Source organism: Bos javanicus, chromosome 13 (assembly GCF_032452875.1).
Source record: "Bos javanicus breed banteng chromosome 13, ARS-OSU_banteng_1.0, whole genome shotgun sequence".
NCBI lineage: Eukaryota > Metazoa > Chordata > Mammalia > Artiodactyla > Bovidae > Bos > Bos javanicus.
In genome coordinates, this window is record NC_083880.1 from 61,182,081 (window position 1) to 61,240,093 (window position 58,013).

Here is a 58,013-nt window from a genome sequence, read left to right on the forward strand (position 1 = left end):
AAGCACCTCAATACAGGATTTACTTAATTCTCATACTCTCCTTCTGTAATATTAGCCCCATGTACAAGTGAGAGAACTAAGGCAGCTTACCTACCCCTAGACAGGGATTTGACCTTGAGCAATCTGAATCAAATTCCAGAGTTCCTAAGGACTTTGCAACTCCTCTGCAGACCCCTGGGCCTGAGTCACTGCTGACTTCTCTGGGCTTTCTGGAAAGGAAAGATGGGAAATCTCAAAAGCTTCCCCCAGCCAAGAGGGTTCCTTTCAGGGGCTTCTCGGATCTCTGCCGACTCCAGCCACCTCCAGAGGGGAGGCCGTGTGGTCCTGGAACAAGGCCTCTCTGAGGGCGGCAGATGGGGCAGGCAGCCCAGGCACACAGCACAGTTGGTTCTGCGGTCCATAGCCTACAAAGCCCTCATTGAGTCACCGCCGGCCCCCGGCAGAGGCTGAGGTGGCAGTGGCGCCAGGCGCCTGCCACCTAATGACCGTCCTGGCCCCGCCAGATGCTCCACAGACCTCGGCAGCGGCCGTCCAGGGCCCGCCCGGCCAGCCGGCACCGCAGAGGCCACTCTAATTCCAATTAACCAGCTTCAGCTGAGCAAACAGCGGGCAGTGGTGGCCCAGCCCGGGCGGTAGGCCCGGCCTGCAGAGCCTCCGAGTCTAGACTCCAGATGTGAACCACCACAGCCAGAGTCCCATGGAAAAATGGCACCAGGCCGGGCACGGATCGAGTCTGCACGCCGGAGAGGCGGGGGTGGGTGGCTGGGCAGGGCCCCTGGTGGGCCTACTGCCAGCCTCACCCTGGGGTGGGAGTGGATTCTTGGGAAACAGCTCCAAAAGCTCCAAGTTCGCCCCTGATGTGTTAGGTGTCCCTTTCAGTGGCCTCCCTCTCCCCTGACTATGGTTGAGTGGGAGGGGGCTACTGTAGGGGAAGAGGGAGGCCAGCCCTGTGGAGAGCTCCAGTACACTATGTCATCTGTATTTAACGTGTCCAGCATTATGATAACCCATTTTAGAAATACTCATGTAATGGTTATAACACCCCTGTGAGGGAGGTGGCATCATTTTTACAGATAAAGGAAACTGAAGTAGACATTAAGGGCCCCAGAGAGATTTGAACCTAGGATGCCTGGTTTGGGGGATGTTCACCGCAGGTGCTGCTGACATAAATCAAGATGCTCAATTCTGGGTTCCGTCTTGGAGTGGCGCTGGAGAAGAGGGTCAGCATCGACAGCAGGGCTGGCTGCCCACTCTGTCCTGTTTGCTCAGCTGTAAAATGAGTAAGCTCCAATTTGGAGGAGTGGCTCCAGTTTAAGGGGGAGGGGGTAAAGCCTTGACATGCCCTTTTGGGTTTTCAGCACCAGGTATGAGTTGGGCACAGGTCAAGCCGCTGGGCACGGCAGCGAACACAGGTCAAGCGCGGGCTTCCCGGCTGACGTTGTGATCAGGCAGACAGACTTTAAATGGATGAACGAATGGATAATGTCAAGTCAATGATCATGTCACGATCCTCAGGCAGAAGAGGTGCCTCCCGCTCCCACAATCCTGTCTGGGGTCGGACCCTGAGTGGCAAGGTAGGATCCTGGGTGATCCGGTCAGAGTTCAGCCGTTCTCGCACAAATGGGAAAACGGAGTGCTCTCTACTCCCGTCCCACCCACGCCAAAAAAAGGGCCAGACTTGCCCGAGGTCTCCTAAGGAGTGGAGACCAAAGGCGGGGCCTGCTGCTCCCTGCCCAGCCCGCTCTCCCACCGCTAGCGTTCCCTCCCCGTTCCAGGCCAGGTCGTGGGAGGCGGAGGTTGGGGAGGAGGCAGCATCCTGCCCGGGTGCGTCAGGAAGGGCCGAGCGGGAAGGAAGGCACCACCCCCACCCCCGCCGCGGCCACACCTGGGCTCTCCAGGCGGGCATGGGGGCCCAGGCCGGCGCCTGGCTCCAGCGAGTCTAGGCCGCCTCCCCGTGGGGGCCGCCAGATGGGCCGGCCGCCCGCCCGCCCAGCTACGCGGGCAGGAAACAGCCGCCAAGGCTGCCAGGAAGGCGGGCGCGAGCGGTGGGGCGGGGCCCACAGTGGCCCCGCCCCCCGAGGGGAGGGCCGGGAAGGCCGAGACCTTGTGAGCCTGGGAATCCCGGCTCTGCCGCCTGCCATGTTTCCTTAGGCAAGTCTGTTTCCGTCTCCGTGCCCCAGCTTCCCCAATAGTAAAGTAAGTCTGCTTATCCCAGCTCTTTTCTTACCACTGTATGACCTCAGGTCTGTTTCTTTCGCGTCTGTTCCTTGGTTTTCCTACTCAGAGAAAGGGGGCAACAGCGACAGGCCATCTCCACTGATAAACTGTGGGAAGGTTGAGCCTCTGCCCTCCTCCCCACCAGAGTAACCTAGCCCCCGGCCCAGTGACCTAGAGTGGCACTCAGTGTGTGTTGAATGTCCCAGCTCTGGGACAATCCTAGGGCACATAGAAAGCACTTCATAAATGGACACGTTGTCTCGGATCTACTGCTTACCAACCGTGAGGCTCTGGTCTCTGAGCCACAGTCTGCCCACAGGTGGCTGTGAGGATTTAAGTGAAATAATCCATGGAAAACACACAGCACATCTTCAATAGATAATATTTATGGAAGAGTCTCTAAGATGTGTAAAAAGAGATAGTAATATGAGGAAATTTGAGGGCAAGAAAGATGTGAAGATCTGGGTGGCTTGTAATCTTTTGTATACTTTGTATTTTCCAAATCTTGAGTTTTTCAAAACCAAATAGAACTGAAAGTAAAACTAAATCCATCCCCAGCAAAAAAAAGAAAAAAAAAAAAGAAATATCAGCTATTATCTCCATCAGGCAAAGGAAGCCCCTAAAACTCAGAAAGGATCTGAAAACTTTCTTAGTCACAAGGGAGCTGGGAAATGGCAAGATGAGATTTGAACGCAAATCTCTTAGACTCCACATTAGAAACAAAAAGGAGGAAAGGAAGCTCATTTAGCTTTCATTGCTGTTTCCAGGAGAGATCCCCTTCCGAGGAGAAGGAAGAGGCTGGCAGAGTGGGAAAGACTGAGGTATAAGGAAAGGTGAGCAGATCCCACAAGGCCAGGCCATGGAGCTTAGGCCTTGTCCTGGAGGCAGTGGGAGCCAAGGAAGGTTTCTGAGCAGGGGGGTGACATAGTCCTTTCTAAACATTACATTGGGGAAGGCCTGGAAGCCAGGGGTGGGGCTCCAGGACGGTAATGATAACACTATGAGTGATGAGTGGATGAAACCGTCCACGGGGACAGATGAATAAGAAAGATTTAAGAACTCGAAGCAATCCAGAAGGTGGACGGTCATACAGATATTTCTCAGCACCATGGCAGGACCGTGAATCCACATGTCCCAACACTTCTTACCAACTTCCTCTTCCTTGGAGGTTGTTCAGCCCATACTACATACAACCTTACAAATGTCCTAAGACCCCTAAAAGAGCCCTGAGTCTAGGCCAATGCCAGGAAGAAGCCTAAATTCCCAGCAGTTTTGAGCTGAAAGGAAACAAGGGATGAGTGTGCTGAGGTAGAAAACTGAAAGAGCATTTCCTCCACCCCAGCGATCAGAAGCAAAGGACCTGTGATCTTGTTTGCAAGCACAGTGCTTGTCCCTGATACCCCATGGGTGAACATGTATGGACTCCTCGCACACAATGTATGGACTTCAATGCTCGAGGGACACGTAAGTGCGTGGGCAAACCTATATGCAGGTGAACCTGTACATGACCCAGCCTAGGGAACTTGTGCACACCCATCCTTGCAGGCAGCCAGGTGGCATCCAATCTGTACTGGGAAGCGTTAACAGAAACCTTCCTGGAAGAAGAATAGCAGCTGCCATTACTGAGCACTTCTTGTGTGCCAAGCACCATCCCAAGTGTTCACATCCTCCATGTGCTGAGTCTCCATCGTAGGGATGAGGAAATAAAGGCACAGAGAAGGAAGCTGCCCACACAGCAATCAAGAGCCCTGAACTCGGGACTTCCCTGGTGGACCAGTGGCTAAGACTCCAAGCTTCCAGTGCAGGAGGCTTGGGTTCGATCCCTGGTCAGGGAGCTAGATCCCATATGCTGCAACTAAGAGTTTGCATACTGCAAGTAAAGATTCCACATTCTGCAACTAAGATCCAGCACAGACAAATAAATACACAATTAATAAAAAAAAAAGACCTCTGAACTCATGTGAGGACACCACTCCCTTGTAATTTTTCATGTCATTCAGTATTCATTTTTAAAAACCTTTTATTGGGCTTCCCTGGGGGCTCCATGATAAAGAATCCACCAGCCAATGCAGGAGACATTACCTAATTTAGGAAGATCCACATGCCGTGGAGCAACTAAGCCCGTGTGCCGCAACTACTGAAGCTGTGCTCACAACCACTGAAGCCCACACACTGCGGAGACTATGCTCGGCAACAAGGAAGCCATTGTAATAGAAGCCCGCACACTGCAACTGGAGAAGAGCCTCCACTCGCCTCAACTAGAGAAAAGCCAACGCACAACGAAGATCCAGCACGACCAAAAATAAATGAAACAAATAGATCAGTTCAGTTCAGTCACTCAGTCGAATCTGGCTCTATGCGACCCCATGGACTGCAGCACATCAGGCTTCTCTGTCCATCACCAACTCCCAGAGCTTACTCAAACTCTTGTCCATCAAGTCGGTGATGCCATCCAACCATCTCATCCTCTGTCGTCCCCTCCTCCTCCCGCCTTCAGTCTTTCCTAGCATCAGGGTCTTTTCCAATGAGTCAGTTCTTTGCATCAGGTGGCCAAAGTATTGGAGTTTCAGCTTCAGATCACTCCTTCCAATGAATATTCAGAACTGATTTCCTTTAGGATGGACTGGTTGAATCTCCTTGCTGTCCAAGGGACCCTCAAGAGTCTTCTCCAATGCCACAATTCAAAAACATCAATTTAATTTAAAAAACTTTTATTATCCAGAAGTTACAGCCACGCTTTGTAGAAAATTAGCATATATGTTAAAAAATGAGAAAATAAACCAGCATTTTCCTGCCACCCAGAGATTACTGTTAACAGCTAAACGTAAATTTCAGATTTTTTTTTGTAGTATGTATTTTTTAACACAAATCATATATACAGTGCAAACAATTTTGATATCTATTGTGTTACTATAGTTAACAACCTTCCTCTTCTCATTTTGGTCAGGTGTCATCTCCTGTAATACCCAGACAGCCTCCAACCTCTTTGTCATTTTAAGGCAGACCAGGTGAGACAAACAGGCCATCTGCATGTGAAGGCAGATCCCTGTGAGGCGGATGAGCCCCTCCGGGGTCTGTAATGGGCCCTTCCTCCCCAGGGCACCCTGCCCTCTACAAAGCGGTGGTGGGGCCTGGCCCCTTGCCCTCCTGGGACTAAACCTTGGGGGAGGGTGATGGCAGCGGGGACACAGAGAAGGCTGAGCCCCTGGGCACTGCATTCAAGGCCTCTCCACATGTTTGTGCCCCGAAAGTAGGCACCTCTCTTGCTGCTAAGACCTGAGTTGCCCCCCTAATACCCTGGGGGCCCTGGAGGGGGGAGGGGAGAGGAGGTGGAGACATATGTGTCAAAGGTGGTAGGTGGTCCGGGGGAAGTAGAAGAAACCTGAGCTCAAGGCCATAGAGCTAGCTGCCATGGTGCAGAGTCCAGGGGAGGGTCCGGGCCCCTTCCTGCCTTAGAGGTTCTCTGTGCAATTACACGTGTCAGCAAGAGTAAGAATGTGTTTTCTTGTGGAATCTGTATGACTTTGGGGTTTGTATAAATGTGAGGGCACGGAAACCTTACATGGGGCAGGGCTGCAGATGTATTTCTGCGCATGCATGTATGTGAGTCCGCGTGTGCTCCAGGTTTCCTGCTATGGTCTGTGCACCCCTCTGCCTGGGTCCCTCTGAAGCCTTCGCTTCCTCATCTGTAAAATGGGGACACCAGGTCACTGGGTACCATTGTGATTCTGATTACCTTATTCCCTCTCTACTACTGACCTTCTGTCCAAACACTGGCCAGTCATTTCTTCTCCAATCAATCTGACAACACCCTGGGGAACATATGTATACCTATGGCTGATCCATATTGATGCACGGCAGACACCAACACAATATTGTAATTATCCTTCAATTTAAAATGTTTTTTAAAAAATTGACAATACCTTGATTTTTAAGTCTAAAACCTGCTTCTCCTAATTTGCTCAGCAGCTATTAATATTTGCTAATCACCCTGGATTCCCCCAGGACATATTTTCCATGAATGAAAGAGCTATTCAGGGACTGGCGCGGGGAAATGCCCCCATGAGATGCTGACCCATGCGCATTTTGTGAAAGGCTCCAGCTCTAAGTGTTGAGACCCAAACGTGCAGCACAGTCAGTGGGAAAGTTGCAACTGGTGGGGTGGGGGGCGGTGAGGGGGGGGAAGGTTTTTTTTCTTCCTTAAAAACAACATTTTGTGTTCAATCTGTGTCTCTTTTAAGCCTCACAGGATGGAGATATCCTAAAATAAGAAATTAAGCAAGAAGGGAAATCCCATTATCTGTCTTCTTAATGGGTCCCTCAGGATTCCATAAGGACTCCCTTCCCAGTCACTGTGTGGTCCAGGCCTGAGAACACCCAGCTCCCCCACCCACCCCCTGCGGCCCACGCCCACCCACCACCCAGCCAGGGAAGCAGTTTCCCAGGATTCACATGGTAATGAAGGCATCCATCTTCTCCCAGACACACACTGGGCCCTCCGACCCTCCCAGGCCCCTGCACAATGGTCCCCAGTGCAGAGGCCCCACCACCTGTTGGATTTTCCCAGGGAAGTGTGGGAGAGAGTGGAGAAGAGCCTCTTGCTCCCAGCCCCCAGTCTACTGGCCCCCTGGACCTGGGAGTCAGACAGTGAGAGAACTCACGTCCTCGTCACCCCCTGAGCTAACTGCATCCTCAGTTACCTCATCTGCAAAATGGAGGTGGTGGTACTCAAGTCACAGTGTGGCTGGAAGGATTCTGTTGGGAACAGTGTGATGTGAAATGCAGACAAGTGGGGAGTGGGGTCAGTGATAAACGCTCAGTGATCACTACCACTTTACGTGGGACCAGGCGGGATGAAGCATATTGCAGTACTGTCACAGAGCATCGCAATCCTGCAGGTAGAACAGCTAAGACCATTTATAGAAGAGGACACTGAGGCCCAGGAAGATGGGCTTCATGCCAGGAGCACCACAGTTCCCAAAGCCACAGAGCCATGTGTCGAGTTTGCCTCACCCCAGAGCCTAAAATGCTAACCACTACTTTAGATCATCACCATCATCATTATCATCACAGTTATTGACTTAGGTGGTAATCCTGGCAAAGGCCACCTGAAAGTCCCTAGGGAAGCTAGGAAGAGTGGGAGACCTAAATATTACTCATCTATGTTTCCCCAGGACTTGGCCAGAGCCTGGCACACAGTAGGTGATTAATAACTGAGGCCTGCCTGAGTGACATAACTGAGAAACAAAACGCACAGCTTTATATTCTGGGTCATGGAGTCGGTTTCATTATCTTTTACTTTCTCTTGAGCATCTACTACAAAATGCTCATGAATAAATGATTTCCTCAAATAAATGCATAATTCCACCTTGCGGTAATAGAGGCTAGGGCAAAGAGGAGGAGGGCATTCAGAGCAAGTAACAGAAAATAAAAATCACTGCCTCTGTAAGCAGAATCCTAGAAATCCCTGGACCACAGCACCTCCTTCCCACCCCCCAGTTACTGCTCCCCAATGCAGAAACTGCCTCTCCTGTACCCTGCCCAGATCCCATCCCCACTTCGTAAACATTCAGAAGGAATGTCTGTATGTATTTACAGGTAGAAGGACAGAATTAAGGATGACTTTATCTTGCTTAAGTTGAACTGTATGTCTGTCCAACTTCTCTATAATGAATATGTATTATTTAGGTTGATGCAAACAAAATTGCAGTTTTTGCATTATTGAAATTTTCCACTTGATATTGGAATACATTTTCAATAAACGTGGTTATGTTATACATCATCTTAATACACATTTCTCACTTGGTTTTTTGCTAATAACTTATTACTGTTTGTTTTTATTTATTTTAGACTATGGAAATGATGTTAGACAAAAAGCAAATCCGAGCAATTTTCTTACTTGAGTACAAAATGGGTCGTAAAGCAGCAGAGACAATTGGCAACATCAACAACACATCTGGCCCAGGAATGCACAGTGCAATGGTGATTCAAGAAGTTTTGCAAAGGAGATGAGAGGCTTGAAGATGAGGAGTGCAGTGGCTGGCCATCGGAAGGTGACAACAACCAATTGAGAGCAGTCACTGAGGCTGATCCTCTTACAACTATACCAAAAGTTGCCAAAGAACTCAGTGTCAGCTATTCTACAGTTGTTCGGCATTTAAAGTAAATTGGAAAGGTGAAAAGGCTTGGTAAGTGGGTGCCTCATGAGCTGACTGCAAATCAAAAAAATCATCATGTTGAAGTGTCATTTTTCTTATTCTATGCAACAACAACCAACCATTTCTCAACTGGGATTGTGACCTGCAATGAAAAGTGAACTGCATACAACAACCAGCAATGACCAGCTCAGTGGCTGGAGTGAGAAGAAGCTCCAAAGCACTTACCAAAGCCAAACTTGCACCAAAAAAAGGTCATGGTCACTGTTTGGTGGCCTGCTGCTGGTCTGATCCACTGCAGCTTTCTGAATCCTGGTGAAACCATTATATCTGAGAAGTATGCTCAGCAAATCAGTGAAATCACCAAAAACTGCAGCCGGTATCAGTCAACAGAAAGGGCCTGAGGATAGGTCGCACAACCAAAAGTTGAAGGAATCGGGCTACAATGTTTCGCCTCATCTGCCATATTCACCTGACCTCGGCCAACCGACTACTAGTTCTTCAATCATCTTGACAACTTTTTGCAGGAAAAACACTTCCACAACCAGCAGGATACAGAAAATGCTTTCCAAGAGTTCGTTGATTTCTGAAGCATTGATTTTTATGCTACAGGAGTAAGCAAACTTATTTCTAGTTGGCAAAAATGTGTTGATTGTAAAGGTTCCTGTTTTGATTAATAAAGATGTGTTTGAGCCTAGTTATAATGATTTAAAATTCGTTGTCCATAACTACAATTATTTTTGCACCACGTAAATATCATTTTTGTTGTTCAGTCCCTAAGTTGTGTCCAACTCTTTGCGACCTCACTGACTGCAGTATGCCAGGCTCTCCCATCATCCACTCTCCTACAGTTTGCTCACATTCAAGTCAGTGATGCTATCTAACCATCTCATCCTCTGCCAACCCCTTCTCTTTTTGCCTTTAGTCTTTACCAGCATCTAATGAGTCGACTCTTCACATCCCAACCAAAGTATTGAAGCTTCAGCTTCAGGTTGCCAAAGTACTGAAGCTTCAGCTTCAGCATCAGTCCTTCCAATGAACTATCATTTTAACCAGCCTTAATACATGAAATACATTATTATGAAAAAGCAAATCATGTAGAGGTACATGTCAGAGAAAGAGGAAGGTCCACTTTCAACCTGAGTCAGAGACCTGATCCCACATCCCAACCCCAGAGACAACCCCTATACAGTCTGCTGGAGTAACTGGGCATTTTATTTTATTTATTTATCTTTGGCTGCACTGAGCAACATGAGGGAACCTGGGATTGAACCCATGGTCCCTGCAGTGGAAGCTTGGAGTCTTAACCACTGGACCATCAGGAAAGTCCCTCTCTGGGCATTTAAAAGTATACTCTAGGGAAACCCTGAAAACATTATGCTGCATAAAAGAGACCAGTCACAAAAGACTACATATGTATGATTCCACTGATAGGAAATAACCAGGACAGGTAAATCTATAGAGACAGAAGGTGGATTAGTGGCTGCCAGGGTCTGAGAGGTAGCGGGGGGAATAGGAAGTGACTCGCCAATAGATTTCTTTGGGGATAATGAAGATGTTATAAAATTAATTGTGGTGATCACTGCACAACTCTATGATATATTAAAAACCATGGAGTTACACACTCTGTAATTTGACTTTATTTATTCTAGGCTGCGATGGGTCTTCGTTGCTGCATTCTTCATTGCTTTCCTTTAGGTGTGGAGAGTGGGGTCTACTGTGTAGTTGTGGTGCTCGCTTGGGCTTCTCATTGCCCTGGCTTCTCTTGCTGCAGAGCATGGGCCCTAGGGCACCCAGATTTCAGTAGTTGAGGCACGTGGGCTCAGTAATTGTGGCTCCCAGACTCGAAAGCACGGGGTCAATAGTTGTGGCACACGGGCTTAGTTGCTCCACACCATCTGGGATCTTCCCAGATCCGGGATTGAATCCTTGTCTCTCTTTACCACTGATCCACAAGGGAACCCCCAAGTTATATACTTCAAATGAGTGAATTGTATGATATATGAATTATATCTCAATAAAGCTGTTAAATAAAGCTTTCTTGATGGCTCAAATGGTGAAGAGTCTGCCTGTAATGCAGGAGACCCCAGTTCGATCCCTGGGTTGGGAAGATCCCCTGGAGAAGGGAATTCCAATCCACTCCAATATTCTTGCCTGGAGAATTCCACAGACAGAGGAGCCTGGTGGGCTACCAGTTACAGTCCATGGGATCACAAAGAGTCAGCCATGACTGAGTGATCAACACTTTCCCAGTTGTTTTAAAAAAAAAAAAAGTAAATTCTATACATGCTCCTATCTTGGAGCCCTCAGCCCACTGACAGGGTATTTCCCACCTCCAAGCCCTGGGTCCCACCTCCAGGTGGACGTGACTCTGAGCGAGTCTCAGGTCCTGTCACAGGTCCAGCTGAGTTTCTCAGGTTGTTCACAGATATCTCCTAACCACATAACACACACTCTCAGACGGGGAGGAAGCCCCAGAGGCAAAGCACTCTCCCTTAATCTTTTCTGGGTCCAAACCTTTCCCTTTTACATTTTTTGTGTGTTTTTTTTTTTTTTTTGGACACACTGTTCAGAATGTTGGATCTTAGTTCCCTGACTAGGAATCAAACCCATGCCCCCTACAGTGGAAGCACAGTCTTAACCACTGGACTGCCAGGAAGGTCCCCCCCTTTTACATTTTAATTTTATTTCATTTTTAAATAGGTAATGCATCCTCATGGTACACAATTTAAAAAGTAGAAACATCTCTCTTTTCACCCCAGAGGCAGTTTCCTAGTGAGTTACATGCAAATATGAATATTTTGTTTTTCTTTCTTTTTAAACAAAAGTGGTGGCAGTCTTTGCATACTACCTTACAACTTGTTTTGTTTTTCCACTTAACAAAGTACTAGGAAACCTTAGTATTTCAGGATAAAGGCAGCTTTCTTGTTTTTTCACAGCTGCATGTATGTATTCTATTATATGGAGAGAATGGTCTTTATTCAATCCGCTGCTGCTGCTGCTGCTAAGTCGCTTCAGTCATGTCCGACTCTGTGCGACCCCATAGGCGGCTGCCCACCAGGCTCCCCGTCCCTGAGATTCTCCAGGCAAGAACACTGGAGTGGGTTGCCATTTCCTTCTCCAATGCATGAAAGTGAAAAGTGAAAGTGAAAGTGAAGTCGCTCAGTCGTGTCCGACTCTTAGCGACCCCATGGATTGCAGCCTACCAGGCTCTTCCACCCATGGCATTTTCCAGCAAGAGTACTGGAGTGGGGTGCCATTGCCTTCTCCGATTCAATCCCCTAGTGATGGACAAATGGGTTTTTTTCCAGTTGACTCTTCTTCCTGGACATACCTTGTTTCACACATTGAGTTTTTCCTTAGTATACATTCCTGAAAGTGGAAGTGCTGTCTCATAATTTCCCAGAGCCCCATAGTATTTCACAGTGCATTTAGCTATTCTCCTTTTGATGGATATTTAAACTGTTTCCAATTGGGTGCTCTTATGAGCAAGACATCTATGAACACTTTATATTCCTCACAGACCCCTTTGGCAATGTGTTAAAAGCTGTGGATCTTTTCCCCACAAAAAAATACAGTAAATTTACCCAACAATGAAACCCATCTAGGCGCCTCAAATTAAGACACTCTGATCTAAACCAACTGCTGTCATCCAAGCAGAGAAACACAAGGGTGGAGATGAGCAGGGGCCACCCTGCAGTACAGGGATAGGAACCCTACAGCAGCTGGATCAGAGTCGTTGAGATTCTGCTCAAGGAGTCAGACCACCATCCTCCTCTGCTTAAAACCATCCCAGGATCTTGCCTCACCAAACTCCTCACTGTGGCCTCTGAGATCCAGCTATGTCTCTGCCCCCATATCTTCATGACTTTCACCTTCTAGCAGCCTTCTCCTTGCTCACTCGACCAGAGTCACATTAGCCTCTTGAACATACCAGGCACCTTTCTGCCTCAGGACCTCTGCACTGATTTTGACTTCTGCCTGGAATGTTTTGTCCCCAGTAGCTGAAGGAAGTGCAAAAACAAGTTCTTTACTGAGCTACCCACCTTCCCAGAGAAGACTTTTCCCAGGCCCTGAGATTGCAACCTATCCTAACCCCAGCCCTCCCTAACCCCCCCTTTCCTGACTTATTTCCTCCATAATATTTATCACCAGAAGAGATAATATATACTGCACTTACCCTGCTCTTTGTGTGCCCTTCTCCCCTAAATATAAACTCCATGGAATAGTGACTTCCCTCTGTTCTGTTCACTCTAATATCCCAGTGTGGGCCCAGAGCCAGAGGTGCAGTAGGTGCTTCACAAATATTGTTGATTAAATGAAGAAATTAGGTTGGTAAAGCACTTAGCACACAGGAGGGTAAAGGAGGCATGATACCTGGGAACCCATAGGCTTTGAGAAACCCAGACTTCAACCCTAGCCTTGCTAAATTCTTCTTTGACCTTCACTAAGTCACCAGTCATTCAGGACCTCTGTGTTCATCATCCCTCAACTGGAGTTGATGGTTAGAGCATCTCTACTCGGAGTGGCTGTGAGAATTAATGAGCTCCTGAGAAATCTGTATGCAGGTCAAGAAGCAACAGTTAGAACTGGACATGAAACAACATATTGGTTCCAAATCAGAAAAGGAGTACATCAAGGCTGTATATTGTCACCCTGCTTATTAAACTTATATACAGAGTACTTCATGCAAAATGCCAGGCTGGATGAAGCACAAGCTGGAATCACGATTGCTGGGACAAATATCAACAACCTCAGATACACAGACGACAGCCCCGTTATGGCAGAAAGCAAAGAAGAACTAAAGAGCATCTTGATGAAAATGAAAGATGAGAGTGAAAAAGTTGGCTTAAAACTCAACATTCAGAAAACTAAGATCATGGCATCCAGTCCCATCACTTCAGGGCAAATAGATGGGGAAACAATTAAAACAGTGAGAGACTTTATTTTGGGGGGCTCCAAAATCACTGCAGATGGTGACTGATGCTATGAAATTAAAAGACACTTGCTCCTTGGAAGAAAAGCTATGACTAACCTAGAGCGCATATTAAAAAGCAGAGACATTACTTTACCAACAAAGGTCCGTCTAGTCAAGGCTATGGTTTTTCCAGTAGTCATGAATGGATGTGAGAGTTGGACTATAAAGAAAGCTGAGCACCGAAGAATTGATGCTTTTGAACTGTGATGTTGGAGAAGACTCTTGAGTCCCTTGGACTGCAAGAAGATCCAACCAGTCCATCCTAAAGGAAATCAATCCTGAATATTCACTGGAAGGACTGATGCTGAAACTGAAACTTCAGTACTTTGGCCATGTGATGAGAAAAACTGACTCATTTGAAAAGGCCCTGATGCTAGTAAAGATTGAAGGCGGGAGGAGAAGGGAATGACAGAGGATGAGATGGTTGGATGGCATTACCGACTCAATGGACATGAGTTTGAGCAAGCTCCAGGAGTTGGTGATGGACAGAGAAGCCTGGAGTGTTGCAGTCCATGGGGTCAAAAAGAGTCGGACATTATTGAGCAACTGAACTGAACTGAACTGAATGATTTAAAGCCCTGATAAGTGTTTAATAAATGTCAGCCAGCATTGCTGCCGCTAGGATGATGACAAGGCTTCCCTGATAGCTTAGTTGGTAACAAATCCGCCTGCAATGCAGGAGACCCGGTTGGACCATGGGTCGGGAAGATCCGCTGGAGAAGAGATAGGCTACCCACTCCAGTATTCTTGGGCTTCCCTTGTGGCTCAGCTGGTAAAGAATCCACCTGCAATACTGGAGACCTGGATTCGGTCCCTGGGTTGGGAAGATCCCCTGAAGAAGGGAACCACTACCCACTCCAGTATTCTGGCCTGGAGAATGCCATGGACTGCCATGGGGTGTTTTCATTAGGCTTCCCTGATAGCTCAGTTGGTGAAGAATCCGTCTGCGACTGAGCGACCTTCGCTTCCCTTCTTCATGATGATGATGGTGGAGGTGTGGTGATGCAGACAGGGGTGTGTGCTGACACCTCGCCCCCTAATACCGGAGGCCTGGGGAAGGAGGTCACATAGGGGAGGGAAGTTCAGACCAGATTCCTGAGCTGTCTTACTGGTACTTTGCAGAAAGAAGATGGAACTTTCGGGGTCGGGGTTGGGGGAAGCTAGGGGTAAAATGCTTCCACCAGAGAGCCCCTTAGCCCCTGTCGTGGGCTCCCCGCTTCCCAGCTGCCCCTGCCGTTGGCTACACCAGCTTCACTTAGCCCACCGCCCGCCCGGAGCCACTTTAGGGGGAGGGCGGCGGGAAGGCAAGTCGGTTTTTCCCAGAGTAGCCCCCCTATCCCGCGAACATCTGGCCGCGAACATCTGCCCTTAGCCTTTGTCTCCGGGCCCAGGCCGGGCTCGCACCCATCTGCCGCCGCCCGCGGCCCCCGCCCATCTGTGCGCGGCTCCCGGCGTCCCCGCCCCCGCCCGCCCGGTCGGTTCCCACGGGGCGAGCGCAGGAAGCGGGCGGCCCATCTGCCCGGCGCGGCGGGTCCTGCCGCCAGGCGGCCCCGAGGGGCGGATCGCCCTCTTTCAGGCAGGTGCGCGCCCCAACAAAAGCTGGGGTGCGGCGCCTCTCCCCTCCTGCTCACCCCGAAGTCACTGCCGGGCCTGCGGAGATGAAGGGCGCTCGGGCACCCCGCCTCTTTGCAAAGCGCTCCCTTGCTGACCTCCCGCTAACCCTGGACGCCCGGGGTCCCCCGCGCAACTCTCCACCTCCAGCCCCCAACCTTTAACTGGACTGGCCCTTCTGCTTGGAAATGCCTTTTGCCCTTCTTGCTTGCCTAACGTTTTACTTAGTGTGGTGTAGAAATGACGGAGAAATACAGCGATTTGTATTCCCACCACCAGGAGCTAACAACCCAGCAGTTTGCTATCATTGTTCCCCTCACATCTTTTAGGTTTTTTCCCCCTCTCCATTCCACAGCTTGCAAGATCTGACCTGGGATGGAACCCGCGTCCCCTCCAGTGAACAGGTGGAGTCCTAACCACTGGACGCCAGGGAATTCCCCCTCCCATATTCTTTAAAGAATAAAACTTTACAGATGCTGCTAGCTTTCCCCTGTAGTCAGTGCCTCTGCCCTTTTCACCAAGACTACTTGCCACCCTCTCCACTTCCCAGGTAACATCACAAAGTGGCCATGTTTCTTCCAGGCCATGTATATTTTTTTTAAGATTTATTATTTTTGGCTGCTCTGGGTCTTCTGGCTGTCATGTACCTGGGCTTTCTCTAGTTGCCACAAGTGGGGGCTATGCTTTCCTTGCCCTGCCGGGCTGCCCATTCCAATGGCTTATCTTCTTGTGGGGCACAGGCTTTAGGCATGGGGGCTTCAGTAATTGCAGTGCACAGAGTTCATTTTCTCCAGGGCCTGTGGGATCTTCCTGAACCAGGGATCAAACCCATGTCCCCTGCATTGGCAGGTGGATTCTTAACCACTCGACCACCAGGGGAGACCTCTTATACTTTTAATACAAAGAAATTTATTAACGTTGTTTGTGGCTTTTTAAATTTACACTTAAAAAACAAATCCTTCTGTATTTCCCCCTAAGCAGCATCATATTTTTGCAGGTATCCAGCAGAATACATACAGGTCTAGCTGACGGTAAAGTGTCTGCCTGCAATGCAGGAGACCTGGGTTCGATTCCTGGGTCAGGAAGATCCCCTGGAGAAGGAAATGGCAATGCACTCCAGCACTCTTGCCTAGAAAGTCCCATGGACGGAGGAGCCTGATAGGCTACAGTCCATGGGGTGGAAAAGAGTCAGATACGACTGAGCGACTTCACTTCACTTTCACCACTCCACTCAATGGGAATGAATTTGAGCAAACTCCAGGAGATAGTGGAGGACAGAGGAGCCTGATGTGCTGCAGTCCATAGGGTTGCAAACAGTCTGACACAACTTAGCAATTGAACAACAACCACCACGCCACCATTATTTCATTTCCCTGTTCTCCTGTTGTTGAACGGATGGGTAGTTTTCAATCTGCTCTGCTGTCAGCATAGCTGCCGTGTTCCTGCCCCATGCCTTTGGCATCTTGAGGGCAGGATTTTCAGGGTATGTCCGTGGGAGTGAACTGCTGGGTCAAAGGGAGTTCCCGTGTTCACTTTTACTCAATATTGCCAAACTGAGCTCTCAAGTGATCGTACCAGTTTACATACCAGCGGCGGTTGAGGATTTTTGTTTTCCCACACCCTCACAAATTTACATTATCAGACTTTGAAGTTTTTGCAATTTGATGTGGCAGTTGTCTCCTGTGTACATCCCAGATGTACAGATGTTCAGGCTCAGGAGCCTCTGCCTCACTCTTCCTCGCTTTTTTCCATCTCAGCTGGCATATTACCTCTTCCTACAAGAAGTCCTCTCTGATCTCCCTTAGTTGACTGGGGTATCTCCCAGGCCACGCCTTCTACAGCACTTTGTGCTTCCCCATCATAGCCCTGGGAACTGGGGGGTGTCTGCCTGATCTCCAGGCAGGGATCAGGTTTGCAGGGCCATTGAGCAGACTGCGAGGACCCTGCAAGTGCTACCGAGAGCACTCCTGGAAGGTTCATTCCTCTCCAAAGTGCCCCCTTTGGAAGGGCAGTAGTTAACTTATTGGTGGCATCTGGGTCCCCAGCATGTGGACACAGCAGCCAGGAACCAACCACCTGGCTCCCTGATGGCATCAACTTGCACCTTGTTCTTTCAATGCTGTGCCTAGAGTTGGTGTGTGCCAATTACAGAATGAGTGGTTGGCATTTCATGCGACCCCATGGACTGCAGCACACCAAGCTCTTCTATCCTCCACTATCTCCTGGAGTTTGCTCAAATTCATGTCCATTGAGTCGGTGATAATAATAATAACTAGTGTCTACTGAATGCCAACTTTGCTAGGCACTGTTCTAAGCTCTTTATGCGACTTAACTCACTGAATCCTCATAGAGAGGGGAACTCCTCCTGTCCCCAGTTTCACATATGGGGAAACAGACACAGAAAAAATGAAGTGACGTACAGACTCATAGCTTATAAGCAGTAAACAAAGATGTGAATCCAGACCTCTTTTCACCTAGGAAAAGGGCCCCTTTCTCCCTTAAGTGTTTCTGAGATGTCAACTTCTTTTTAACCAGAACAGTTCTGCTTTTGCATCAGCAAAAACTAATGAGACTTTTTAAAAGACCTGAGAGATTGACCTGAGTCACAGTATTTGAGGTGTATAGCCCCACCCATGACCTGAGGCAAGGGTGCAGTTGGAGGGTACTTAGGGTTGGGGTGAGTGGAGAGGGTGGAACTGCCTTAGGCTTTTGGGGTGGGGAGGCACCTGGGCAGGCCCTGAGAGACACACCCTCAGCCGTTTCCGGGTTCCGGGCCCCAGGGTAGGAGGGGGCACCAGGTGTACCGGGCAGGTGAGTCAAGGGAGGGCCCTCTGCTAGGCACCAGGCAGGAGCGGGGATTTCTGCTTCCGGGAAGGGAAGCTCTGGGGCCACCAGTGGAGCCCCAGTGGGCACAGGGGGAACTTACTAAAGCCCAGCACCAGAAGGTCCTTGCCCAGTCTCCCTCCTTCCACCTCCATGGGCCTGGGCCTTGCAGCAGGAGGGGCGGTATCTGCAAGTTCTGCAGACGGTGCCTGACTTGGGGTATCCCTGGCGGGTGGCATCAGCTTCTATGGCTGACAGGATCAGACCAGCTCCCATGCATCTGCCCTTGGCAGAGCCCAGTTCTACGTTCTGAGGCATGAATTCCTGGGCACTGGGTGGGCATGGTTGAGTGCTTGTGTGTCCTCAGGGCTTATGCACAATACTGAAGTGTCTGTGTGTATATGTGTGTGTTGCAGGAGATACCTCCATGCTCAGTGGCTTCAGTCGTGTCTGACTCTTTGCAACCCAATGGACTGTAATCCATCAGGCTCCTCTGTTGATGGGATTCTCCAGGCAAGAATATTGGAGTGGGTTGCCATGCTTTGCTCCAAGGGATCTTCCCAACCCAGAGATTGAATCTGTGTTTCCTGCATTGCAAGCAGATTCTTTACCCACTGAGCTACCTGGCAAGTCCTGTTGGGGGAGGTATCTACATCTACAAAGACTATGGGGGAATTCCCCTGGCAGTCCACTTCACTTCTTGTTGGCTCAGACGGTAAAGAATCTGCCTGCAATGCAAGAGACCTGGGTTTGATCCCTGGGTCAGAAAGATCCTATGGCGAAGGAAATGGCAACCCACTCCAGTATTCTTGCCTGGAGAAGTCCATGGACAGAGCAGCCTGGCAGACTACAGCCCATGGGGTTGCAAAGAGTTGGACACGACTGAGCGATTAACACCTTCTTTCCAGTGTTTAGGACTCCACGCTTTCACTGCCAAGGACGCAGGTTCAACCCTTGTTCAGGGAATTAAGATCCCTCAAGCCACCCGGTGCAGCCAAATAAATAAATAAATACAATTTAAAAGGCTTTGGGGGACTTCCCTGGTGGTCCAGCAGTTAAGACTCCATGCTCCCAAGGCAGGGGGCCCAGTTTCGATCAGGGAAGTAGGTCCCACGAGCCACCACAACTGAGAGTTCACATGCCCGACTAAAAGATCCTGCATGCTGCAGCTAAAGATGCCATGTGCCTCAACTGAGACCTGGTGCAGCCAAATTAAAAAAAAAAAAAAAAGACTTTAGGAGTGGTGGGAGACAGTATGGGGCCTTTGAACTGGTGAAGGTGGTGCTGGTCGGGCATGTACCCTGCGGGGAATCAGTGCCTGGGGAAGCTGGCTTGTGGATTTGCATTGGATTGTTTTCTGTAAGATGTGGGCACTGTGGGAGCTGTGTGTCAGCATCTTGATGTGAGCAATATTGATCTGGGTGTAAGTGTCTATTGTGTTTGGTGAATGTGTGCTGCACTGTAGGGTGTGTGTCTGGGTTGTGCTGTTGAGGGTGTTGTTGTAGTGTGTTGCTTTGATGTGGTTCTGTTAGGCGTGACAATTGGGTGTTTCAGTGTGTTGCCTCCTTGGTCTCCGTGTGTTTACTGATGTGTAGGTTGTACAGATTTGGGTTTTGGTTGTGTGCTCTGAGGCCAGCGTGCTAATCGTTCTTATCACGTGGTACTGTGTTATGCATTTGGCAGGTTGCTCTGTTGGTTGTGTGTTGAGGTGTTGTTGTCAATGTGTCAGTCATGGTGTCAGTTTGCACACATGTGCTGTGTTTGTCATATGTCATTCAGTGTGTGTTAGCAGTGTACTTGTCAGCTCTGCAGGTTTGGCCTGTGCTAAGTGACCTAAGTGGGAGGTCCCTGGGACCTGATTCTGCCCCTCCCTTTGGTCCTAAGGCTCCAGAGCAGCAGTGGTCCTTTGTCAGGCCACAGGAAGGCCCCACCTCACTCCTCAACTGCAGGGGACCCAGGGAGGTGCCCAGACTGAAAGGCTCCAGCCGCCTGTTCATTGTTCTGGGGCCTCTTTGGAAAACAGGATGAAAAGCAAAAGGTGGACTCAAGCCTGGACCCCTGTCCTCTCCAACATGACCCAGGAGTCCAGCACAAAACCTCTAGGATGGAGGGGTGGCAACAGGCCTCATTTTATAGATGTGGAAACTGAGGTCCAGAGTGGGACCGGGACCTGGCAGAGGCTTCCACAACTATTAAGGACAGATAGCTCGAAGTCCCCACACCCTCATGCACCCATCCACAGCCTCCTGCTGGTTTGAAGGGTTGAAAACTTGAGGACCCTGGAAAGACACAAAGCTGTGTTCTGGCTCCCATTTCTGAATGCTTTCCAACTGACATGTCATAACCTTGTAGACTAAGTTCAACTTTTGTCTCCATTTTGCACACATGGTAACTGAGGACCGTAAGGTAACCATTCATTTGACAGATATTACTCTAAATATTACGCTATTCTAAGTACTATGCTGTGTGACCTTGAGCAAGTCGCTTGCCCTCTCTGGGTTAGGCCCTGTGCTCAGCTCTAGGGACACAGCAGTGACTGAAGGAGCTCACAGCCTGGAAAGGGTGTGGAGAAGATGGACAATTACCAAGAAAAGAATGATCATTTCAGATGGTAATAAGTTCTATGAATGATGAAGACCGGGTGAACAGGAAAGAAAGTGAATAGCCCAGGGAGGTTTTAAGAAGGTCTCTCAAGAGGAGACTTCTGACCTGAGACTTGACGAATGAGCAGTCTTATGAAGATCTAGATGGGCCTTCAAGTGAGAGGGAAGAGCAAAGGCAAAGGCCCTGAGGCAGGACCACACTAGGTAGTAAAGGAGGCCCTGGGGCTGGTGAGACAAAGGGAGGGGCAAGAGATGTGTTGGTGGGGCTGGTGGTGCTGTCAGGGGCTGCGGGCCGGGAGGAGCTTGGATTCTCTTCTCAGCATGATGGGCAGAGAGAAGTGTGGGCTGAGCACACGGTTCTGGGGGTAGAGTGTGCAGGGGATGGTTGTAGTCTCCCATTACGGGGGGGCGGGGACAACCAGAGCCAAAGGTCTCTCCCCCGCAGCTCCGGCAGCCCCAGCCCAGAGGCGCCGGCCTGGCGGCTTGAAGACTGTGCTGCGGGCACATCTGGGGAACAGCTGCCGGGCCAGGGCCAGAGCAGGTCACGTGGCCCAGGCAGGCCCGCCCTGGAGCCTACAAGGCCAAGACTCCTGGGAGGGGCAGTGGGGAATGTGCCGGACTTGTACACAAATCCCTGAGGAGTTACCCTGCAGTGTAGACACGCAGGCAGTGTAGACACACACGCACACAAGTCCCTCAGTCCCTCACAGCCACTCTTTCAGGAACCAGACCACTTAGGTTCAATGCCACATCCCAGCTGTGTGATCCAAAGCACTCAACTTCTCTGGGCCCCAGTGACCTCAGCTATAAAGGGGACATAGTATTATCACCTAAATCATGAGTTGTTTTTCTCTCATCAACAAATACTCAGTGAGTGCCTCCTGTGTGCCAGGCACTGCGCTCTGCTTTGGGTTGCAGCAGTGACTGCAGCTGTGGTCCCTGCCCTCCTGAGCTCCCTCTCTCAGGTTAAACTTGGAACCAGTCCTCACCCAGAGTGAGCACTTAAGAAATGGGAGCCATTTGCCTTGAGCCCTGGAACCCAGAGGAAGGATAGTAAAGGCACAAAAGGAGCCGTGGTGACAGAGACATAATAACAAAAGACCTCGCCATTCATCACTTCCTGGAATAGCTTGTTTCATTCTCATAATCGCTCCACAGAGACAAGGGTTAGATCCAGTTTACACTTGGGGAAACTGAGGCACAGTTTATCAATGGAAGAGCCAAGATTTGAAGGTGTGAAGGGCTGGGCCCGTCTCCTCTCTGGGCCCCAGTATGCCCATCTGTGAAAAGGAGTACTATATTCACACAGCTGCTGCCAGTCCCAGAGAGCAGCTGTGAAACTCAGAGGTGTGTGTAAAGGCTTTCTGAGGGATAGTGACAGACTTTATTTTGGGGGGCTCCAAAAGCACTGCAGATCATGACTGCAGCCATGAAATCAAAAGACACTTGCTCTTTGGAAGAAAAGCCATGATCAACCTAGACAGCATATTAAAAAGCAGAGACATTACTTTGCCAACGAAAGTCCATCTAGTCTAATCTATGGTTTTTCCAGTAGTCATGTATGGATATGAGAGTTGGACCATAAAGAAAGCCTGCTGCTGCTGCTGCTGCTAAGTCGCTTTAGTCATGTCCAACTCTGTGCGACTCTATAGATGGCAGCCCACCAGACTCTGCCATCCCTGGGATTCTCCAGGCAAAAACACTGGAGTGGGTTGCCATTTCCTTCTCCAATGCATGAAAGTGAAAAGTGAAAATGAAGTCTCTCAGTCGTGTCCGACTCTTAGTGACCCCATGGACTGCAGCCTACTAGGCTCCTCCATCCATGGGATTTTCCAGGCAAGAGTACTGGAGTGGGGTGCCATTGCCTTCTCTGAAAGAAAGCCTAGCACTGAAGAATTGATGCTTTTGAACTGTGGTTCTGGAGAAAACTCTTGAGAGTCTCTTGGACTGCAAGGAGATCAAACCAGTCAATCTTAAAGGAAATCAGTCCTGAATACTCATTGGAGGGACTGTTGTTGAAGCTGAAGCTCCAATACTTTGGCCACTTGATGCTAAGAACTGACTTATTTGAAAAGACCCCAATTCTGGGAAAGATTGAAGTCAGGAGGAGAAGGGGATGACAGAGGATGAGATGGTTGGATGGCATCATTGACTTGATGGACATGAGTTTGAGCAAGCTTCAGTAATTGGTGATAGACAGGGAAGCCTGGCATGCTGCAGTCCATGAAGTCTCAAAGAGTCAGACACACGGAGCAACTGAAATGAACTGAAGGACTAGTAGCGGAACCCTGGGGTGGGACTGTTGGGGGGTCATTTAATGAGTCCTCCAAGCTTTCTGGCCAAAAGAGTGGTCTGGGTCTGTTTTCCTGAGCTGGCTTGGTAGTGGGGTTGGGAGGCAAATACTCCCTTAATTCACACTACCAAGGAGAGGGACAAAAAAATGCCCATTTGGCAAAAATATAAACAAGCAGTCTTTATTCCAACTCCTTGTCAGACCTTAAAAATGCTGGAGATAAAAACCAAAGTCTGGAAGTACTGAAAATTTTCTGGAGTGAAATGAAGCCAGATTTTTTTGCCCCCACAGGCCTAGGTGTGTGTATAGGGAAGTGTCATTATTTCAACTGGCAAGTCTGAAGGGAGCACAGTGAAGGGGACATTTCGGGGGATCTGAAAGCCCATCTTCCAGAGTTCACTAAAAACTGCTGGGAGCTAGGACTTCCTTGGCGGTCCAGCAGTTAAGATTCCATGCTTCTAATGCAGGAGGCATGGGTTCAATCCCTGGTCAGGGAACTAAGATCCCACATGCCCTTTAGCATGGCCAAAACATTAAAAAATAAAAATAAAAAAATTGGGAGCATAATTGCAGCCAAACGGTTCCGAAGGCCAGGCCTAGACTTGAAAATATGCTATTACTGTCTACTGTATAGTAAGCATCTGCTCTGTACCAAGACCACAGTAGGAGCTTTGCAAAGCTTAATCTCAGTGAGTCCTAGAAATAGCCTAAGGAGTTAGGAACTTCTATCATTTTGCCAATGAGGAAGCAAAGGCTCAGAGAGGTGAAATGTCTTGGTCCGGGTCACACAGTATAACAAGGTTTTAAATCTTAAACTGCTGGACCCCAAGCCCTAGCCCTTTACACTATTCTGTAGCCAACTGTCTCTCCTCAAGTGATCAGACCTTTACAGGCCCCTTACACGTCTTCATTCAGGCCTTATCTCCTTGTGCTTTTCCCTCATAAAGTGCCTAGAGGATAAGTCACCTCCTTTAGGAAGCCTCCCTGATTTCCTCCAAAATAGGACTCATCCTTTCTTTGTGTAGCTAATGCACATAGCAGGCAATTTGCATAATATAGTCTCCATACAGCTAACACAGAACCTGGCAGGAGGAGGACGCTCGTGAATGTGAGGTACACTTAACTACTGGGAGTCCTAATGGTCTCTTGACTTTCTCTCCTCTGTTTGTCTGCAAAGGATCTTTGAGATTCTACCTCGTCCTAATCAGCAGTCAGGTCAGAGGGAGATATACTAAACATTTGGAGTTGGCTTTTTTCTTACATAAAGTAGTACATGAATACACTTCTGTTTAAAAATATATTCAAGGGAACTTCCCCAGTGATCCAGTGGTTTAGAATCCACCTTCCAATGCAGGGGATGTGGGTTCAATCCCTGGTCAAGGAACTAAGGTCCTATATGCCATGAGGCAACTAAGCCCACATGCCACAAGGAAGACCCAACCCAGCCAAAAAAAATCATATATGTGAAAGTGATAGTCACTTAGTCATGTCCAACTCTTTGCGACCCTGTGGACTGTAGGCTGACAGGCTCTCTGTCCATGGAATTCTCCAGGCAAGAAGACTGAAGTGGGTTAGCATTTCCTTCTCCAGGGGATCTTCCCGACCCAGGGATCCGACCTGGGTCTCTCACATTTCAGGCAGTTTCTTTACCATCTGTGCCCCCAGGGAAGCCAATATAAGAAATACCTGGTATAATGGATACATAGACATAAAGCTATAAAACTTCTGGGAAAACAAAAGAGAAAAGCTTTGTGATCTTCGATTAGGCAGAGATTTTTTAAAAAATAGACAAAAATGCATGACTCATATAATTAAAAATTGATAAATTGAACATCAAATTTAAAACTTCTGCTCTTCCAAAAACATTATTAAGAGGATAGAAAAACCTTGACACACACTGGAGAAAACATTCATAAATCATTTATCTGACAAACAATCTGTGTTCAAAATTTATGAAGAAGTCTCAAAAGTCTACAATATGAAAACAACCAACCAAATTAAAAGAAATGGACAAAAATTAAAGGGTGGCATGAGGGAGCCTTATGATGGAACTGCTCTGTGTATTCACTCTGGTGATGGTCACACAAGTCTACACATGTAATAAAAATGCACAGAACTAAATACACACACATTAGTGCATGTTCAGTCCAGTCGCTCAGTCATGTTCGACTCTTTGCGACCCCATGGACTGCAGCACGCCAGGCTTCCCTGTCCATCACCAACTCTCAGAGCTTACTCAAATTCATGTCCATTGAGTCAGTGATGCCATCCAACAATCTCATCCTCTATCATCCCTTTCTCCTCTGGCCTTTAATCTTTTCATCAGGGTCTTTTCAGATAAGTCAGTTCTTTGCATCAGGTGGCCAAAGTATTGGAGTTTCAGCTTCAGGATCAGTCTTTCCAATGAATATTCAGGACTGACTGGTTCAAGGGACTCTCAAGAGTCTTCTCGAGCACCACAGTTCAAAAGCATCAATTCTTCAGTGCTAGGCTTTCTTTATGGTCCAACTCTCACATCCATACATGACTACTGGAAAAACCATAGCTTTGACTAGATGGACTTTTGTTGGCAAAGTGAAGACTCTTGAGAGTCCCATGGACTGCAAGGAGATCCAACCAGTCCATTCTAAAGGAGATCAGTCCTGAGTGTTCTTTGAAAGGAATGATGCTAAAGCTGAAACTCCAGTACTTTGGCCACCTCATGTGAAGAGTTGACTCATTGGAAAAGACTCTGATTCTGGGAAGGATTGGGGGCAGGAGGAAAAGGGGACGACAGAGGATGAGATGGCTGGATGGCATCACCGACTCAATGGACCTGAGTTTGAGTGAACTCCGGGAGTTGGTGATGGTCAGGGAGGCCTGGCGTGCTGCAATTCATGGGGTCGAAAAGAGTCGGACCTGACTGAGCAACTGAACTGAACTGAACTGAATGTCTCCGCTTTTAATATGCTATCTAGGTTGGTCATAGTGTTTCTTCCAAGGAGCAAGCATCTTTTAATTTCATGGCCGCAGCGCATGTAAATCAGGTAAAATCTGAATCTCACCAGAAATAAGGTGAAATCTTGTTGTGATATTGTACTGTAGGTAGGCAAGTTTCCCATTAGGGAAACTGGGTAAAGGATATAAGGTGTCTCTGTTATTTCTTACAATTGCATGTGAATCTACATTTACCTAAAAATAATTTATATGAGCAAAAGAAATGAATATCTTCATCAAAGGAGATATATGGGTAGCATATAGGCATATGAAAAGATGCTCAATATCTTTAGCCATTAGGAAAATACAAATTAATACCACAGTGAAACACCACAATTCATCTTTTGGAATGGCTTTTAGCTTTTATTAACCATTCTCATGGACAAGCATACAACTGTTAGAGAAGATGTGGAGGAAAATGAATGGAATGGGATACTGATGGGAATATAAAATGATGCAACCACTATGGAGTTTAGCAGTATCTTTGCTTTTCTTTTTTTGGCTACAAGGCTTGCAGGATCTTAGTTCCTGGACCAGGGACTGAATTCATGCCCTCAGCAGTAAAACTGCAGAGTCCTAACACTGGACTGCCAAGGAATTCCCAGCAGCTTCTTATGAAATTAAATAAATATCTACTATGTAACCCATTAATTTCACTACTAAGTGTCTACCTAGAAGAAATGAAAGCATAGATTCATAGAAATACATGTATATAAGAGTTCATTGCCACTTTATTTGTACTAACCAAAAACTGTAAACAGGGACCTCCCTGGTGGTCCAGTGGTTAAGAATCCGCCTTGCAATGCAGGGGGCACAGGTTGGATCCCTGGTTAGGGAACTAAGATCCCACATGCTTCAGAGCAACTAGGCCAGCAGCTCCCCACAGGGACTGAACCCTCGCACAATTAGAGTCCACAACCGCATTAATACAAGAAAAATCCATCGAAGATTCCTGCCTGCCGCAACTAAGACTAGAAGCAGCCAAACCCCCCAAATTGTAAACAACTCAAATGCTCATCAACAGGGGAGTATTTGGTATATCCACAGCCTACTTACTACTCAGCAATAAGAAGCAATAAACATTCTCAGAGTAATTATGCCAAGTTAAAGAAACTGGGCTGAAAACACTTTAAGAAATTAGAGTATATACTGTGTACATTATATACTGTACTTGGGTATATAAAATTTAGAAAATGCAAACTGATCTATAGAGTGCTTGGGCACTGAGTGGAAGAGGCAGGAGGGAGGGATTTCAAGCGGCAGATTAAAACTTTTAGGGGGGATGAAGCATATAATTTTCCTAAACGTGGTGATGATGCATGGGTTTATGTGTATGTCAGACTTTATCAGATTGGATACTTTAAATATTTGCAGTTTGGGTATGTCAGTTATACTTCAACACCACTGTTTTAGGGAATTTCTTGAAGGTCCAGTGGTCAAGACTGGCGCTTTCACTGCCAAGGCTGCAGGATCAAGCCCTGGTTGGGGAACTAAGACCCACGAACCGAGTGCTACACCACAAACAAACAACAAGCAAAAAACATTTTTTTTTAATTTTATTCAAAAAAGGATGAAATATCTCTGTGAAGGTTACAGTGAAATTTTGATTTCATATTGCTTCCCTTCCCTTCCCTTCTCAGGTAATCTTAATAATTTAGTGTCTACCTTAGTATATATTTTTTTAACTTTCTTATTTTTTTAATTGAGGTGGATTGAGTGAAATGCATAGAAGTATATAATTTAACGTATTTTGACTAACACATACACTGTGTAACCTATACCTGTAACCGGCATGACATGGACCATTTCCATTCCTCTAGAAAGATTCCCTAAATTCCTGGCATCTCTCACTTTCCACTCCCAGAGGCAACCACCGTTCTGATTTCTTTCCTCTAGATTAACTGTGCCAATTCCATTCTATTCTTCATGTAAAAGAAATCACACAATGTTGTGTTTGAATTTTTTTTCTATAGCATAATTTTCTCTCTTGTTTTAAATTCATTTCCAGATCCTCATGTACTTGGGATCAGTAAGGGGTCCTGCCTTGGCCCTTGGTCTAAAACTTGCTTTCTCCACCAACAGTAAGATCTAGAAATGTCTCAGACATTTCTAGATGCTTCCCACCTGCTGCACAGCCAGGTCACTGCTTTGATGTCTCATTCATAATTTGTATCATGTTGATGGACATTTACATTGTTTCAGCTTCCCCCCTTGCAAGTAGCACCTCAGTGAAACATGTTCAACAGACATCCTTTGTGCCCCTGTGTGTAGGTTTCTCTGGAATTGATTCCAGCAAGTGGAATTGCTGGATCAATTAATAAACACTGCTGCTAAGTCACTTCAGTCGTGTCTGACTCTGTGCGACCCCATAGACGGCAGCCCACCAGGCTCCCCCACCCCTGGGATTCTCCAGGCAAGAACACTGGAATGGGCTGCCATTTCCTTCTCCAATGCATGAAAGTGAAAAGTGAAAGTGAAGTCACTCAGTTGTGTCCGACCCTCATCGACCTCATGGACTGCAGCCTTTCAGGCTCCTCCACCCATGGGATTTTCCAGGCAAGAGTACTGGAGTGGGGTGCCATTGCCTTCTACTAGGTAATGAATAAATTCTTTGCAGCCAAAGATGGAGAAGCTCTATACAGTCAGCAAAAACAAGACCAGGAGCTGACTGTGGCTCAGATCATGAACTCCTTATTGCCAAATTCAGACTTAAATTGAAGAAAGTAGGGAAAACCACTAAACCGGTATGACCTAAATCAAATCCCTCATGATTATACAGTAGAAGTGAGAAATAGATTTAAGGGACTAGATCTGATAGACAGAGTGCCTGATGAACTATGGATGGAGGTTCATGACATTGTACAGGAGACAGGGATCAAGACCATCCCCATGGAAAAGAAATGCAAAAAAAGCAAAATGGCTGTGTGAGGAGGCCTTACAAATAGCTGTGAAAAGAAGGGAAGCAAAAAGCAAAGGAGAAAAGGAAAGATATAAGAATCTGAATGCAGAGTTCCAAAGAATAACAAGGAGAGATAAGAAAGTCTCCTTCAGAGATCAATGCAAAGAAATAGAGGAAAACAACAGAATGGGAAAGACTAGAGATCTCTTCAAGAAAATCAGAGATACCAAGGGAACATTTCATGCAAAGATGGGCTCGATAAAGGACAGAAACGGTATGGATCTAACAGAAGCAGAAGATATTAAGAAGAGGTAGCAAGAATACACAGAAGAACTGTACAAAACAGATCTTCATGGCCCAGATAATCAAGATGGTGTGATCACTCACATAGAGCCAGACATCCTGGAATGTGAAGTCAAGTGGGCCTTAGAAAGCATAACTACGAACAAAGCTAGTGGAGGTGATGGAATTCCAGTTGAGCTATTTCAAATCCCGAAAGATGATGCTGTGAAAGTGCTGCACCCAATATGCCAGCAAATTTGGAAAACTCAGCAGTGGCCACAGTACTGGAAAAGGTCGGTTTTCATTCCAATCCCAAATAAAGGCAATGCCAAAGAATGCTCAAACTACTGCACAATTGCACTCATCTCACACGCTAGTAAAGTAATGCTTAAAATTCTCCAAGCCAGGCATCAGCAATATGTGAACCGTGAACTTCCAGGTGTTCAAGCTGGTTTTAGAAAAGGCAGAGGAACCAGAGATCAAATTGCCAGCATCCGCTGGATCATGGAAAAAGCAAGAGAGTTCCAGAAAAACATCTATTTCTGCCTTATTGACTATGCCAAAGCTTTTGACTGTGTGGATCACAATAAACTGTGGAAAATTCTGAAAGAGATAGAAATACCAGACCACCTGACCTGCCTCTTGAGAAACCTATATGCAGGTCAGGAAGCAATAGTTAGAACTTGACATGGAACAACAGACTAGTTCCAAATAGGAAAAGGAGTACGTCAAGGCTGTATATTGTCACCCTGCTTATTTAACTTATATGCAGAGTACATCATGAGAAACGCTGGGCTGGAAGAAGCACAAGCTAGAATCAAGATTTCTGGGAGAAGTGTCAATAACCTCAGATATGCAGATGACACCACCCTTATGGCAGAAAGTGAAGAGGAACTAAAAAGCCTCTTGATGAAAGTGAAAGAGGAGAGTGAAAAGGTTGGCTTAAAGCTCAACATTCAGAAAACGAAGATCATGGCATCTGGTCCCATCACTTCATGATAGATGGGGAAACAGTGGAAACAGTGTCAGACTTTATGTTGGGGGGCTCCAAAATCACTGCAGATGGTGATTGCAGCCATGAAATTAAAAGATGCCTTACTCCTTGGAAGGAAAGTTATGACCAACCTAGACAGCATATTAAAAAGCAGAGACATTACTTTGCCAACAGAAGTCCGTCTAGTCAAGGCTATGGTTTTTCCAGTGGTCATGTATGGATGTGAGAGTTAGACTGTGAAGAAAGCTTAGCACTAAAGAATTAATGCTTTTGAACTGTGGTGTTGGAGAAGACTCTTGAGAGTCCCTTGGACAGCAAGGAGATCCAACCAGTCCATCCTAAAGGAGATCAGTCCTGGGTGTTCAATGAAAGGACTGATGCTGAAGCTGAAACTCCAGTACTCTGCCCACCTCATGTGAAGAGTTGACTCATTGGGAAAGACCCTGATGCTTCGAGGGATTGGGGGCAGGAGGAGAAGGGGACCACAGAGGATGAGATGGTGGGATGGCATCACCGACTCGATGCACTTGAGTTTGGGTAAACTCCGGGACTTGGTGGTGGACAGGGAGGCCTGGCGTGCTGCAATTCGTGGGGTCGCAAAGAGTCGGACACGACTGAACGACTGACCTGAACTGAATGAATAAATATTCTAATTTCCTCTGGTTGGTCCTTCCAATTCTTTAGCAATTCTTTTGCATAGCAAAATGTTCTCTCCAATCATTAGAGGGGGTTCAAGGTGGCACAGTGATAAAGAATCTGCCTGCCAATGCAGGAGACATAGTTTGATCCCTGGGTTGGGGAAGGTGCCCTGGAGTAGGAAATGGCAACCAGGTCCAGTATTCTTGCCCAGAAAACCCCATGGACAGAGGAGCCTGGTCAGCTACAGTCTGTGGGGTCACAAACAGTCAGATAGGACTGAATCACTGAGCGCACACACACAAACAAGACCTAGGGAGTTGGGAGAGTTTGGCGGTGGTGGTGGTGGTGGGGTGTTAAGGGGATGGATGGAGGGGTCCAGTTAATTAATTAGTGATCTCTCTCCTTTGAAGCTGGTCTCGGGGATCAGTTTTCCTGGTTTCCAGATGTGGAGGCAGGGAGCTGGTTTATCGGCCCCTCCCCCCAAAACAGTGGGAAGAGGAAACTTGCTGATACTTAGTGAATTAATTGCAGGGGGAGAAGGGGCCATAACATCATCCTCTCCTTTGTGAGCACAGTATTTTAGCCTGGCTAATGCTGTGTGACTTAGGAGGGCTATTCTAAGCCTCAGTTTCTCCTCCTCTAGCCTACTCACGGTTCTTGAGGCCGACTGCCTACCCTGGCAGGAAAGCACTGCATGGCAATCAAGTGCCCTTGTTATCATAATGCAGCCATTACAACAGCTCAGGGTCCTGGGAAGCTTTTTGAGCTCAGTTTCCTTCTTTGTATAAAGAAACCAAAGGTGTCTCTGGTAGCTCAGCCATAAAGAATCCGCCTGCCATGCAGGAGACCCCAGTTCCATCCCTGGATGGGGAAGATCCTCTGGAGAAGGAAATGGCAATCCACTCCAGTATTCTTGCCTGAGAAACCCCATGGGCAGAGGAGCCTGGCGGGCTACAGCTCATGGGGTAACAAAGAGTCCGACACGACTTAGCAACAACAACATAAAGATGCCGGGATCGGGTAAGTTTGATAAAGCAAACTCTTCACCCAGTGCCTGGCTGGAAGGGAATATTATTCTTACGAACGGAATAATTCATCACCTTTATCATTACCGAAATACCAGGCAGACATTAGGGCTCAGAGAGGGCCGGAGAGGGTTACTCAGCTAAATTCACCCAGCAGCAAAGTTGGAATCCGAAGTCTTTCCCCAGGCGGGAGCGGGGAACTAGAGAGGTGGAAAGAGGGGTGGTGAAGAAACCTCTCAAGCGGCCCGAGCTGTGGGCCTGGTGGAGAGATTCCCAGGTGTGGGGCCGGGAGGTAAGGTGACCCTTGCTCAGCGACCGCGCCCGCGAGGAGCGCATTCCCAGGCTTCCCACCCGAGGTCTGCAGGTGACTGGCCGGGCTGGGGGTAGCTAGGGAGCGCCGAGGCCCGGTTTGCCGTCTCCATGGCGACCGCCCTCAAGGCGCCAGCCTGACAGCCCGTCCGGGTTTTATGAATGGGTGACGTCACGGGCCTGGCGTCTAACGGTCTGAGCAGCTTGTTCAGACGCTGACACAGAGCAGCCCCGGGAGTGGGGGGTTGGGGAAGAGTGGGAGGGGGACGACGAGAGCTCCGCAGCTGCCGCGCCGTGGGAGGGAGACCCTGATCCCAGCGGTCTTTGGGGGAAAAAAACCAAAAAGCGGGGGGGGGGGGGGGGAATTAATCACTTAATGATGCAGATTTGGGGCTGCAAATTCAGGGGAGAAATCAGGGAAGACAGCCCACTCTGGGTGCCTTTTTCTTGCTCAGGTCCCAGGGGCGCAAGCTTCCAGTAGTGGAGGAAGATTTTCCAGAATTAATTGCTTCCATCCTGAGGTGCCTGGGTAAGACTGCCCGGTCCCAGGAACAGTCACCAGCAGCGTTCTCTGGGAATTGGGAAAGGAGAACGCCCCCAACCCCTCCCGGGGGTGGGCAGAGTGTAGACGGCCAGCTTTAAATATCAGCTCAAATATTGGGAAGATCAGAGTCCCAGAGGTAATCTTCCAATAGGGTCCAGAAGCCCAGGCTGCTTCTCCATCGGGACCTCAGTTTCTCTCATCTGTAAAATGGGGCTGGAGAAATGAAAACATATCCCTGAGAAAACTGATTCTTGGAATCTTTTCGTGATCAGTAATAACCGGTTTCTCCTTCTGGGCAGCCCTCGCCTCCACTAGCCATCTTGTCCCCCGCCTCCCACTCTCTCTGTTCTTGCGACTCAAGTCGCTTTTCCACGCGGGTGAGGGTGCTCTAGGGGAGCTGGAGGCGGGACGCAGAAGCCCTCCAGGCCACGCCCTTAAGCCTTCCATTGGCTGTTTTTGAACATCTGAGCCCGCCCCCCCAGCAAGGGGCGGGGAGGCGCGCGGTATCTTTATAAAAGTCGGGTTGGGGAACTCGAGTTGCGCTTTTGCACTGCAGTCTTTTTCGCGTCCGCGGCTTTTTTTCCCCACTACCGGCGTCCTCTTCCTCCTCCGTCCTCTTCGTTTTCTCCCGACGCCGGCATCATGAAGGTCGCCAGTGGCAGTGCCGCGGCCGCCGCGGGCCCCAGCTGCGCGCTGAAGGCCGGCAAGGCGGCGGGCGGCGCGGGCGAGGTGGTGCGCTGCCTGTCCGAGCAGAGCGTGGCCATCTCGCGCTGCGCGGGCGGCCCCGGGGCGCGCCTGCCGGCCCTGCTGGAGGAGCAGCCGGTGAACGTGCTACTCTACGACATGAACGGCTGCTACTCGCGCCTCAAGGAGCTGGTGCCCACCCTGCCCCAGAACCGCAAGGTGAGCAGGGTGGAGATCCTCCAGCACGTCATCGACTACATCTGGGATCTGGAGTTGGAGCTCAACTCGGAATCCCACGTCGGGACCCCCGGGGGCCGGGGGCTCCCCGCCCGGGCTCCGCTCAGCACTCTCAACGGCGAAATCGGCGCCCTGGCGGCAGAGGTGAGGTCCGAGTTGGAGTAGGAGATCACTTTTCTTCTACGGAAGGGGACACTTGAGGCTCAGAGCGGGAGGGAGTGCTTGACCCTATATTCGCCCCATCCTTTCGGGCACCTAGGTGCTCAAGGATGCCCAAATAGATAGTTAAAAAAACGACAACAACTCTTCTCTCTCTTTTCACAGGCGGCGTGTGTTCCAGCGGACGATCGTATCCTGTGTCGCTGAAGCGCCGCCCTTGGGAGCCGGCAGACCCCAGCCCTCCAGGGGGCGAGAGGAATAAGTGCTCTCTGGTCCTTCCAGGCGCCTCGCCGGAGCTGGGGAGGAACAAGAACGATTGGCGGCCACTAGGGCGCTTGCAGGATCCAGCCCGGGTCTGGGGGACTGACAGGGCAGGCTGACCCTCCCTCCTCACCCACCAGCCACCAGAGACGTGGGGGAGTCCCCCTCGTGTGTTTCTATTTTTTGAAAAGCGGACATTTAAAAAATGGTCACGTTTGGTGCTTCTCAGATTTCTGAGGAAATTAATTGCTTTGTATTGTATATTACAATGATCACCGACTGAGAATATTGTTTTACAATAGTTCTGTGGGGTGTTTTCTTTTTTGGTTGTTGTTATTAAACAAATACTTTAGATGAGGATAAAGCTGCAGTGACTTCTTGGATTGATGGGAGGGACCTGGGCTGGCGGTGACCCCTGACCCTTTTCACAGCTGCTGCTGGGGGAGGGGACGGGAAGGCCACATCTGGACCGTCGCTTTTACCGACCTGAAATGAGTGTTTCCGGTGTCTTTAAAATCTATTCTTCCCCCCCACCCCGCCCCATCCCTGGCTATTTCCCCGCTCCCCAGTGTCATAAAATTAAATCCTTCAGACTTTTAGGGTTTCTCAAAGTGGTCCTGGGGCCATCTGGGTCACCTGGGGAGGTTGTCAAATGCAGATCAACCTGCCAAGGCCCCCTTTGGGTTGAAGAGTATCAACAAGTCGGTTACTTGGGAGAACCAGGTCACTGGACCTGCATGTTGGCTTAAATGGAGATAGTGAGAACCTCAGCTTGTCGTGGACAAGACTTCCAACTTGCCCCATTCCCCAGGAGGAGGCGCCTCCCCCCTGGGCCACCAAACCCTGGATCCCAGCAGGCTGCCCCAGGGCTTCAGCTTTGTCCAAGTGGGTGAGCAAGTTGGCAGAACCAGACCAGTCACAGCTGCTGGGCCACCTGCTCTCGGGTCTGGACTCTGCCCCCTCACCCTGGCCAGGCTGTGCCAGCAGCCCAGGGCTCCTGTGTGGACTCTGAGGAGGAGTGGGCGAGTAAGTCCACAGCTCCTGAGCCAGAAAATGGTGTCGTTGGCAAGGGCCTATCTGCCTGGACATGTGTGTGGGTTTGTACTCACGGGGGAGTGCACATGAGTGTCTGGGCCTGTGTGACATGAGTGAACTGGTAGTTACCCTGTGGGGCTGGGTCATCTGTTGGTGTGCAGGCTTGGGGGTGTGGATGAAGATACATGTGGGGATGTGTGCAGAAGGGCAAATGTGAGCGCATGTGTTCTGCAGATAAGTGAGCCAACTCCAGCTGTTTGGGCTTGTGGGCTCTGCTGGAATGCATGGTGGCACCTCTGCCTGGATCCGGCTTGATGGTTGGGTGTGAGCGTCCGGGGACTGAAGAACCGCATGGGGTGTCTAAATGTGTTCTGTAGATCGGCTGGCATTCCTGGGTCTCTGCTGATCTGGGGATAGCGGTGAGGGGGAGCTTTTCATAGGCAAACGCTTCCTCAGAAGTTTTAAGTACCAACTTTCTGGGCAATTGTTAGACCCGTGGGGACACCAACAGTCAGTACCCCTACCAGGCAGCTGCCAGGCATTACACAGGGAGAAACAGCCCCAGAAAGGGCAAAGAACCTGTCCCAGAGAGGGCAAGGACTGTTAATATGTTTTGTCAATAAAATAAATAGCACCTAGCACCATGAGCCTGACTGTACGCTCAGCCGTTTACATAAAGGATTTTGTGGATCCTTGTGGAGCTAACAGCAGGATTGCGATAACAATAACAATGAAGACTGCCTATTGAGCACTAACACTAAGCCAGGTACCACCTCCTCCCCGAGCACATTCTAGACTTTATCAAAGAGAACAGTATTTGAAGGTAAATCGTGTGCTTTGCTACTGCCCCCTCAGCTCACCACGGGCTGCTGTTTGACAGCATCAACTTCACAGAACTGCTGTAGAGAATAAATGAAATAGAGCACTTAGCACGCAGTGTTTGATAGCTATAAATTATCATTATTAATTGTCGCCTGTACGTCCTTGGAGTGTCCTCAGAGTCACACGTGTGCACTCCCTCCCTCGAGCCCCCTTCCCAGCCGCCCACCCACCGGGCCGTGGGCGTGTCCCCGCGAGGACCCGCTCACGGCAGGGCCCTTTTCCAGGGGAGGAAGGGGCTGTGCCGAGCCGGGGGTAGGCGGGCCACCTCCTCCCCCGTGCAGGCACACTCTGGCTTCCACGTTTCCCTCTTTTCCCCTTTGGCCCAGGCCCAGCCCATCTGGAGGCCGGCTCGGCGGCGGCCTGGGAGCGTTTCCATCAGCTGGGCCCGAGGAATGCGGAGCTATTTAACCTGAGCATCCCCAGGTGTACGGAGGCGCCTGGCTGTCTGGGGCCCGCCGCCTTTGGCACGGCCGCGCTAGACAAACAGCGCGCCGCCCCCGCCCTGCCCCTCCGCCCGCAGCTGCAGCCGGGCCTGGGAACGGGCGGGCGCCGGCGGCTTGCATAAGAGGCTCGGGCCCCGCGCAGGGAGGGGGCGAGGGGGGAACGGGGCCGCCGCGGGGTGGGGGATTGTGAGAGCTAGAGGGTGTGTGTGCACGTGTGTGCGTGCGTGTGTGCTGCACACAAGACCCTGCTCCTTTGGGGCCGCCGCTTGGGAAATCATTAACTCCTTAACTGTGTTGGACCGGGCGCGGCAGGAGCTGGGTGGGGGGAAGGCCGCAGAGAAAAACCGGGACAAAGTTCCTTGCACACTGGACCTTGCCTCTCCAAGACTGTGGGCCCCAAGACCTAAAGGATTTTTTTTCTTTTTTCTTTAACAGACACTTCTAGAGCGCTTATTATGTGCCGGGTACTATACTAAACTCTTAAAATTAATTTGGTTAAGCCTACTCACAGCTGTATGGGGGCAGTGCTATCATATGCTCATTTTAATAATAGCAACGACAGCAGCACAATAGTAATGGGAAGATAAACGTTTTAGTAGGCAGGCTGGTAGAACACAGCCTCTGAAGCAGCCTGGAGGCTTCCCAGGCTGGGAAGGAGAAGGCTGGGAAGGGAGGCCCTTCCCTGGAGGCTTTGCCTGTCTTAGCCTCCACTTTCTCATCTGGGAAATGGGCTCCAGAAGCTCAGCCTCAGGGATCCATTGAAGGGCTGCAAATGGGAAGCTTGGCACCAGGACTGGCTCCGTGTAGACTCTAGGTTACGTGTTGGTGCAAAGTGTTTGAGCCCTCACCAAGGGGACTGGCTCATGAGCCCGTTCAGTGTGTAAACCCACTGCTAGTCCTACTTTTCAGATGAGAAAAGGGAGACCTTGGAGAGGTGAAGTGACCCACACAAGGCCACGTGGGAACTCTGACTTAAACTTTCTGGAAACTAAGCTTCTGAGGGGTTGCACCTTCCCACAAGAGGTCCAATCTAGCTTTTTCATCTTATTTCCAATTTAAATCACACCAGGTCATTATGTATGCTTGTTTTAAATGCGTAAACTGGGAAAATGCAAGGCATGATGTATATCCCAATTTTTGCAATTTACATTTTTCTTAATTTTAAAAAATCTTAGCAAGAGCCTAGAAAGATAGAACTCGCCCAAGCTCTCTTGTCCTCTAAGAGGTCCTAGGCCAGGTCCCATGTGACCTGGCTCTGAGACGTCAGGTGGCACAGCGGGCACAGGTCTTGAAGCAGGTAGAGACCAACTGAACTGTGGCTACATCTGCTTGAGGGACACCTGTGGCTGAGGGATCACTAGGCTCTGACCTCTGGGTGCACAAGCCCCTCTCCACAAGGGGCAAGGGGACTTCATGGGCAAACACCAACCTTACACCTGCCGATCTGAGTCACCCAGACCTCAGAGTGCTCCTGGAGCCCCTTTCCCCCACCCCATTGCCTCCTGAGACTAAGACTCAAGGGTGAAACCTTTCTTCATACCAGCTACTCTTATTGAGGCCCAGGGACTGCGCCCAGGGAGGGCTCCCCACTGTCCAGGTCACAGGCTGCAAGGCTTTCCAATGACAGGCGGGCCTGGGAGCCCAGCCTGGCTGCCAGAGGGAAAGGAGGTGAGTCATGGCCGGGCCAGGGTCCGGGCTCTGCTTTCCGGGAAAGGGAAGGGAAGGGAAGAGAGGAAATCAAAAGGCCTGGAGGCACACAAGGGGGTGGGCCGTTCTTATCTTCCCGGGACCCACCCTGGCTGGTGCTTCCTGACCCAACTCTTGCAAAATCAGTTTCCCAGCGATGCCCCCAAGAGAGGCGCCATGGGCCTTACAGGGTTGCATCAGAGCCTTGTGCAAGGGCTAGCTGACGGGGAGGGTGGTGGCTGCAGGCCAAGAGCGGGCAAGGGAAGGCAGACTCAGATTCTAGGCCCAGTGCCACATCTCACGGACACTTGCCACCTCCCTGGACCTCAGCATCTTTAGCTTTAAAATGGGTCGTCACAGCCACTGTTCTGAGGTTTCAGTGACATCATCCTTGGCCCATCCACTCCTCAAGCCCCACCCAGGCCAGGCCTCAGTCATCCCTACCTGGAAAACTGTACCAGCCCTAACTAGTTCATTCAGCAAACACAATTGGCTCTTGAACAACATGGGTTTGAACTGCACTGGGTTCACTTATAAGTGGATGTTTTTCAATAGTAAATACTGTAGGACTGGGTTTCCCAGGTGGCGCTAGTGGTAAAGAATCATGCCTGCCAGTGCAGGAGAGGAAGGTTTGATCCCTGGGTCTGGAAGATCCCCTGGAGGAGAGCATGGCAACCCACTCCAGTATTCTGGCCTGAGAAACCCCATGGACAGAGGAGCCTGGTGGGCTACAGTGCATGGGGTCGTGAAGAGTCGGACCCAACTGAGCACACACACACACAAATGCATAGGACCACACGGATGTGGGGTTGGCTGAAACCACTGATGCAGAAGCATGGATCAGAACCCAGGATAAGATGGCCTGACTATAAATTTTATGCAAGTTTTCACTGCATAGGGTCAGTGTCCCTAACCTATGCATTGTTCAAAGGGTCAACTGTAGTTACAAAATTTCTACATATGCTAGGAGCAGGTTGCAAAAGCTAAGAATTTAAATAAAAATCCGTGCCCTCTTGAAACATACATTCCTAGTAGAAGAAGACAGACAGTAAATAAATATGCATAAGCATAATCAGAGGTGGATTTACCCTGAAAAAATTTAAGCTTAAACTTCAAGCCAAAGATCTCCAGCAATGAGGTGGTTTCGTGTGTGTGTGTGTGTGTGTGTGTGAAAAAGTGTAAGTATTAGTTGCTCAATTGTTTCAGACTCTTGACACCCCATGGACTTCTTGGACTTCTCTGTCCAGGCTTCTCTGGTCATGGAGTTCTCCAGGTAAGAATACTGGAATGGGTAGCCATTCCCTTCTCTAGGGATCTTCCTGACCCAGGGATTGAACCCAGGTCTCCTGCATAGCTGGTAGACTATGGTCTGAGCCACTATTTTTGTAAAATGTGCAATATGTGCCTAGATTGCAAAGGTCTAGGCCCCTTGACACTTAGTCTCCCCTGTATAAGATTCAAGCTTGAAGATAGGGCTGCTGGAAGGGGTGCAGAATCATATATACTCAGCTGTTCGTTTTTTCAGCATGAGACGCCCCAGCTCTGAGCGGCAGGGAAGAGCTTTGTGGATCAGTGCGCTCCAGTGCAGCTGAGTTCACTCTGTGCACAGCGAACCTGGGCGCCCTGCCGATCTCCAGCCTTCCTCGGACCACTGGCGCCCCCTTCCGGGAGATTTGGAACTGCGCTAGCGCCCGCGAGAAATCAGGCCTTATTCCTGAGGGCGGCGAAGGCTGGTGCCTTTGCGGCCTCTAGTGGACTGTCTGGGAACTGCACCCAGGGCTGTGAGTGTCTTAAAAGTCTCTCAGCTGTGTCCGACTCAGATCCCATGGGCTGTAACCCACCAGGCTCCTCTGTCCATGGGATTCTCCAGGAAAGAATACTGGAGTGGGTTGCCATTTCCTTCTTAAGGGAATCTTCCCGACCCAGGGATTCAACGTGGTTGTCCTGTATTACAGGCAGATTCTTTACTTTCTGAGCCACCAGGGAAGACCCTGAGTGTCCTGGATGAGTTATTTCTGTATCTGGTACGTGACTGTATGTCTGTATATGTGTATACAGCGATGAATCAAAAAAATCACCACCCTCAGCTCCTGCTCTGATCAGGGCCTTAGCTACTCTTTCCCCTATTGTCTCATCTTCGTTTGCTGTATGACAGCCCCCTCCGAGCCTCGTGACCTCGTCCACAAGAGGAGGAGATTTTAGGCAAATTTTTGACCTTTAAAAAAATTGCAAAATGTATTTTACACACAAAAGGGTACATATCACAAATGCATACAGTTTAAAGACAATAGTAAACACAGGTACCAGCCACCCTGCGTAAGAAATAGAATATTAAATCTTTCCGTGCCCTTCTGAGTAGAATCCCCCCTCTCCTTGTAAGATGTTATCACTATTCAGAACTTTGTGTTATTTAATCATTTGTATTTTATATAAATAGAATCATACTAAAAAATAAATGCATGGGATCATACTGTGTGCAGTTTTCTGCACTTGCTTTTCGCAGGTAACATAAATTTCATTAGCGCCATCCACAGTGATGTGTGGTCTGAGGTCACTCATTTCTCGCTGCATACAGTGCTCTGTAATGTGACTTATGTACCCAGTCCCCTACTGATGGACCTGTGGGTTGGTTCATGGTTTTTGCTGTTATCAGCAGGACTGTTCTGAGTGCCCTTGTGCATGTCTCCCAGGGAAGCTGTGTGTGGAGCAGTGAGATGGCTGCATCACGGGGCGTGTAGTTTAAATGCTGCTAGGTTGGACTGGAGTCTATTCTGATTAAATAGAGGAGTCCAGACCTGGAGGTCCCTTACTTATCACTTAACCCAACACACTCACTGTAAGAGATAAGAAAAGGAAAACCCAGAGACCTTAAGTGACTTGCCCAGAGTCCCCGACCTTGGTCTCTCAGGCTAAGATCACAACTTAGGAAGTAATTTTGGGCGTGGGCGAGGAGAACATATTTCCTTCCCATTTTGAGGATTAGCAAAATTCATTTACCTTTAAAATTGTCCTCTGGCCTGGTTTTAGAATTCTGGACAAAGTAGAGACAAGGATACTCCTTGAAAACTGTTCCACAGATACACACACATATACACATTTACTCCATGTCCAAGCACTGCCAGTTCTAACTCCTGAATGTATCCCCAATCCCTGCGCTTCTGCCCATCCCCCTGGTTTCCATCATCTGTCACCTGGACATTGCAGTAACCTCTTCATCGGTTTCGCTGCTTCTAGCATTGTGCCCCCAACTCCAAACCCATTCTCCACATGGCAGGCAGAGACATCATTCTAAAGTGTAGGCAGAACACATTACTTCCCTGCTTAAAAGTCTCCTGTGCCTTCCAGTTGCTCTTAAAATAAGATCCTAACCTGGTACCACGGCTCGTAAGGCACAGTGAGGCCTGGCTCCTGTCTGCATCCACCCTGCTACTCACCTGCACTCGCCTCACGGTCACCCTGTCACCTTGGTAACCTTCCAGTTACTCTTCCCCATCTAGGAGGCCTTTGCATGTGCTTGCCTGCTGCCTGTAATTCTGTGCCCTGCAAATAAGCCTTCTTGTTACTCAGGCCTCAGCCCAAACGTCCCTCAGAGGACGTTTCTTCCCTGACCATACCACCTCCTTCCTTTCTTTCTGTTTTTTGGCCGCTCCACTTACAGGATCTTTGTTCCCTGACCAGAGACTGAACCCGCCGGGCCCTTGGCAGTGGAAGTACAGCGCCCTGATCATCGGACTGCCAGGGAATTTCCACCATCTCCTTTTTTTTTTTTTTTTTAATTGAAGTACAGTTGATTTACAAAGTTGTGCCAGTATCGGTTGTACAGCAAAGTGACTGAGTCACACACATATGTACATTCATTTTTTAATATCCTTTTCCATATGGTTTATCACAGGATACTGAATATAGTTCCCTCTGCTATACAGCAGGTCCTGGTTTCCCACCATCTCCTTTCATTCTCTGCCTTTCACCCTGTTTTTTGTTTCCTTCCTAGCACCGTTCATATCCGTAACTGTCCTTGGGGAAAGTTGCTGAACCTCTCTGGACTTGTTGCACTGAGAACAACTTATCCTTGTGGCATTTTTTTTAAATGGTCACTGTTATTCCTTCCATCGAAAGGTGGGTCTCTGTCCCCTCCCTGTGACTCCAGATGGGATGCTGTGGCTGTTTCGACCAACATTTTATAGGAAGTAATGCTACATAGCTTCAGCGGCTATGTCACGAAAGGCCAGCTTCTGTCTGGTTCTCCTGCAGCGCTCACTCTGGAGGGAGCAGCCGCCAGGTAAGCCTGCCGTGAGACTGGCCAGCTGGCAAGGCCATGCGCAGGTACTCCTGAAGACACTTCTAGCTGAGCTCAGCCAGTCATTCAGGTCTGTGTGAAGCTGTCTTGGATCCTCTGGACTAATCTGTCGGTCAGCTGAGTCCCACTGAGTGACCACTGATGATGCCACAGGGAGCAGAAGAATTGCCCAGTTGCCAAGCCAAGTCGTGGCTTAATTCCTGATCCACAGAATCTGTGAGAGGTAAGAAAATGGCTATTGTTTTTAAGTCACAAAGTTTTGGAGTATTTGTTACCAAACAATATAAAACCAGAGCAATCTTGTGTGTTTGTTTCCTTGTTTATTGTGTCTCCTTTCTCTAGGATGGGTGTTCCATGGGCTGCTTTGTTCTCTGCTGTGTGACCATTGTCCAGCACAAAGCCTGGCAAAGAGTGGTGCTCAGTAAATACTTGTTGAATAAATGACAGCATGGATGAATAGATGTATGCACAGTACACTCAGCTCGAGCTCCATTCACCCTGCTGGCTGGGGTTTTGGGGACAATCCTACGGATATCTTGGCATTGGGAAGGGGGTACCCAAGCTCCTACCATCCCCTGGCAGCCCACTTCCTAGCTCTGGAAGGGGGTACTGAGAGTTGCTTTGGTCACCAAAGCCCACTAGGGCATCAGGGCCTCTCCATTAAGTGCTCACCCACCTTGACCTCTCTTCTATGGTCCAGCCTCTGCACTTTGCGTAAGTTCCTTCCAATATATCTTCCAAGCCTCCTTCATCTGAAGTCACCTCCTCCCGAAATTGGTCCAGTTTGGGAACTCTCCTCAGGCTGTCTACCTGACCTACAGAAACAAGTACCCTCAACTGCTTATTGATCACAGACAATTCCAGGAATTTCTCTTAGGATCATTCCCGCCCCGTGCCTGCAGAGCACCTCCTTGCTCTATATTGTCATCTCCCAAGGAGCACTCACAGCCCTCTCTCCCACAGTTCAGTCCTCTGATGTCAGCCCCATCCCAAGACACCTCAGCTGGCTGTTTTGCTGCCAGGATCTCATTTCAACGCCTCCACAATCCAGTGAGGTCAGATTCATAATCATCTCACTTTATGAAGAAGAAAGCTGGGATTCCAAGAGGAAAAGCGGGTTCCAGGTACATGACTGGCAAGTACTCTTCTGGGATCCACTTCATCACCGTCATCATCATGACTATAATTTCTTAAAGTACTGACTGTAACGTAAGCAGATTCTTTACCATCTGAGCCACAAGGGAAGCCCTAATGATCCACTGAAGGATGCTAAATTTAATGGGTCAAATTTAAGCAGAAATGGGATATTTTCACAGTTTCAGAGTATCTCCCTTAATGTATTTAACAATTACAAAGAGTAAAATATTAATTTTAGTATCAATCCAACAGATACTACCCTAGACAGTGGTCAAGGTGACATTACCAGTTAAACATATCAACCTCATGAAGTCCTGGGGGAGGGCAGTGCATAGAGGAAAGCATATGTCAGTTCTCTGGTGTTTCCCCCCTGAAAATGCATAACCTCAATATGATCATGAGAAAACCTCAGAGAAGCCCACGCTGATGGACATTCTATAAAAGAGCTGGCTAGTACTCTTCAGATGTGTTAAGACCATAAAAGAGATGGAAGGGAGGAGGAACTGTCACAGATCACAGAGGGGACTAAGGAGACACGACAATTGAATGGGATTCTTCCTGCACTGAATTCCAGGACAGAAAAAGGACATTAACAGGCAAACGGATGAAACCTAAATGACTTCTGTTGTTATAACTTTAGTTAATAGTAATGAACCGAGGTTAATTTCTTAGTTCTGATAAGGGTTCTATCATTATGTAAGACGTTGACAAAAGGGAAAGCTGGGAGAAGGACATACGGGAACTCTGTACTATTTTTGCAACTTCTGTAAGTCTAAAATTACCTCAAAAGGAAGGGGAAAAAAAACACCTTAAAATAAAGAGGGAGAATGAAGGCTAAGCTAAAATAAGCCTCCTACAGCCCATCTCTCCCACTGGTTACAACTAAAAACTCTGGACAAATTTTTTTTCTTTTTTTTTTTTTTGGACAAATTTTTAAAAAAGCAACTACTTAAGAGAACATGGTAAAGTAAATAAAAGCAGATTGGAGTGAAAAGTCAAAATCCGAAGAATAACCCACAAAGCAGGTGAGTGAAAACTCACTACCAGGTGAGTTTCCTGGTAAATTTTTTTCCTGTATCTTCTTGCTTAGACCCAGGATACTTTAAATCAGAAAACCCCACATCTGATACAGGCAGCACACACTCCCACAGAGAAGCCCAGCACTCTGGTCAGAGAAGAGGAAAAATGGGCCTCCAGAAGCTGGAGGGTGTAATGAAACTCCTTGTTATTACTTTTGTTTAATCATCGCTCTCAACTAGCCCTGCTCAGGGCAGCCCCAGTCTGCTTTACAGTTCCAATGCCTTTGAGAGAAAAGTCTGAGAAAACCCACCCTCTGGAGAAAAGAACTTGGAAAAGAACCGCTGAGTGTAAATAGTGTGGGGCAAATCTTCATTTTTTTTGTCTTTTGGTTTTTTGGTGCTTTGCTCCGAAGGTAAGCCCAGCGGTGAGGAATTGTATGACAGTGCTGGTGGTTAGCATTCTGAGAGAACTTCATATTTCTGACCAGAGGACCAGAAAAACAGGTCTGTGGAGCCAGAGAATGTACATATAATCCTGGTGACGAGAGAATGGATAAAGGAAATCCTCCAATTCTATGTTGAACCAGCACAAGTCCTGGGCTCAACCCCAAGCTGAGCCTATGTGGAAGACACCCTAAGAAGAGTGAGAAAATCTTTTGAGTATTGACACCATGTAAACCATTGCCCAAGTCCCAGACTAACCTTTACATCAGGCAGAACCAAACCACATAGGAAAGCTTTGAAAGTAAAATTGATATTAGAATCACTGCCAGTAGAAGGTGATAAAGAACACGTAGTCCGAACCTATCCGATTTTGCGTACTACTAAAAAAAAAAAAAAAAAAAAAATCCAGAGCCTTTTACCAGTATCTAGAGTCTCATAATATTGAAAATGTTCAGGATACAATACAAAGTAAGGCACATCCAACCAATTCTCAAAGCAAAAGACAATCAGTAGATTCCAACCATGAAAAGACCCAGATGTTGGGATTGTCAGACAGAGACTTCAAAGCAGCTATTATAAGAGCACACTGTGAAGGGAAAATGGATACTTTAGAATGAATGGGAAAACAAACATTCTCAGCAGAGAAATAAAAAACATTTAAAAAGACCAAAAAACAGACGGTGTTGGTCAAAGGTACAAAGCCTCCATAACACAAGACCAACAAGTTCTGGAGAGCTGTACAGCACAGGACCTGTAGTTAATGTTGTTTTGTATACTTAAAAACTTGCTGAAAGGGTAGATCTTATGTTAATCGCTCTTACCACAATGAGGAAATCAATATTTTGGGGGGGGAGGGCAGGAGGAAACTTTTGGAGGTGATGGATAAATTTATGGCCTTGATTACTGTGGTGAAGGTTTCAGGGGTGCATACTTACCTTCAAACTCATCAAATCGTATACACTAAATATCTGTAGCTTTCTGTATGTCAATTATACCTTAACAAAACGATTTTCAAAAGAATCATTGAATTATACTAAAAAACCCCCAAAAGGATCAAATGACCAAATGACAATTTTAAAATGTAAGAAATACAATATCTCAGATCTTAAAAATGCACAAGATAGTCTCAATAGTAAAGAGAGATGACAAAGCAAAGACTCAGTAAACCTGAAGCTAGATCAACAGAAGTGGTCCAATCTAAAGAGGAGTGAATATTTTAAAAACTGAACAGACTTACGGACATGTGGGGAAATATCAAAAGATTTAATATGCATGTCATTTCTGTACCCTTAAAGATGCAAAAAAAAAATTTTAAAGATGCCTTAAAACTTCTCAAATTTGGTGAAAAACTTAAATTTACAGATTCAAGAAACCGTGGTCGCTCACACAGTTAAAGAATCTGCCTGCAATGCAGGAGATCCGGGTTCGATCCCTGGGTCTGGAAGATCCCCTGGAGAAGGGAATGGCAATCTACTCCAGTATTCTTGCCTGGGAAATCCCCTGGACAGAGGAGCCTGGTGCGCTACAGTCCATGGGGTCGCAAAGAGTCAGACACGACTTAGAGACTGAACAGCAAATATTGATTCCAAATATCACTTGGTTACGGTTCCAGTTACTACTGTTGCATGACAAGCCACCTGAAAACAGTGTGTAAAACAGCTGTCTGACGTTAATGGATTCTGTGGGTCAGGAATTCAGAAAGGTCACAGCAGAGGTGTCCCATAATGTCTGGGACCTTAGCTGGGAAGACGCAATGGCTGAACGGGACTTGGTGGCTAGGGACTGGGATTGTCGGAAAATGTACATGGCTAGAAGGCTGTAGGCTGGCACCTCAGCACCGACATATGACTTCTCCCTATGTTCTCTCCACATGGGTTAATTTGGCTTCCTCATGGCATGGTGGCTAGGTTTTAAGACAGAGTATCCTGAGAGAGTCCATGGCATCTTATGATCCAGCTTTGGAAGTCACACAGCATCACTTTTACCATGTCCTATGTTTAAGGCTGTCAAAAAGGTGCATTCAGCTTCAGGGGATGGGGACACAGATGCCACCATTTGATGGCAAGAGGGTCCAGGTCACATTTTAAAGAGAGCATGTGGCATTGGAGATACTGTTAAAGCCACAATAATCGAGACGCTTGTTTGTAGGCCATAGTCTAAGTCTGCGGGTGAGAAGTGAGATGTGTTGCTCCAGTAAGGCCTTCCTGCGTGGAAACAGGCACGTGGGAATAAATGAGTCTTGTTCTTGAGAGGAGCATTTCGGCAGAGGGAGGCACGGTTACAAAGGCCCTGCCGTGGGCAAGAGTGGAGTGTGTTCCGAGAACTGAAGGCCAGCATGCCTGGAGTGTGAAGGGAGAGGAGGAGAAGTTGATGAGGAGGCTCCATTTGTGGAGTTTGGCAGAGGGAACCTTAAATATCAGGTTAAGGAGATTACTGGAAGGCCAGTGGGTGGTAATGGAGGTTAAAGGATGCCAAGAGGCTGTCCCCACAAAGGCCGGCCCACACGAGGGGGCTTATTCCCATGACCGTGAGACTGGTGAGTTTGAGTTCAGGACATGGCCAGGGGCCCTTACGGCCTGACCTGTGCACCCTCCTTTTGGCCCTGGAAGATCAGGAACAGAAGCTGAAGGCCATTCCACGTTAGTGTGGAGCCCACGTTAGTGTGGGTCCCAGATCCACTGGGATCTGAAGGGACCAATGCCTACCCTGGAGTTGATTTGACGCCCTGCACCACCAGGATCCCACTGCTGCAGCCCTTTGCCAAGTTGGACTGTTCTCTGATGGTCAGAGCAGAGCACTGGGCTGGACCTCAAGCCAATGTCCACACTGCCCATAGCTCCATCCAGAGCTTGGCTTATATGTCACAGCCATGGGTGCCTCTCAGAGAAGCCCTGCTTTCAGTTCAGTTCAGCCACCCATCATGTCTGACTCTTTGTGACCCCATGGACTGCAGCTTGCCAGGCTGTCCTATCCATCAGCAACTCCCAGAGCTTGCTCAAACTCATGTCCATCGAGTCGGTGATGCCATCCAACCATCACATCCTCTGTTGTCCCTTTCTCTTCCTGCCTTCAATCTTTCCCATCATCAGGAACTTTCCCAGTGAGTCAGTTCTTCGCATCAAGTGGCCTAAGTTATTGGCGTTTCAGATTCAGCATCTGTCCTTTCAAAGAATATTCAGGACTGGTTTCCTTTAGGATTTACTGGTTTGATCTCCTTGCAGTCCAAGGGACCCTCAAGAGTCTCCTCCAACACCACAGTTCAAAAGCATCTCAGCTTTCTTTATGGTCCAGCTCTCACATCCATACATGACTACTGGAAAACCATACCTTTGACTATACAGACTTTTGTTGGCAAAGTAATATCTGCTTTTTAGTATGCTGTTTATATTTGTCACTGCCATGGGTGCCTCTCAGAGAAGCTCCCACTTAGACCATCGCATTCACCCTCCTGGTCCCCAAGCAGAGCTTGGGTGTGATTGGCATTACAGAAATATGGAAACCAAGGCCATGGAGGCAGTCAGGAAGAGGGGCTGAAACCAGCAGAGAATGGATCTGAGACTAGAAGCCCAGAAGTGGGCCTCCCAAGCGCTCAGTTTCACCGCCCCTAATATTAACCACAGGGTCCTTTGCATGTCGTTTGTATACACCTGCCCAGCTCACAGGTGGTGGTGATGAGGACTCAGGACCCTAGGCCCCGGGATTCCAATGCAGCAAGTTCTGACTAAACCCCACCCCCGCGCCCCATCTCCTGGCTCAAGGCGAGTTCGGATGCCCTTCCTGCGGTCAGAGTGTGAGGGCCTCGGTGCCGGGATAGGGAAACGCGTTCACCTACTCTGCTTCTGCGATCGCCTGCAACGTGGGGTCTCCAGCTTGCACCTCAAGGACCACCTGGTTGGGGGAAGGACCTGAGTAGGCTGGAGGGGGCGGGGCCTCGGGGATCAACGGGGTGAGCCGGTGGGACAGTCAGCGCGAGCGGGCGCGCACTGGAGGGGAGTGGCAGACGTGGCAGGGCCTCGGGGGCGGATCTAGGGGAAGGAGGAGGGGCATTGAGGGGCGGGGTTTGAGTGACTGACAGGGTAGGGGCGTGGCTGGCGCGTGCTGAGGAGACTGCAGTGAGGGAAGGGCTAGGGAGGGGGCGGTACCACAAATGACCGAAAGAACCAGGCAGGAGCCAGGGCGAGGGTTTATCGAGTCTTGGGAAGGCAGTGCCAGAATGACGGACTGGGCAAGGGGGTGTCCCGGGCTGAGCGATTGAGGACGAGCCTCAGGGTAGGGGCGGGGTCGGCGGACGGGCTAAGCTAGGCGAGCCGGGCACCGCCAGGGATAAATGACGCGGGTGGGACAGGGCGTCGTTTGGTGGAATGCTAGCCTACGAGGTAGAGTCCAGAAGAGCGGGCCCGAAGACTGCTCGAGGGACTGGGGAAGGATGACTGGCAGCTCCAGGACGAGGAAGGAGGGAGGAGACGACGGGCGTAGGTGAGCAGTGTGAGTGACAAGACAGATGGCGGGACCTGGAATAAAGGCCGCTTGTGGGTGGGGCCAAGAGGCCATGAGTGACAACCTCATGGTCCCTTGGGGTCGGCCTCAAACATCTTCCCAGCAACTCTGAGAGGAATTGCTCTTCCGGCTGAACATATAGGGCTTCGTGTATTTCATGCACCAGGTGTAGTGCAGAGACATCAGACCTGCCGGAAGGAGGTTTCGATCTTCCAGGCCACCGGTCCCAATGAAATCCAGCCAAGGGCGTTCACCTGCTTCCGATTGCACCACGTGGGTCTTTCCTAGGGCCAGGAAACCCGCCACTAGCGATTGTCCCCGTGGTAGCCCTGGTTCGGCGTCGGTTCAGACCCGGCCCGCCTGTCCACAGTTGCAGAAGCGCTGTCTAGACTGCTTCCTGGTGTATCTCCGGGTCTTCGATCGACGATCTCCGGGCCTGAGCTGCTGCCCGGAGCCGCCCGGGGCCCTGAAGGCCTCAGAGTTCCTGAATTACAGTGTCTGCTGGGAGTTGGCACGTCAGCCGGCATTCCAGCTGGAGAGAAGGAGAGGGATAGGCTCTTTGTCGTGACCACGCCTCTCTGTTCACTGGCCCCTCCCCCACCCAGCTGGCCCCACCCACCTAGTGCCTCCGCCCCTGCTCTTCCCTGGCCCCCCTCTAATTCTCAGTCCCCGCCCCTAAGGATAAACCCGGTCCACTCCTACTCTCAGGCTCCGGCTACCCGCCATATCCCGCCCAGTCCTTGGCCTCGTCCCGCGCCCTTCCTCGTCTCAGGCTCCCCATTTTCAATCGGCTCCAGGAGCTCCCAATGGGGCTGGGAATACGAGTCCGCGACGCTTTGTCCAACACAACAGCCCTCCTTATTTTCGCCTTCGGGTGCTTTTTCTGTATCTCCTCCAAGCTGGGAGAATGAAGGTGGTCCTGCATGAAGTCTGAATTGGGCGAGGGGAGAAGGTCGTACCAATGGGATACTGAGGTCGTGGCTCAGGTCTTTGTGTTTGGGCAGAATCTCAGGGGCTCCCTGAATCTGATCGAGTGAGAGCTGTTCCTTTCTGTAATATGGGCTCCCCCCGGGAGGGTTGGAGCCGCAGAGCCTCTCACCTCCCATTCCAGCTGTTTCCGAAATCTCAGCCTGCATTTACATAGAGGATCCCTTGCCCTGAGTGGGCTGTAATACTCTACCTGGAGCCCGCCTTGTGCCCACCAAGGTTCCCAGGGAGGACTCCTACTCCCTGGCCCTGACACCTCCAAGAGATCTGTTTTACAGAAGAGTCTGACTATTCCCAGGTTCCAGGCCTTGAGACACTGCTGGGCATCACCCCCCAGAAGGTCCTGCTGCCCTATGTCAACCTTGAGCCGCCTGGAGCCTGCCATCACCCCATCACCCTCAGCCCTGGGGCCAGCTTCCCAAACAGATGTTCTTTGTCACAACATTACCCCACATCTGGAGACTGGAGTTCCCATAGAGGCAGGAGTGGGAGATGGTAGAGGAGAACAGAGGGTCAAGTTCTCTAGATGACTTCTCTTGGGAGGCTTGTGAGCTCTGGGGAAACAGGCTCAGAAATGGCGCTGCTTGGTTGCCATTGAGGCAGCAATAGAGCTGCCACTCACACATCAGCCACTCACTCCAGTGCAACCAGCCTGGAAAGTTCTGATGAGACACCAAGTGTATCCTCCCCAGGCTGCCTGAAGGCGGGTCTTCCCTCTTCTTCTGTCCTTAGGCTTACTCTTCAGGACATCCTGACAGCATCCAAGAGGTGAGGTGATCCTCTTGGGGTTCTCTCAACCCTGGAATCCCCTTGATCAAGGGGAAGGGGGAGCAGCAGTCTCCAGGAGTAAGCAGGGCCAATCCTGGGCACTGGGGTCGCAGACATCCAGGAGACTCCCACACTGCCTTCTCATCTCCCAGAATGGAGGGGGCCTGCATCCTGCCCACTGGAGGATCTCTCTCTTCAAGGCTCATCTGCCTCCGGAGCAGTAAGCCCCTTCTTCCAGGCAGTGGATAGAGTGGGTCGCTATGGCCTCACTGGGCTACAGGAACCCTGATTGATGGGTGGGTCCTCCACACACCTCACTGGACCAGAGCTTGGACACCTAGAAAGCTTTGGCCCCAGGCCACAGAAGGGACTCACAGCCTTCATCCATCAGTCCAGCATCAGTATTCTAACAATCTCAAGCCACATTTACTGAACTCATGTTCTGCTCCAGTAACCACATCATTCCCCCTTTTACCTTTATTGGCCTCCCGTCTTTAAAATAAAATCTGAGATCCACACCATGACTTCCAAAGCCCTGCTTGGTGTTCTAGTCTCTCTCCAACTTTCTCCTTTACCCATTACAATCTGACCAAGATGTTCTCTCTCTATTCTATGAACACATCTGTGTTTTTCTGCCTTTGGGTCTTTGTCCAGGCCTCTCTCTACTTGGAACTAGATTGTAAGCCCTGTAATGGCAAGGACTGTGTTCACTTTTGTTTATCTCTAAATCCTCACACGTTTAAACAATAGACAATAATGCCAGCTCTAACAGGTCTTAATAAACAGTCCTGAAATAAATGTGCCTGATGCTTTTCTATTGACATATTTAATCTTTACACAAAGAGACTCAGGGAGGTTTAGCCATTTGTTAAAGGTCACACAGCTAAGAGCTGAACCCCAGAGGGAGGCATTTTCACTTGTCATTGTGATTGGGGGCATGAATGCCAGGTGGTATACCACAGGCCATCCCCAAATTCTATCCTTGTAGCTTCCTGCAGCAGGAAGCATTGGGTCTGCGCTCGAAAGCTGGCAAGACTTGGGTCCTCAAAAGCCCTCTGAGAGTATTCCAGGTAGAAGAAACAGCAGTGAGCAGAAGTGTGAAGGCAAGAAGATCCAGTTCCTGGGACAACCAGCTCAGAGGGCTGGGCCAGTCCAGGACACATAGTTGCCTGGACCCAGGGCTCTATCAGCTGGTGGTCTCCAGAGGCCAGACCCGGATGGGCAGGGAAATTGAGGCATGGTGTCAATGTCACTGTGCAATCCCTCTCCCCAGGCTGTGGGTGGGAGCCCCCAGGGACGCGGGCTGGGCGCTCACAGGCAGGACGTTCCCACGCAGGGGCGGCCCTGGGGAAGGCTGTGGGGCGGGCCCCGGGCAGGCGCCAGCGATCCAGTCCCTCTGCAGCCTGTTCTCTGTTGCTTGCTCTGCAGACCTGGGTCGCGTTCTGGCTCTCTCCAAGCCGCAAGGTGAGTGAGTGGCTGGGGACAGCCTCAGCTGCCCAAACACCGGCCAGTGGGGGATGCGGCTGGGAATCTGGCTTTCATCACCCCGTCAGGACCTGTGGGGTCACTGCTGTGGAGGATGATCTGGGGGCTGAGGGCTACTGGCAGCTCAAGGGTGAGGGGAATTTTCCTCTGTCCACATATGGGACACTATCTCTTTCCTCAAATGTAGATTACTCCTTCCCTCTCCCCACAGGTGGGGCTCTGTCACCCACTTATCACTGATGGGGACCCTTTCCTTTCCAAATGTGGGGTGTCTGTCCACTTTCCACATATGGTACACCCTACCTTCTATCTAATTATTGGGTGCCCTTCTCTCTCTCTCTAGATGTAGGGGTCCTTTCAGTTTCCAGAAGTGGGGTACCCTCTTCTTCTCCCCAGATGTGTGCCCCCTCTTCCTATCTCTGACCAAGTTGGTCTTTATCCCCCTCTGAATCTCCTCCTCACAGCCCCCTCACCCCCTGCCACCCCAGATTGCCAAATGCTGATTTTCCCTGGGGATGGGGGGGTTGGGTTCGCCTGTCCCTCTCTCCCACCAGGTCCAGCAGAGCAGGCTTTCCAGGCACGTAGGCAACCAATTACAGCGGGAGGAGAGGGGGAGGGCAAGCCATCTGCAGGAGATCTTGGCAGATGGCCCTGTAGCAAGACAGTTATCCCAGGAACTGCTCCCTCCCGACCTGGACTCCCACCCTGTTTCCTCTGGGGGGCAAACAGCTGAGAGAGCTTGTCTAAGCTAGCCACCCACTGTGAGCTGAGGCTGGAACTAGAACTGAGGCTCCCAGATCCAAACTGTTCAGGCCCTGATTCAAGAGTTAGGCCTCGTCCCACTTCTCAGATGACAAACTGAGGCCCCAGGAGGGGGATCCCAATGTCTAGAAGCCCCATCAACCCCCCATCATACAAACTTAGAAGGGGGCAGGGGCTGGAGATGACCTTGATATCCTGGAGACCATGCCTTTCCCAGTCACCACACCTGTGTAAACCCTGTGTCTCTGTCTGGTCCTGAGGGGAAGGGCAGAGGGCAGTGTGGGGGCAAGACTCACCCCAAACCACGTCCCAGATGACCTTCAGAGCTGCCTGGAGCTTGACCCTGAGGCAAGGGGGCCTTGGAATTCGAGGGATCCACAGCCCAGGAAGCACCGGTAAGACGTGGACATGTCCTCCCTTGCCTAGCTCCGGGGCTTGGGGCAGGGGTCCTGTGTGCAGGCTGCTCCCGCTCCCTTCCATGCTGCTCTGGGCCTGTCCTGAACCATTTCCCATAATCCTGGTCCTTGGTGGGGGGCCACGTTCATCCAGGATATAGACAGCAGCCCCCTCCCCCGAAGTGTTCTCAGGGCCTGACGCCTGTACCTCAGGTTCCTAAGGCCATTGTGTCTGGAGGCAGAGGGTGCTGACAGAACCTTCCAGACCTTTGTGTCCAAGCCAGTTGGAAGAAAGAGGCCTAAAGAAGGGGAGACTTGAGCCAGATAGACGGGCCTTCTTTTTTTTAGACGGGCCTTCTTGATCCTCTGGAGAATAACAGATAACATTTATTGAGCCCTTACTGTGTGCCCTGAGCTGGGATCGATGTTTTGCACAGATTAACACATTTGGATTTCATAGCAGCCACGTGAAGTGGACACTGTGCTGTTATCTCCTTTTTTCAGATGATCAAACGGTCCTAGACCTGGGACTCTTTTTCCCAAAGCAGTTCCCATGCTCTCTGGGCAAGGTGGTACCAATGCCCTCCTGGAGGGCATCCCAGGTGACAGTAAACAGAAGAAGCTTTCCTGAGACTCTTCTAGGGCCCAGCCTTGTTCTGGACACTCACACGGAGCCCTTGAGGACTAGGCTATCAGGGAGAGCTTCCAGGCATGGAAGTGAGACGTGAAACCAACCTCTATCAGTGTAACTTTTGTGTTTCGGGCCCCGGGCATGATCTTGAAGCTTCCACAACAGTGTGAGATAGGATTACTTACTATCCCCACTTTCCAGGTGAGGACGTGGAACACAGTGAGGTAAAGCAGGCTTGTCGGAGCTGGGGCAGGGTGGACCTGGGGTCTCACAACTCCAAAGCCATGCCCGTGACCACTCATTAAGGGCAGAGGTCTAGTACTTTCCAGTTTGCGGAGCAGTTTCCCAACTGCCATCCCAGGTTCATCTCTTCGAGCCTTTCCCCGCCCATTGCCTTCACCTGATGTGCCATCCCCACCCCAGATCTTCCCAGAGGACACAGGGTCTGGAGCCAGAGGGGCTGAACTGCCATCCTGGCCCAGCTCCCTCTTGCTCTGCAAACTTCAGTAAGTCCCTTAGCTACTCAGTTTCTTCCTCTGTAAGATGAGACTAATATCACTGTCTCAGAGCCATGCCAAGCCAGAGTCAACCCGCCCAAAGGCCTTGGCATGGTTCCTGGCACACAGTTTAAGTGCTCAATAAGTGCTGCTGCTGCTGCTGCTAAGTCGCTTCAGTCCTGTCCGACTCTGTGCGACCCCATAGACAGCAGCCCACCAGGCTCCCCCATCCCTGGGATTCTCCAGGCAAGAACACTGGAGTGGGTTGCCATTTCCTTCTCCAAGGCATGAAAGTGAAAAGTGAAAGTGAAGTCGCTTAGTCGTGTCCAACCCTCAACGACCCCATGGACTGCAGCCCACCAGGCTCCTCAGCCCATGGGATTTTCCAGGCAAGAGTCCTGGAGTGGGGTGCCGTTGCCTTCTCCGGCAATAAGTGCTACCCTCTTTGTTAATCTTACGGTTGGTGCTGGGATGTCTCAGGGGCAGCCTCATCTCAGCTCCTCCCTGTGCCCACAGCCCACGGCAAGGAGAAGATGCCCCCCTACACTAACTACCATGCCCAGCGCTCCTACCCCATGCCCGAGGAGCCCTTCTGCATGGAACTCAACGCTGAGCAGCGGGCCCTCAAGGAGAAGGAGAAGGGCAGCTGGACCCAGCTGAGCCACGCTGAGAAGGTGGCCCGTAGGTCTCAGGGTGGGGATGGGAGTGATTTTGCAAAGAAGGGCCTGACCTGTTAGGGAGCAGCCGACAGGGAGAAACCCTGGCCAAGACAGCTAGAACCCCCTCACCCAAATACTCAAATGCATACCTGAGTGGTGAAATTCATTCTTTTGTTCATTCAGTTTTTAATTCACACAACTGTTTGAGCACAGCCTGATGCTAGGTGATGCTGGGGACACAGAAGTGAATCATGGGGAGGGTTCCTGCCCCTAGGGTGCTCCCAGTCCAGTGGGGGAACCAATGCAAACCCAGAAAGCTGTCATAGAGGATATGCTGCTGGGTGAGGTGTGTTCATGGGGCTGTGAGAACCCAAAGGAGAGAGTGAGATGCATCCTGGTAGGCTTTCCCAAGAAGGGTTGTTCCAGCTGGCCTTGGATGGTGAAGGGGAGGGGCTGCCAGGCAGTGGAAACAGCATGGGGAAGGATATGGGAGCTGGAGAGCATGGAGAGTCCTGGGCTTCACTGAGTGGTGTTGGGGGGATGGAGCAGAAAGAGGCAGGTGAGTTGGATGGGAGAGCAGGGGTCTGGCTCTCGGAAGCAGGAAGGATGTGTGACACCAAGTGCTGCCCACCAGAAGTGCCCCCGGGAGCTTCGAGCCTCATCATCAGCTCCTAGCCATGCTTTGCACACAGTAGATGCTCAGTAGGAATTTGCTGAATGGACAGCTTCTGCTGCAGGGAGGGGGTGGCTGGAAGTCCCCAAGGCCAAGAGTTGGCCCAAGAATTGGATGTATCTGAGGCACCTCCCCCGCCCCCCGCCCACCTGCCTCCAGTGTACCGGCTCCAGTTCCATCAGACCTTCGCAGAGATGAACCGACGCTCCAACGAGTGGAAGACAGTGATGGGCTGTGTCTTTTTCTTCTGTGGATTCACAGGTCTGCTGATTTGGTGGCAGCGGGTCTATGGTGAGTGGCAGTGCCTCACCCAGCCACAGTCCTCAGCCATGCCCTTGTGGTCATAACCATCAGCCAAGTTTTGATAAGTGAACTAAGCTAGTACTCATCTGAAGAGTTTTTGAAAAGTCCTCCAGAGTGATGTAGGGTAAAGGGCAGAGCATGGCTGCCTGGGTTGGAATGTAGGGACTCTGCCTCTCTGGGTCTCAACTCCCTCATCCGTAAAATGGGAATAATAGTGCCTACATCTCAGGGTTCTTGTGAGGATTTAATGAGAGAGCTGTTGGCTAGTGCCAGGCACACAGTTATGAACGGTGTTGTTACTAATTGTTGTTATTAGCCATGAACTTTTCAACATATTGTTTCAGCTGCTGTAACAAAGAGTCTCCAATATTCAAGAGCTTAAACAATATAGAAGATGGTTTCTTATGCTTCCCTCTTACTTAACCCCAATAAAACTGGCCGCTCTCATCTTCTACTTCTTGAGAGGAAGCATAAGAAACTATTTCATGCTGGATGCTTCCCAATAAGTTGGAACAAACTCAGTAATTATAACTATGGTGGTGGTGGTTTAGTCGCTATGTTGTGTCAGATTCTTGCGACCCCATGGACTGTAGCCTGCCAGGTTCCTCTGTCTGTGGGACTCTCCAGGCAAGAATACTGGAGTGGGTTGCCATTTCCTTCTCCAGGAGATCTTCATGACCCAGGGATCGAACCTAGGTCTCCTGCACTACAGGCAGATTCTTTACCAACTGAGCTACGAGGGAAGCTATGGTAGCTATCATGTATTAGGAGCTTAATATCTGTCCCGCATTCTGCTAATTGCATTATAAATATTAACAAATTCAGTCTCCACAAGCCTAGTGGACAGGATTTGTTTTTGACAGGTTAGGAAACTGGGGCTCAGAGATGAAGTGATTTATTCAAGGTAACGCAGTGAGGGAATGGTGGAACTGAGATTTGGACCCAAAAAGACTTCAAGCCAGTGCTCCTCCTATCCTTGGGTCCCAGAGTAGATGAGGAAACTGAGCCTGAGAAAGAGGAAGGACCTCGCCCAGTTCCCCCAGTGAGTCCAAGGTGAAGCTGGGGACAGAACCTGGAGTGCAGCTTTAGTGGGGAGTCTAGTTGGGGATGGAGAGAGTGGAGAGGGGTCCTCAGTGCAGGGCATCTCCACCCCATGCCTGGACACCCTGACTCAGTGGGAGGGGGTGGGCTTGGCAGGGTCCCATATGCCCTGGGTCCTACCTGGTTCCTTCCCTGCAGTGTTCCGTAAGAAGCCCATCACCCTGACGGATGAGTGGAAGGCCCAGCAGCTCCAGCGCATCCTGGACATGAAGGGCAACCCCGTGCAAGGCCTGGCCTCCCGGTGGGACTATGAGAGGAAGGAGTGGAAGAAGTGACATGGAATCCCGGTGGCTCCCCCTGCAGCTCTGCCCTGGTCCAGAGCCTGTGGAGGCCCCTCCCCTCCCTTAACCCCAATAAAGCTGGTGGCTCTCATCTGCCTTTAGTCTCCACCACAGTCTCTACCTGCCATAAAGCCTACAGTATACCTAAGATTAGGCAGGACAGTAAGTGAGGAGCAATAAGCCACTTGCCAGGACCCCACTTATCAATGAGGGCTTCCTGGAGAAGAAGGGGTTGGGGTTGAGCCTTTAGTGATAGGTGGGATTCGGAATGGCAGGAGGGAGAGGGAAGGCATTCCAGGTGGAGGGAATGGCTTGAGCAGAGGTAAAGACATTCCTTTATTC

At 49.6% G+C, this 58,013-nt stretch overlaps 2 protein-coding genes and 1 long non-coding RNA gene across 5 annotated transcripts; all 3 read left to right on the forward strand.

Annotated features, from left to right (window-relative positions):
• Nucleotides 1–3,059: 3,059 nt before the first annotated feature.
• On the forward strand, nucleotides 3,060–9,069 carry LOC133259557 (uncharacterized). The gene is made up of 3 exons (XR_009740447.1): nucleotides 3,060–3,681; nucleotides 5,165–5,225; nucleotides 8,068–9,069. It is a non-coding gene; the product is annotated as an uncharacterized LOC133259557 (long non-coding RNA).
• A 23,797-nt stretch (nucleotides 9,070–32,866) lies between these two features.
• ID1 (inhibitor of DNA binding 1) lies at nucleotides 32,867–34,053 on the forward strand. The gene is made up of 2 exons (XM_061437206.1): nucleotides 32,867–33,413; nucleotides 33,594–34,053. The coding sequence occupies exons 1-2, from the start codon at nucleotides 32,991–32,993 to the stop codon at nucleotides 33,633–33,635; spliced, it is 465 nt and encodes a 154-aa protein (XP_061293190.1). The 5' UTR covers nucleotides 32,867–32,990; the 3' UTR covers nucleotides 33,636–34,053.
• Nucleotides 34,054–52,257: 18,204 nt separating this feature from the next.
• Nucleotides 52,258–57,766, forward strand: LOC133259561 (cytochrome c oxidase subunit 4 isoform 2, mitochondrial). 3 transcript variants are annotated; one of them, XM_061437199.1, is made up of 5 exons: nucleotides 52,258–52,348; nucleotides 53,392–53,526; nucleotides 55,171–55,335; nucleotides 56,248–56,277; nucleotides 57,529–57,766. In XM_061437199.1, exons 2-5 carry the CDS (start codon nucleotides 53,445–53,447, stop codon nucleotides 57,663–57,665), a joined length of 414 nt encoding a protein of 137 aa, XP_061293183.1. In that variant the 5' UTR covers nucleotides 52,258–52,348; nucleotides 53,392–53,444; the 3' UTR covers nucleotides 57,666–57,766. The 3 variants fall into 3 exon arrangements, with proteins under 3 accessions (XP_061293183.1, XP_061293182.1, XP_061293185.1); XM_061437198.1 differs by having other exon boundaries at nucleotides 52,260–52,348; nucleotides 56,146–56,277; XM_061437201.1 differs by having other exon boundaries at nucleotides 52,271–52,348; nucleotides 53,445–53,526; nucleotides 56,146–56,277.
• The last annotated feature ends 247 nt before the right edge of the window (nucleotides 57,767–58,013 follow it).

Coding starts and splice junctions, on each gene's coding strand:
- ID1 (XM_061437206.1), top strand. CDS start 32,991: ATGAAGGTCGCCAGTGGCAGTGCCGCGGCCGCCGCGGGCCCCAGCTGC. Junction 33,414..33,593: donor TCGGCGCCCTGGCGGCAGAG/GTGAGGTCCGAG, acceptor CTCTTTTCACAG/GCGGCGTGTGTTCCAGCGGA.
- LOC133259561 (XM_061437198.1), top strand. CDS start 53,445: ATGACCTTCAGAGCTGCCTGGAGCTTGACCCTGAGGCAAGGGGGCCTT. Junction 53,527..55,170: donor CCACAGCCCAGGAAGCACCG/GTAAGACGTGGA, acceptor CTGTGCCCACAG/CCCACGGCAAGGAGAAGATG. Junction 55,336..56,145: donor CCACGCTGAGAAGGTGGCCC/GTAGGTCTCAGG, acceptor ACCTGCCTCCAG/TGTACCGGCTCCAGTTCCAT.